At 32.3% G+C, this 72089-nt stretch overlaps 6 protein-coding genes across 11 annotated transcripts; 1 reads left to right on the top strand and 5 right to left on the bottom strand.

Moving 5' to 3' along the window:
• Positions 1 to 2033: 2033 nt before the first annotated feature.
• LOC133676194 (uncharacterized) lies at positions 2034 to 4263 on the bottom strand. The gene has a single exon (XM_062097803.1). It carries the CDS (start codon positions 4000 to 4002, stop codon positions 2344 to 2346), a length of 1659 nt encoding a protein of 552 aa, XP_061953787.1. The 5' UTR covers positions 4003 to 4263; the 3' UTR covers positions 2034 to 2343.
• Positions 4264 to 18446: 14183 nt separating this feature from the next.
• On the top strand, positions 18447 to 23043 carry LOC133675494 (long chain base biosynthesis protein 2a-like). The gene is made up of 12 exons (XM_062096897.1): positions 18447 to 18912; positions 19046 to 19111; positions 19297 to 19385; positions 19480 to 19625; positions 19710 to 19834; positions 19907 to 20000; positions 20092 to 20255; positions 20660 to 20821; positions 21548 to 21674; positions 21785 to 21951; positions 22124 to 22231; positions 22579 to 23043. The coding sequence occupies exons 1-12, from the start codon at positions 18787 to 18789 to the stop codon at positions 22672 to 22674; spliced, it is 1470 nt and encodes a 489-aa protein (XP_061952881.1). The 5' UTR covers positions 18447 to 18786; the 3' UTR covers positions 22675 to 23043.
• A 1540-nt stretch (positions 23044 to 24583) lies between these two features.
• LOC133675475 (metalloendoproteinase 5-MMP-like) lies at positions 24584 to 26156 on the bottom strand. The gene has a single exon (XM_062096868.1). The coding sequence runs from the start codon at positions 26135 to 26137 to the stop codon at positions 24755 to 24757; it is 1383 nt and encodes a 460-aa protein (XP_061952852.1). The 5' UTR covers positions 26138 to 26156; the 3' UTR covers positions 24584 to 24754.
• Positions 26157 to 27720: 1564 nt separating this feature from the next.
• On the bottom strand, positions 27721 to 30429 carry LOC133675453 (uncharacterized). 4 transcript variants are annotated; one of them, XR_009835422.1, is made up of 2 exons: positions 29267 to 30429; positions 27721 to 28149 (listed from the first exon to the last, which is right to left on the bottom strand). XR_009835422.1 is itself a non-coding variant. In XM_062096822.1 (2 exons), the coding sequence occupies exon 1, from the start codon at positions 30311 to 30313 to the stop codon at positions 29324 to 29326; it is 990 nt and encodes a 329-aa protein (XP_061952806.1). In that variant the 5' UTR covers positions 30314 to 30429; the 3' UTR covers positions 27721 to 28149; positions 29315 to 29323. The 4 variants fall into 4 exon arrangements, 2 of the variants coding, with proteins under 2 accessions (XP_061952806.1, XP_061952807.1); XR_009835421.1 differs by having other exon boundaries at positions 28301 to 30429; XM_062096822.1 differs by having other exon boundaries at positions 29315 to 30429.
• Positions 30430 to 32118: 1689 nt separating this feature from the next.
• Positions 32119 to 37240, bottom strand: LOC133675228 (sialyltransferase-like protein 2). 2 transcript variants are annotated; one of them, XR_009835376.1, is made up of 13 exons: positions 37028 to 37240; positions 36862 to 36935; positions 36654 to 36746; positions 36260 to 36337; positions 36004 to 36104; positions 35340 to 35532; positions 35123 to 35213; positions 34986 to 35050; positions 34112 to 34266; positions 33939 to 34020; positions 33500 to 33609; positions 32591 to 32925; positions 32119 to 32340 (listed from the first exon to the last, which is right to left on the bottom strand). XR_009835376.1 is itself a non-coding variant. In XM_062096543.1 (12 exons), exons 1-12 carry the CDS (start codon positions 37113 to 37115, stop codon positions 32730 to 32732), a joined length of 1326 nt encoding a protein of 441 aa, XP_061952527.1. In that variant the 5' UTR covers positions 37116 to 37240; the 3' UTR covers positions 32363 to 32729. The 2 variants fall into 2 exon arrangements, 1 of the variants encoding a protein (XP_061952527.1); XM_062096543.1 differs by lacking the exon at positions 32119 to 32340 and having other exon boundaries at positions 32363 to 32925.
• Positions 37241 to 53189: 15949 nt separating this feature from the next.
• Positions 53190 to 56017, bottom strand: LOC133675655 (transcription factor BC1-like). 2 transcript variants are annotated; one of them, XM_062097105.1, is made up of 8 exons: positions 55366 to 56017; positions 55080 to 55250; positions 54776 to 54841; positions 54618 to 54686; positions 54435 to 54518; positions 54125 to 54313; positions 53849 to 53976; positions 53190 to 53761 (listed from the first exon to the last, which is right to left on the bottom strand). In XM_062097105.1, the coding sequence occupies exons 1-7, from the start codon at positions 55765 to 55767 to the stop codon at positions 53884 to 53886; spliced, it is 1074 nt and encodes a 357-aa protein (XP_061953089.1). In that variant the 5' UTR covers positions 55768 to 56017; the 3' UTR covers positions 53190 to 53761; positions 53849 to 53883. The 2 variants fall into 2 exon arrangements, with proteins under 2 accessions (XP_061953089.1, XP_061953088.1); XM_062097104.1 differs by having other exon boundaries at positions 55080 to 55262.
• Between the last annotated feature and the right edge of the window lie 16072 nt (positions 56018 to 72089).

A 72089-nucleotide genomic window follows, 5' to 3' on the forward strand; every position in this document is an offset into this window, starting at 1 on the left:
GTTAATTGGATTTCAACAAGTTAATATCTTATTTAGTTCACTTACAAATCTAGCTTAGTCTCATATTTCTGCAGCAAGCTGGGTCGAACAACTATGCGGAAATCTTCAAGCCACTCTTGTTACATATGAATGAAAAGTCGGGTGCTGAAAAACATGTAAGGGGTTGTTTGTTGATTTGTTTAAAAAAAAATTTTTGCTTGAAATTAGTTTTTGTTATTTTTAAATCATTAGATATGATAATATCAAAAATAATTTTAAAAATTAAAAAAATATTAATTTTATATATTTCCAAATAAAACAATTACTATCACATTCCAATTCACTAATTAACACCATGGAACGCAAATGGACAGGGGCTAAAAGTTCGTCTACAAAAATGGGTTAACAATTCAAACTCTTATTGGACCTCCTGGAATTATATACAACAATTTATCTTTGGACCTTGCTTGAGTCCTCTCTCCTCTGCACTGCACCCTTAATTATGGGCTCATATTGTTGTTTCTCAAGACCATGATCATAGAAAGCATCCATTAATTCTATGGGCCTGCACGTGGGAGCAAACAAAGTGTTGATTTATCAGCACTTTGCTTATGCTTTTTGCATGCATGTACAGAAATGAAACCGCAAATTGTACTGGTAACTATGTAGGATACTGATAGAGCTGCGTGTAGGAAACTGCAATTTTGTTGGTAAGTTGGGGAATTGTTAGGAAAACGATAAGTTGTTTTAGTGGAGCTGTAAAGGATTTTGAGAGGGCATTCATTCCAAAGTTAATTTACAATTCATGAATGGCTGCCAAGAAAGCTAATGGAAGCAAACAAGACCATTTTCTCCCACTCAAGTTTCTTCATTTCACCGCAGTAAGATCTTTCCAGTTTACTGGGTTCAAGACCCTTGAATCAGCTAACCTGTCATCTCTCAATAACCCTCCTTTATGGGTGAACTCGTTATCTACCTTGGTTCAAGACTGGTAACCAAATTGCTTAACCTTTCATTTCGAAATGTCATCCATTTAAAGAACGGAAAGATACTTCAATTTATGGAGCTTTACCCCATTCCTCGAGTAGAAGGGTGTGTGAACAATTTGTATTAGAAACGGGCTTCATTAAAAACAGAGGTATAAAAAAAAAGATCATGGACCACAAAATCCAACCGGGGAATTCACACGGCGGACAAAGCATGAGCTGTAAGTTCATCCCATTTTCTCCATCAAAGACGGGATTCTAAAGAAGTACGCGGAAACAAGGAAGCAACTTTTGGTAGGTCCGAAGACCTTACATGTTAAGGTAACTGCCAGCAGAAGACTGCAATAGGTATAGCATAGTGCAGAAGCACATGGTCAAAGAACAGATGCACATGGCTTAGACCCACTATTATATGGTAAGCATCCATCCAATATCCATCAAGCTGCTAAAGTAGAAAAAAATAATTGGAACCATCTCGATCACTGATATATGAAAATAAATCAAGAATATCCATGAAGAAAATCATTCTGGGACCCTGTCGCCCTCTAAGGTGGCCGATAGAAGGTGTTTAACCATTCAAGTTAACACCAACACGAGTGGAAGGATTTGAATCTGATCCTAGAATAAATGCAGGGCCATATACATCAATGAAGAGACCTATGTCAAACTTCAAGATTTGTTCTGGCAACATTTTTATGCTTGACCATAACTGCAGAAGTTTTAAGAATATGGGACCCAACAAACACTAGCAAAACTAATCTGCCTGAAGGAGTAGAAATGAATGTCAAATAGCATGTCTTCTGAACTCCTTATAAAACAAGGAACTCGATAACAATCTTCAGTTAAGAAAACCGCGGGCACTCACCAGGATATTATATGGAAAATGCAGTCCCTTCTCACCAGGATCTGAATTTAGTCAAATATCCAATTTTCTATTAAGATCATAAAATAACCATTTCCCCTATCAGAAAACTCAGAGAGAGACTGAAAGGTACTGCCTTTGCACAATCAAAACAATTAACCCTGCCTTGGTTATTATTTGCATTTAGCTGTCATGAGAAAACAACATTTTCAATAAGTACTGTATATTATAAGTGTGATCTCAAACACATTACAAACACTCCTATTATTCAGTTTCGCATAAAGAACATGAAATCCAGTGTATTTAGGTCAACAAACCATGATCTCATCTCTAAAAAGAAGAGGTTTTCCAGCGGAAACTAAGCTAAAACTGTTCAGTCCTAAAGCAACTTAACAAACATATGGTAAAAAAAAAAGCAAACACAAAACAAGAGTAGCAAACACAAACAATGTACATACAGATTAACATGCCATCCTCAGATTCAAGTTCCAAGCACATGGAAGAATTAAGTCCATGCTAGGGCCTGGCAAAAACACCCCAAATCTTACCCCGCCCCAGACCATCCAAGAGCTTCTTAGATCCTTCAACATCCATCTCCATAAGTTTCTTCAAGTGCACACTAGCACCAGCAGCAATCATTTGTTTCCTACAATTCTTAGAATTTGAAAGAGAGGCCAATATAGAAACAGGGTATTTCTTATCCAAATTCTGTATCAACGGATCCAATAGCTGAACTGTACTCACTATTCCTCCCTCAGTCTTTCTGAAAATCCTCCTATTACCAGCATGCAACACAAGCAATGACAATGCTTTTGCTGCTGCCTCCTTTTCTTCAACAGCCTTACCATCCAACATTTTAATCAATGGACTAATGCACCCCAATTCACCAATTAGTTTCCTAGTTTTCATAATAAAACCAAGCTCAAAAACAGCTCTGGCAGCTGCAACTCTCACACCCAGAACCCCACAATTCAACACGGCCACAAGCCTAACAACAAACCCATCAGAAACAAGCCCTTCAGCAATAGCTTGGTTGGAAGCCAACTCCCTTAACAACTCAACAGCAACTTCAAGACTCCTTGCCGGAGGACATGAATCCCAAAAATTCCTCAAACACTCAACAACCCCTTCCTTAACAATCAAAAGCTTCAAATTTTCATCATCCTTAACCAAATTACACAAACAACCGAATGCATTTTCTTGAGCTAATGCAGTTCCAGAAGCTGCAAGCCCAATAAGAACAAAAACAGCATTCTCTTCTATAAAATTCTCTCTAATCTCCTCAAACACGGCCAAATTCCTCAAAACCCCACTTGCAAGACCCTGTGAACTAGGTGTTCCAGCTTGACAAATCTCTAACAATGAACAAATCCCGCCTCTAGACCCAATCGCCCTTGCATTATCTCTCGAGAAGCTTAAAGCTTGAAGTGCAATACAAGCTTTTTCTTTCGCAAACCAACTTCCTGATTCAAGAATCCTAATCAATTGATTCAAAAGCAACAACCCTTCTGCTATCAAAACATGTTTACTACTATCCACCATTGAAATTCTTGAAATTGCAGCTACACTCTTCTCTTTAATATCAAAACAACTATTACAATCAAGTAATCTAGCAAGAACAGGCACAATACCTTGTGCAACAGCAATCATTACATTTTTATCATCCCCCTGAATCAAACTCAAAACCGTGTCCATAGCCGCGTTCTTCGACTCAGTACTCCCTATTTGCAACCGAGTTATTAAATTCCTAAACTCAGCTCTAACAAGCTCTCTTTTTGGGCCAGACCCAGATAAAATTCCATCTTGAAGAACCCCACTTTTGATCAAAATCTCACAATCTCTCACATTTTGATTCAATTTAGCTAAAATTGAATCAATATCACTTTGAGTCTTAAGCTTCCCTTCCGTCAAGTTTGTATCTAGACATTTTTCAGCTAAAAGGTGAGCATCATTTAGAGTTTGCGAAACAGAGTGAAGGAGATCAAGAGAGAGTGGGTTAGTGATTGAAGTTTGGAACTCGGAAAAATCAGTGAGTTGGGCTTGGAGATCAGCAAGTTTGGATTTTATAAAACTCCATTTCCCTTTGAAAGATTGTATTAATGGGATTTGTTGGTCTAAAAGGGAGTGTAAGAGGTTGTTTGACAGAGTTATTGGGTCATTTTCTGGTATTTTCATGTTGAGTTGAAAGAAATGAAAGAAAAGATAGGATAATGGGGTTTTTAAGGTTTCTTTTTTGCTGCTTTCTAGAGGCTACAGAGAGAAAGAAGAGGGGCTGCTGGCTGGTGGTCGTGCTGGTGGTGGCGGCGGCGGCGGCTAGGAGGCAGTGTTGTGTAACGACGGAGCAAAGAGAGAGTGAGAAGAAATACTAGCAATTGGTGTTGGGAATGGTGAGTCTGGATATTTTAGATGCAGGCTTCTCCAGGGCTATCAGCTAGTTAGAATTTTATTTTATTTTACTTTTTAGGAAGGTTTTAAAATTTAATTAATTTAGAATTTAGCAGTTTAAAATTTAGTTGGGATATTGTACTATTTTTTATATTTGTATTTTAATTATAGTTGGATTATTTTTAAGATATATGATTCCATCGAAAGTCAATTCCAAATAAATATGATTGTGATATAGATATTTATGGAAAAATCTTTTTAAAACAGTTTTTTTCTATTGATTTGATAAAAAGATAAAGTTTTTTTTTAATTTCAGAAAAATATTTAAGTCAAAGTAACATTATTTTAGCAATAAAATAAAGAATGAATAGTTTGGTAGTGATATACAATATAGAAATGAAATTTTTAGTCACAAATAAAGAAATTATATTATTCTAAATATATGATAAAATTACATCATATGTAACCAAAGATTGTGCATAGTAGAATCATTAGAAAATAAGAATAAAAAACTCATAAAGGAGGGGTTTTTTTAATATAAGTTTATTTTGTAGTTATATCTTCAATTTTTATTTGTGGTTTAAACACATTTCTTTTATACAAATAAAAAATGAAGTTTCTAACTTTATAATTACACATCATCAATGAAAAAAAGAGAGGCTAATTAGGCTTGTTTTAATTTAAAATGATAAATTCAAAAGATATTTAATAATAAAATATGGACTAAATATGGCTATTATCCTTTAAAGTGAAAAAATAGAGAGTAGTTTTTAGATTTTATTTTATTTGGTGACACAAAATAATCATAGAGCAGAAGTTAAGGGGTGTTTGGCTGGGTATTTCACCAAATTTTTGTTAGAAAATTTTGTTTTAAATTAATATTTTGTATTTTTATATTATTTTGGTGTACTAATATCAAAAATAAATTTTTATAAATAAAAAATATTATTCTAATGTATTTTTAAATAAAAAAACACTTAAAAATAACATTTATTACCATCGCAAACACCCCTTTAGAATAAAATCGAAACACATCCTAGAATTTAACACAAAAACAAAAAAAAAACAAGCTAAAATATCATAACCCATTATAAAGTAAATAATTACCTAATATTAATTTTACCTTGAATAAATAAATCATATCTTTCAAAATAAATAGAAAATTATCATTATTATTATTGTTTTCTATATAAAAAAATTTTGAATTCAAGAATTCTTTCTGTGTTTGATAAAAAAAATTGATATTAATCGAGTTACAATTCATTAACAAATATATTGCATGTTTTAGAACAATTTTAATGTCATCATAAGATCTCAAAATTTATGTAAATTGAGGGCTCAATGTTTCTTAATAAATCTATCCGCCAAACAAATGTTTTACCAAAAAAATTTAAATGTTCAAATGAAATTTATTAATTCGAAAATAGATTTTGGTTTTTTTTTTTTAAAAAAAAGCTAAACGAAAACGGCGGGGTCAACGAAAGTGAAAAGGGCGCGTTAAACGGGAGCGTATTAAACACGCACAACCGACGAACGAGAGCAGAGAGAGAGAGAGAGTAGTTAAAAGAGTTGGGAATTGAGCCGGAAGTCAAGTGTTTTCAGATAATCAGAATCAATGGCTGAGATTTAATAATCAGCAGACGTAGGCATTACTATCGGGTCCCACTTTCTTTTCAATGTCCCTTTCGCAACATCATTTTTGGAGTGACAGCTTTAACAACGAAAGTTCCATGTCTGCTCCTTCCCTTTCCTTAAACTCACAGCTCTTCTCTATTACTTAGTTTACTGGACATTGCGAACTACGTGACTGAACCTTGAAATCTTATTGGTCTGTGAGGAAGTAAATTGTTGTGAGTTTAGTTTAGATTTCCCAGACCTTGACCTAACAGGTCATGTGTCAGGTGATACTAAATTTGCATGGTCAGGTCATTTTTTTAATAGGACGTGAATGCCCTTCAATGGTTGAGAATTTACTGTTGATTTTTTAGCGGGAAATAAATAAAATATGCGAACTGTTAATCATGAAATTAGGGACAGCTTGGATGGTAGCTGTGGTTATAGTTTAAATAATGTTTTATTTTAAAATAAATTTTTTTATTTTTTTAAAATAATTTTTAATATCAACATATTAAAATAATATAAAAATATAAAAAAATTAATTTTAAATAAATAAAAATTAAATTTTTAAAAAACACGATTTACATCATATTTTTAATCATAAACTTAACACGAATAGGTATTAAATTATGGTTATTAAATATTGTATGAGTTAACGGAATCATGTAGTTTCTGGATTTTGATTTTTCAGGTTTGAATTCTAACCACGAGCAAATCGGTTGTGAGTTTTCTAAAAACCAGTCAATTGGTTAATTTGCTGTTTATCCAGGCACTCCGCTTTAGCTCTTTCAAGTATTTTAGGTAACACGCTATTGTATTTATAAGGGCTTGTTTATGGTATTTTTGTATAGTTTTTTATTTTTTATTTTTAATACAATTATTTTTATACAAGAGAAAATGTAAAAAGATTTATCAAGTTGATTTAATTTAAAAAAACATATCTTATTGAGAAAAACAAATATCTAATGTCTCATTCGTTGATCAACAAACAAGTAATCCAAACCCCTTTACCAGGCTAGATCTCGGGCTTGGTTTACCAATCATGTATAAAAAAAATAGAAGAAGAAAAAAGAGAGGATATTGAAGCACTGGCCAAAAGGTACCTCTCACCAGCGACAAAGAAATAAAAGTTGGTCATGACAGAGTGGATATACAATGGAAGTCGAGGATAATCTCTCCGAAAGTTCGAGTTTCCAAGTGCATGAATTTGACTTTTCCTTTCACCTTTATTTATTCTACGCCGACCGTGACCATCTTTATAGCGAGAAAAATACAGTCAATCACATTCACAAACAGTGGTTTCGGTGAAGCAAAAGTTAGTTTTTATTTCGAATTATATTAATATAATATTTTTTAATATTTATTTTTTACAATAACATATCAAAATAATTAAGAAACATTAAAAAAACTAATTTAAAGTTAAATTATTTTAAAAAAATCTCAAAAGCATGGTTGTACGGCAATATTCAACAAGATCTAATAATTTGAGCAAATTAATCATGTAATTCAGTCCATTTTATTTTTATTGTTTTCATTGAATAAACCAAGCTAATTTATATTAGTTTTCTATTTTAATTCAGCTCAGGCTAGACACATCGTATAACTTTGTTTCTGGAAATTTTGCATGGTAAAGAACATATATATATATATATATATATATATATATATATATATATATATCATCATCATCATCATCATCATGTGATGCTTAACGGGCATAGGTGTTGCGCAAGTAAAGGTAAAATAATAACGCAAAAGCTAATTCATCAGCATGCAACGTACTTGGGTCTAATACTCTAATGTATTTAAGTGAAATGGTGGGTGGAAAGCTATTTAATTAATTCAGTCTATTAATTATTATGTATTAAAATGGTAAATAAACTCCGGTCTAATGTTATTAAGTGAAACCTACTTCATGGAAATAATTGTTTAGCCTGTTTCAAGAGGTTGACTTTATTGTTCGGTGGTAGTTTTCATCGATAAATTATGCCCGTCATTTGGGATGATTTGTCTTCCCATCTAGAATTCACGATATTCGGCTCGGGAGTGGTTCGATATCATTATCATATCAAACCCGCTGATCTTGTGCATTTATCTAACACGGTGTATGTGTTATTTTTGTGTTTAAAATTCTGTTCGGTATATTTTAATTTAAAAATATATTAAATTAATATTTATTTTAATATTTTATGATAATTTTGATGGTTTGATATAAAAAATAAAAATAATTTAAGAAATTATTTTAATATATTTTAAGTAAAAAATATTTTTATAAATATTATGCACTATAATACTAAACACATGCTAAATGATTATATAAACTTGTAACATGTTAAATGATTCACATAAAGGAAAAAAAAATGAAGGGAGAAAAGTATCTTGCTAGATGTGGAATTCTCTCTCTGTTTTTTTATTTCTTCAAAAAAATAATTTTATTTACTGAATACTTATACTAATGAATTTTATCATAGTTTTTTACCTATCTTGATTGTGAGTTTTTAATTAGGCAGTAATATCTGAACAAAATATATCATTAAATGATAGTATTAGAGTATTGAATTCTACAGACCTACGAATTGAATTCAACAGTATTTTCTCGAGAAATTATGTCATTCTGTAGGCATTTAATGTGTGATTATCCAATTGGATACCTTTCTAATTCTAATTTTTTTCATCTCTATCATAGAAACTTGTTCCTGCTATTAAATGTTGTCGCACCCTTTCTTACTAATGGCAGCAGGTCTACCAATTGAGATTTTGTTTTTCTTTTTCAAAGCAGCAAGTATAATAAAAAAAACTCGAAGGGACTATTTTAAAAAAAATGTCAGTCAATTTTAGAAGGAACTTTAAATTCTGGTTTTTAAAAATAAATTAAATTCTATTTTATAAATTTTAAATTAAAATTGAAGAGATGAGTTTAAAATATTTTTTAAAATAAATTTTGAAATTTTGAACTAGGTTATTTTATTTATTTATTTTACTGTGCTGCTTTGAAAAAAAAAACATCGTGGGCTAAGCCTCGGCTGAACCACAGGAAGGTGTGGGGTGGGCTTTTACAAGGTTTCATGGCATGTGAAGTGCCCCTTCTTCCTGATTGGGTTTGCCATCCCCGTACGAAGGCTTCTATTTTAAATTATTCAGAGAAGCACTTTCTGGTCCGGCTGTACAACTCGAACCTCAGGCAGATCCCCCACTGCCCTAGATTCCATGCCAGCTCAAAATTGCTAGTTTTGTGCTGGTATTCTTGGCTTTATAGCAATGACAGGTGCTTTCCACAATCGCTGTTCGAACCACCAATTGCAGGAGATGAATCGATTTCACTTGGAAGAGCACATTTTTACAGATATGTTTTGGCATTACAGAACAGAACACAAAAGGCCACAAGGAAAAAAACACAAAACAAAAGGTTCCCTAAAACGGGTAAATTACCTTAGAACTTTTTGGACACTCTTTGATTGTATTCAGAAATTCTAAATTATAGAAGCACAAGTGCAATATTTTTTTTTATATCAAGATTATTGTTGAAAGTTACAATGACAAATTAATAAGAGCAATTTTTTTTTATTACAATAATTTTGTTAGTCATTTAATCAAAACATCCCAACTAACAAAAATAAATAAATAAATATCGTTGTGCTGTGATTTTCAGCGAGTTCAACCACACCATCAATAAGTATCCTGAGGATATTGCTTTCGAACCGAAGAAGATGGAATAATGCATAAATTTGCAATTCCAAAGTGTTTGAAAATCCTTCCACCCAAGTCGAATATAGAAAAAAGATATATAAAAAACGATTGGTAATAGAAAGCGTTGACATTTTTCTTGGGCGAGCTTAGAGATGTTTAATTCAGGGAATAAAGATTAATTGACTTCGAAAACTACCAGCAATTTGTACAAGCAATTTGAACATTTATACATGTGTGTGTCCTATATATATATGATTCTCGGAGAAATAAGGTTCGGAATGAGAATCAAATTGTTTCACCATTTGGAAATAACCAAGGGTCAATGAACTGATTCAATGCAATGAAGTTGATCGATCAACATGCTATGTACGTGGACACAACAAGGCAAAGCCAACCTTCGTACTTTTGCTCCTCGGAAGTCAATTTTCTTCCCTTATGAAGATAGCTACGAAAGCAACACCTAGGTAGCATAATGAACGTTAATGGATAATTGTTTGGTCCTTTTCATAGCTAGAATATATTCGAATCCATCTCCTTTAGTAACATTTGATATCAATGTTATGCTCAACGAGACAACAAAATAGTAAAAAGGCTTTGTATATTGAGGGAAAAAGTGGTGGGGAATGAAGCTCAGCTGTTTGCTTGGCAATTCGAATATGGCCATCTCACTCCTCATTGGCTATATAAATACAGACTTTCTCGTGGATTATTGTATCATCCCATCTTCTTGATTACTAGTATCCATGAGAGGAAGAGAGGCCTTGTATGGAGATGAAGAGCTAGAGGGTTTGGTAGCCAAGGACGACTTGCCTATTTCCTCCATGGGGTTCTGAAAAGAATGAAATACTGTCGTTCAGAGCTCATTGGTAGGGTTCATAGGCAGTCTCCTTTGGCTATCCTAACTGGCTCTCATTTTTCATGCTAGACCTACATCTCTTCTACATACATGTTCGAAAGCTAGCTCACTTTCATTTTTTCTAGATTGGGAAGGATGACATGATATTTGCCATTGTTGGAATCAAGAAGGTAAGCAAATCAATGCCTCGGGGATGATTCTAGTTGTAGCCAATTTGATTCAAACTAAAAAATTAAGGTTTAATTTTAGTCAAGGTTGCCATGCATTGCCAGCCATGTTAATCAAGTAGAAGCATGTACAACTTGACTGATTTCAGGAAACTTATCTCTCAATATCAAGAATAATTCAATAACACTATAAACATCATTTAACTACAAGTATTCAATCTTAACAATACACCATAAATGTGTGTCAAAGTCGACACATGGACCTATTGAAAACCCACACATTCATTTGTTTATTTGACAGTACTTGTTGCATTGTGCTCTCTGTTATTTTGAGTATTTTTATGTCTCGCAAAAAAATTGTGAATTCTTCCATAATTTAAATTTGATTTGAATATAAGTTTTTAGTTCAACTAACATGTGTTTTGCGATCGAAAATAGGGTTTCGAATGTTCATAAGATGTTTTTTCATGTTTTGGGAAAAACAAAGTGTTGAAATCTGTGTTTGTGTTTTTAGGGTAAAAAAAATATATATCCTAATTCTCCGAGCACTAGAATCGTTTCTAGTGACAAAAAAAAATTACAGATTAATGGTGCATTATCGGTGTCAGTTCAGACTCTGGTTGCGTCTGTGTTTAAAGTAACACACGGGCGCTACTCGTTTAATAATTTTAAAATATAATTTATTATATATAAAGGATTCACGTAATTTTTTAAAAAAATATAGGTTCGCAGAAAATATCTTTCAGCTGCTTTTCACAAACCTGCGGATACATTAAGTGGAGAGTAAATTATAATTCACTCTCCACTGAACGTCCATAGTGGAGTTCAACTCCACTGTTTACGTTAACAGTAGGGTGTGACTTCACTGTTCACGTGAACAGTGGAGTCACTCTCCACTGTTCTGGCCAGACCGGGTCTTTTCCAAAGTTAAATGCATTGAATCAGGTCTGATCCAGTTAAAAAAATTTAATTTTTATTTGTAATTTTATTTTATTCAAAAAATTAGAAAGAGATCGCTTGATGAAGTAGCATTTGCAGAATTTGATTACAATTCCAATTTTGTTCTTGTCGGGTTCGATCCAGTTAAAAAAATTCAATTTTTATTTTTATTTTTAATTGTGTTTTATTCAAAAAAATTAGAAGGAGATCGCTTAATGACGTGGCATTTACAGAATTTGATCACAATTCTAATTTTGTTCCTGACGATATTTTACCTGATGTTGTTGCGCGCTTAAGAAATCAAGGAAACTGTAGTCCTTGTCTGATGGATTGTGTATGTGATGAAATTGTAGATCGTTTAATGGAATATTAAAAAATATTTGATATCAATATTATTTATTTCATGATATAATAGCAGTAGTTAAATCTATAATATTTAAATTAAAAACCATCAATATATATATTAATTATTTTATAACCTTCATTTGAAAAGCAGTATTTTAACCAAACACATTAAACTACTTTTTAATCAACCTCAATTTCAATCACAGTTTTAACCAAACATATATTTTTCCATACTAATCTCAACTAAAAGTACTTTTTATAAAATAATTTTTTTTAAACCATAACCACAACAGTTATCATAATACCAAACACACTCAAGTCAGGCATGCCTAGGCTTATGCTCTAGTCAATTTTTTTTTTAATTTCTTGAAATAAAATCCTAGTTTGATAATTAATTACAATTAAATATAAAAAAATCATTCAATCATTCTATGGTTTTTAAATAATATTTGAGCTCTTTATTGTAACATAATATTAACTTCATTTATTATTATTATTATTTGAAACTAATAAGCATTTAAGAACACACACACACACACATTATTTTCATTAATTAATAATTCTTTTAATTTTTATACAATCACAAAAAAAAATTGAAAAAATTATTTTTTTATTTCTTGATTTATAATTGGTTTACATATCATAATAAGTTTTTATTTGAATAATCATGCTTCTAATATAAAACAAAACATGTTCCCTCCAAAATCAAAGAGGAATTGATGAATAACAAAATTAAAGTTTTTGTTAAAAAATACATTTTTACAGGAGAAAAGATTATTTTGAGGAATTTAAATCATTTGATTTTTTTATAGATACTTATTTTGATTGCTTGAAGTTTTTGTTCCAATAACTATGCTATTAATAAAAAGATTATTGTTCCATTAAAAAAAAATGGATGTCGAAGAGGATTTTTTACAAGAGAAATGTATTTTTGTCTTAGAATTTAAATGATTAGAATTTTTATAAATATTTATTTTAATCACCATGAAAAGTTTTTAAAATATATATTCCTCTATAATTTTAAATAGATAAGTTATATTTACATGATATATTTATAAGAAGAATAATCATAAGTGCTTAGCAACTAGAATTAGCCTCCAAGATAAATAAGAGAAAGTACTGTATAAAATAAAAAGAATAGCTTATGCAAAATATTTGCATATACATCTATTTTTTGTTTTTTATAATAAAAATTAAATTTTTATTTTTATTTTTAATTAGCATTAATAATTTTTTTATGATTAAAATATTTTCATTAGTACATGTAGGGCATGGTGATTGAGTTTTTTAGAATTTAGTCCATATATTGTATTAAAATTAAATAATCACCCCCTACAATATCATAAATAATTATAAATACCTCAATTTAGTAGTTTATGAGCTTTGCTTTTAAGTATTGATGGGCCTGAACTTAACAGCCCTGGGTTTGCTGACCTAATTTAGGCTCAAAGAGGACCCTTTTTCTTATACATAAATTTCGAGTTGAGGTTTTCCACTCAATCGGTTCATCGCAGCACTCCATGCCCGACCCTGTAAAAAAAAAAAGCACATGAAGCCATCTTCTAAGAAATTTATCTAGCTCGCCAGCACCATCCTTGCGGTCCTTCCAACCTAGGTCTCCAGGATTGTTATGGATTTATTGTATATGAATTTATACCTTTTTTATGGGTTTATTATTAGCAAATAATTGTTGGTTTGTAAATCATGATAATAATAAAAAATTGAATTATTCAGTGAAATTGCTTACAAAATCAGTATTTTATCAGCAATTCTATTGTAAATTCTATCAGAATGTTCCAATTCATTTTAGATTTTTCAATAAAACTTACAAAATTTTCAATTACCGTCTCCCTACACACTAACAAAATATTATTTCAGCTTTTTTCAACTTTATAGTGATGAATGAAGAAGCTCGAGATTATAATACATAAATTTGCTATTCCAAAGCGTTTGAAAACCCTCCCTCCACCCAAGTCGAATATAGGAAAAGATTAAAAAAAAATGATTGGTAATAGAAAGCGTTGACATTTTTTTTGGTGGGCTTAGAACATCGGTTGATGTTCAACTCAGGGAATAATGAACTCAAGGTGATTAGAAAAGAAGTCAAGAACAACAACTCGTGCCTTAATCCATCTCATAAAAAAAATCACAGACAGACCTTAATGGACGTCAAAATCTCGATACAATTCACTTGTTGAAAGAATCCAATACCAGATTTTTTTTTTCAATTGTTTCTTCTGATAAATTGATTCATGAGGTCAAAGTTTTATCCTCCTTTTCTACGTACTACCCTGTGAGGATTAATACTAGCAATTGGAAAATGGTTCGGGGTTGTCTAGATTAATCTTCCTTCACCAATGCTTAAATTGTTTCTAATTGCATAGGATATCTAGCTGCAATTTGAACTTTTATATATGTTTGTCCTATATATGATTCTCGGAGAAAGAAGGTTCAGAATGAGAATCATAGTTTTTCACCATTTGGAAATAATCAAGGGTCAATGAACTGATTCAATGCAAGTTGACTGATCGACATGCTATGTGGACACAACAAGGCAAAGCCAACCTTTGTACTTTTGCAACTTGGAAGTCAATTTGTTTCCCATATGAAGATAGCTAGAATATATTCCATCTCCTTTCTTTAGTAACATTTGATATCAATGCTCAACGAGACAACAAAATAGTAAAAAAGGGTTTATATATTGAGGGAAAAGCAGTGCCCATGGTGGGGAATGAAGCTCAACTGTTTGCTTGGCAATTCGAATATGGCCATCTCACTACTCATCAGCTATATAAATAAAGACTTTCTCGTGGAGTTTTCTATCATCCCATCTTCTTGATTACTACTATCCATGAGAGGAAGAGAGGTCTTGTATGAAGATGAAGAGCTAGAGGGTTTGGTAGCCAAGGACGACTAGCCTATTTCCTCCATGGGGTTCTGAAAAGAATGAAATACTGTCGTTCAGAGCTCATTGGTAGGGTTCATAGGCAGTCTCCTTTGGCTATCCTAACTGGCTCTCATTTTTCATGCTAGACCTACATCTCTTCTACATACGTGTTTGAAAGCTAGCTCACTTTCATCTTGTCTGGAATGGGAAGGATGACATGAGATTGCCATTGTTGGAAAAGAGAAGGTAAGCAAATCAATGCCTTGGGGATGATTCTAAATATGTGCAATTTGATTTAAACTCAATTATTAAGGTACAATTCCAGTCAAGGTTGCCATTGCATACATTGAAAGCCATGCTAACCAAGTTAAAGCACCAACAACTTAATTTATACTGGATTTCAGGAAACTTTTCTCTCATTATCAAGAATCATTTCAACAACACTATAAACATCATTTAACTACTAGTATTCAATCTTGTATATAAATTAAATTCAGGTCAAGGTTTTGCACTCAATGGATCCACGGAGCACTCCTTGCCTGACCATGTATATAAAAAACGATACTCGAAGCCATCTTCTAAGGAATTCATCTAGCTCGCTAGCACCATCCTTGCGATCCTTTCAACCCAACTCTCCAGGAGTTAGGCTCTGGACTTTCACGCCTATGCTTTGTAAATTAATCATCTTGCCTGAAAATCTCAACTTGGTGCATGGCTACCACTTGGCATTAGATACCTGAGAATCTCTTCAAGGAAAAACTTTTTGTCCTCGGTCAAGGCACACTTTGCCTAGACCTCGTCCCAGTCACACCTTTTTCATACATTATAGAGTAATCTATTGAGATTAGGGTAATTATCTTGCATTATTAGCCCTAAAGTAGATCAGGGATCCTCTTACCTCATTTCCATGAAGGAAGAGGAAGAGGAAGAGAAACTAGTATATAAACCCTGCAACAATCATTAGAAAAGGGAGATAGCAATGGAACATTAATAACATCGTATAACCATATAACAATAGAAATAAAAGAAAATATAACATGATCGCCATCATCACAATGGAGAAGGAAGATCCGTGTCAGTATAAACATTTTTCCCTCATCAACAATTGTTGATTTAAGCATCGAACAGGGAGACTTGTTTGCAGGTACCCTTGGAAAGTCAACCTCGCCAACAATCATCACCAACTCGTCCAGCTTTCTTGCTTTTACTCAGCAAAGGGCACATGTTCCTAAAAGATTGTTACATATCTCTTCAAGGATCTCACTTTTTTGGACCAAAGCCCAACAGGAGCCCATCAATCTCATTAAGGCCTGAAAAAGAAGCCTCGTCAAGCATTAACAGGGGGGAAAAAGGCGAGAGGGGAGAGGCTATCCTCTCATGGTATTGTTATTTCGAGCGTGTTGTCACAGATGAACAAAGAAGGGACAGTAGCACTATAGACGACCTGGTTTACGGTAGATCATTCACATGACTAAAACCCATCTTACCTTAATCGTCTTTTGCGTGACGACTTCGAGCTTGTTTGATAATTTAAAACATAACTTTGCTTAAAGAGGAATAAGAATTTTCTTTACCAAAATTCGGGGAACTTACGTTTTCAGTGTAACATAACCATCCCAATTTCTACTTCCAGAATAAAATCAGCCATCATAAATAATTAGAGATGCCAGGCCGATAATTTGGTAAGCACAACCATCTTTACCTTAAATGAATGCATATGTTTCTTGTCCTAATTAAGCTATATGGTGAATGAACAAACATCTAGCTAGCGACCAAAATAATTTTATGCTAATTGGAAATGGAAAGTTTTGCATCCCTGCACTGTTTGGGGTGTTAAAAAATCTAGATTTACATAGTCGTTAATTTTAAAATTCATAAATTAATTGAAACACGTGCAAACTAACCCGAATACCCATATTAATACCCATGTTAATGGAAAAAAAAATTCTTCACTGCTAATTTGATATTTACCAGCAGAGAAATCTTCACTGCTTGGGACCTGGCCATTCCAGGTCATTGTGGTGTTCCTGCATATAAATTCTTTTGAAGCATGAATCGCTAGAGGTTTATTAGATTGAGTTGTAAGAAAATAAGTCATCCCAGGGAGCTGCAGCGGTGTGGTTGATACAAGTTCTTGAAGGTAAATTTTAGCACCATCTTCTTTTTTATTTTCCCCTTGTTACTGAGCAAGGCTTGGGGTATTTTTATGTAAGAGAAACATAGCTAGAAGAAGAAAATGCATTCAGTATTCAAGCTGCCCTTAGAATTTCTGAATGTACCATCTTTGTGCAGTATACATGAATTTTCTTATCCATGCTGCGTTCGATAAAGATGCTGCTGCTCTTAAATCCCCATAGGCTTATGACATATTCCTCTTTTCCTACTCTGATTGATCGAGAGCCTCCCTACGGTTTCAGAGCTTGCTATTATACCCTTCCATTATTTCTTCATTGCAGTTCTGCAGTTCTTCATTTGCTATTTCTAGACTTTAAGTTTCTTGGATCAACTTACCATTAAACCTCGCCTGGACCATGCCTTTGAGCTTATGGTTAGCCTTCTCTGTTTCCTCTTTCTCAACTTCTCTCTTTGCACAAATCTTTCTAACATCAGGGTACCTCATCTCATCTTCTTCATTCTTCGTCTGAAGTTTCTTGTTTTGCTCTCTCAAGCCTTCATTGCATGGATCATACTAGATTTCTCCTTAGCTTGCCGACTTTCAATGCCCAAAGACTTGTTTTTGGCATTTATTCTTGGAGAAAGAAATTGCATTGATTGATCAACATGCTACAACAAGGCAGAGCCACTTTTGCAGCTTGGAAGTCAATTTTCTTCCCATATGCAGAGAGCTATGAAAGCAACACCCAGGTAGCATAATGAACATTAATGGATAATTGTTTGGTTCCTTGTCACAGCTAGAATATATTCTATCTCCCTTCTTTGGTAACATTTGAAATTAATGTTATGTTCAATGAGACAACAAAATAGTAAAAAGGCTTTATATATCGGGGGAAAAGTAGTGCCCATGGTGGGAAATGAAGCTAAACTTTTTGCTTGGAAATTCAAGTATGGTTATCTCACTCCTCATAATTAGCTATATAAATAAAGACTCTCTGGTGGAGCATTATATCACCCCATCTTCTTGATTACTAGTATCTATAAGAGGAAGAGAGTTCTTGTATGAAGATGAAGAGTTAGAGGGTTTGGTAGCCAAGGATGACTTGCCTATTTCCTCCATAAGGCTTTAAAAAGCATGAAATGTGGTTTAGAGCTCAATTGAAGGGTTCATAGGCAGTCTACTTTGGTTATCCTAACTGGCTCTTATTTTTCATGCTAGACCTACATCTCTTCTACATATATGTTCAAAAGCTAGCTCCCTTTCATTTTGTCTGGAATGGGAAGGATGGCATGAGATTTGCCATTGTTAGAAACAAGAAGGTACGCAAATCAATGCCTTGGGGATGATTCTAGTTGTAGCCAATTTGCGCAATTTGACAACTCAGATTATTAAGGTATAGTTCCAGCCAAGGTTGCCATTGCTTACTGTTGATGCCTTCAGCCACGACCCGATTCCTTCAAGACCCTGTAAACATTGGATCGAAATATGACTTCCGATTAGCCCTCCGACGATCAAGTTAGCTTCCTTTCAATATATTATGTAGTGGTTTTATATGGGTGTGTTTATCATTTTGTTCTTCTTTTATACAAACCATTTCCCTTTATACTTGTGCCCCAAGTATGTCCTGTATCAAATGCATTGCTAAAGCCATGTTACTCGAAGCATGGACAACTTGATTATAGAATTTAGGAAACTTTTCTCTCATTATCACAAATCACTTGGGCTTGTCATCCAAAGTTTGTGGTTGAGATTCACTTTAGCCATACAGATCCCTCCCTTCAAACAAAAAAGAAGAAAAATCAAACACTGAGAATTGACCAAAGAAATTTGAATCGTCATATAATCATAATCTTCTTCATTCTCTCTCACGAGTACTAATCAAAGGTACTCCACCAAAAAATCTAAAAACCACAACCACTCCTAGGATTGTGTAAACCAGAGAGAGAAGAGGAGAGGAGAAATGATTAAGATTCCATATTTGACCGCCTTGAGCACCTACTTCAGCTATGGATTACTCTTCGTTTTTGGCCATTTCCGTGATTTCTTTCGTAAAATCCTCGATTGCTTCCACTCCAGCAATCTTCAGGTCCTCCTCTTTTTTTTTTTTTCTTTTTTTTTTATAAAACTTCTCTTGCCTCTGGTTTATGTCGTTTTTGGCATAATTTAGCTCTAAGTGCTTGAATTTTGTGCGTTAATGATCCGATTCTTGTTTAAATCAGGGCTATGCACCGATTTGTCTAGGACCCGAAGACTTTTACATTCGTCGATTATTTCTTCGAATTCAGGTGCTTTAATTCATTCGTTTATTTATTTTAAGAGTATGGTTTTTTTTTTATTAGAATCAAAATTGATTTATTTATTTATTAGAGGAAAAATAAGTTTTTTTAGTAAAGTTTTTTCTATGTTACGAAAGATTAGTTTGATTTAGTTACGTTGGTGTTTTGTTATATTCATATTTTTTAATGTTTAGGATTGTTTTGGACGTCCGATTTCGAGTGCTCCGGACGTGTGGTTTGATGTTGTCCAGCGTTTCTCCAATGACAATAACAAGACTTTGAGGTGAAAACACTGAGAAAGTAATTCTTTCCATTATTAGATGGTGATTCTTTTGGGGCATTTTCTTGATTAATTGCTATAATTGTGTGTTGAGCAGACGGACATCGAAGGTAACGAGGTGTCTGAACTTGGGGTCGTATAATTATCTCGGGTTCGCTGCCGCTGATGAGTATTGTACGCCTCGTGTTATTGAGCAATTGAAGAGGTTTTCACCGAGTACTTGCAGTCCTCGTGTTGATGGAGGTATGTGTATCATTTCTAACTTTTTCTTTCCTCATTGTGTTCTGGGTGTTCATTATTGAGCAATGCAAGTTTTTTTTTTATCAGGAACTACGACACTGCATAACGAACTGGAGGAGATTGTTGCAAACTTTGTTAGGAAGCCAGCTGCCATAGTTTTTGGCATGGGCCATGCCACAAACTGTACCACTCTCCCTGTTCTGATCGGAAAGGTATGTGCATCATCTTAGTTGTGGGTTTTGTAATATGTTACGATTGAATTACAGTTTATTTTATTTTTACAGGGAGGGTTAATAGTTAGTGATTCATTAAACCACAACTCAATTATCAATGGTGCTCGTGGTTCAGGAGCAACAATTCGGGTTTTCCAACACAATTGTAAGTTGAATGTGATAGTCGTTTTCAGTCTCCGAAATAAATATTTCCGTGTTCTCATGCATTGGAATCTGGTTACCCACTTTCCGCTCAGCACCATCTCACTTGGAGGAAGTTTTGAGGCAGCATATTGCGGAGGGGCAACCAAGGACACATAGGCCTTGGAAGAAGATATTTGTCCTCGTGGAGGGTATTTATAGTATGGAAGGGGAACTCTGCAAACTTCCAGAGATTGTTTCAGTATGCAAGAAATATAAGGTGATAGATGGATTGTAGTAAATAGTATTACTTTGTGCATCTTGAATAATTTCAGTTTAACCTTTTATTGATAAGTTTTTGCCTGGAAATTTTGTGATTCTTTTTTATAGGGAAATTACTTTGTTGCATTAGAAAACAGGTGGATTATTATAATATGCAGTTGCAATTTGTAACTTCTGAAAACTTCTGTTTTTAAATTCTGCTCTATTGTTTCACAATCAATGGAAGTTGAATCTGTTTTATGGGGAAAAATGATTTTAAAAGTTAGGGATGCTATGAATCTGAAAGTCATGTAAAATATTTTCTGGTCTGTTTTTTGCTTTACTTCTTTAACGTGCTTTTGCATAGCCAAGCTCCTTAATTGAGTTAATAGTATCTTCTTTTTTATCCCCTGTTTGTTGCAGGCATATATTTACTTGGACGAGGCTCATAGTATTGGAGCAGTTGGGAAAACAGGAAGAGGTGTTTGTGAACTCTTAGGAGTGGATACAGCTGATGTTGATGTGATGATGGGAACTTTTACAAAATCTTTTGGATCTTGTGGGGGTTATATTGCTGGATCTAAGGTTTATTACTTGTGCACCTCTGTTCTATTTACTAAGAGTTCTATAAAATGTGCTTTGAGCTTTCTGGGAAGAGTAATGTTGATGCGTGTCTTCGATAGCAATTCTTCTTTCCTTGATCACTAGTTTGTTTTAACCCTAATTACAATCGACATTTATAATACCAGACCTAGCCTATACTTCCTTCTATTGTAGTATGAAACTTCAGTATATGATTTTTTTTGTGCTCTTTCTTTTCTTGATACCTGCCCACTTGGATGGGTTTGACATCATTAAGTTGTCATGGAAAAGTACCAGCGGGGCTTTTTTCATGAGTACTTTGCCTCTAGTCATATTGAGTAGTCGAGTTAGCAGCTTGGATGCTCTCTTCTGCCTTAAGAAAATATTAATGATCATGTTTTGGTTTTTCACACCAACCACCAAGTGGAAGTCACCATCTGATGATCAAGACTCTGATAAACTTGTATAGTTTAGAACATGTTGGTGGATAATCCTTCTTAGCCGTATCATGAGTACTATCATTTTGTTTTGTCTCCACTAATTCTAGAAATTCTGAAGGATATTGTTTGGTGTTGACGCCACATGAACTGTCTTTGCTATGACATATTCCAATTTTCTGATCATTTTCATTTTACTAGTGCAAAGTATGCAAACTTGTTTCTAGTGGATTCAGCTATTGATCTTTTGTGAATAAATGCCCAATGGCTGAGGTTTGCTTATTACTTTCAGGAACTAATCCAATACCTTAAGTACACTTGTCCAGCTCATTTATATGCAACATCAATATCGCCTCCAGCTGCACAACAAATTATATCATCCATAAAGGTTATTCTGGGAGAGGATGGTTCTAGCAGAGGTATTATAAAAAGATTCTTTCTTTTCTTATGTACTAAGAAGTCTTTCTGAAATTACTCAGATTTAAGTTTACACATCAATTTTGTTTTGGTCGACATTGTTTCGCTTTAGGGGCTCAAAAACTTGCAAGAATACGTGAAAATAGCAACTTTTTCAGATCAGAGCTGCAGAAAATGGGTTTTGACGTTATTGGAGATAATGATTCACCAGTGATTGCCATAATGCTTTACAATCCAGGAAAAATCCCTGCATTTTCTCGGGAGTGCCTAAAGCAGAATGTGAGATCCTAGTAATTTTTTTTATGTTTGCATTGCATTGTCATGTAGATATTATGTATTCATCAGATTTTGTAAGGGCATTCATAATTCTAAATTTCATTAGTTGCTTATGTATCATCATTTCTGTTCTTGTGGATGTCACTAGTTACTAAGATCACACATGCTGTTACAGATTGCTGTTGTGATGACTGCTTTTCCAGCTACCCCTCTACTTTTGGCCAGGGCACGTATTTGCATATCTGCCTGCCATGCCATGGAAGACCTTCTCAAAGCATTGGAGGTATGTGTGCTTGTCAATATGGACTTCTTTTCTATTACATCATGCATTCTCCTCCTTTTGGTGGTTTTGCTATTTCGTTGACCATCATTATCGAAGTCTTTGTGCATAATTTGGTTCTTAAACAACTGTCAATTAAGACTAGAGACTCCAACCGACCAAAGGATAGGGTATGGTTGCTTGAGCTTAAAATGGGAAAGCAATGGCTATGAGTTTGCAAATACCCACTTCTTTTCTGATGCTTTTTGTCTGTTTAATTTTTGTGTGGCATTGAGCTGACAGAATTAGCAAGTCATTTCTGATGTTCGATTACTAATCCGAGCGATGATAAATTCTCTCTTTTTGGACAGGTTATCAATCAAGTCGGCGACCTCATCGGCATAAAGTACTCCCCTGCCGGGTCTGACAAGCAGCATCAGGAGCAAGGCGCAATGAAGTTGGAGTGAGACTCAAGAATCCCATCTCGGTGAAATTGCTCTATGACATGAAAGCTTCGATCTAACAATTTGAGTAGCATATATGTGCAGCATTGATTAGAATTCCTCTTGAGAATCAGAAAAAGCTGTAGCTGTCTTGCTAGCATCGAAGCCTTCCTCTTGTTTATTTATGTGCTCTCATGTCGTGTCCTGTGTGGCCTTACTGTAAATCTGTTAAATGCTTTGATTCGTACCTCCAGTTATCTGATAAGCATGTCGTCAACAAGAATATGCAGTTGTTTATTTTGTCTTTAATTCAGAAATTATTTTTTTGTATTACAAAAAAAATATTATTTATTGTTAATGTAAAAATAAAATCCATAATTATTTTATAAGAAATTATGGTTGACCAGAAATAAAGTAAACAAAGCAAGAGTACTGAGCTTTATAAAACAAGTTTAACAAAGCAAAAGTGGCAATATATAGTCACCTTGTGTCAAGGAGGCAGTCTTTGCAAGCAAACCAGATATGACAGGAAGTTGGTGCTCACTGGCACACAAATATTGCTTTCTTGGACTTTCAGAGTTTCCTCATTCCTGCAACAGCAATAAACACAAATATTGCCTTTTGAACAGTGAAAACATTTTCTTATTCTTGAAGGGTAAACTTACTTAGCTCGGTTAGTTGATGGGGAGGAAGGTATTTTTTGTGGGATACATTAGTCATTAGAAAAGTAAGAGGGTTAAACAGTTTTTTTACCTCTTTGATACAAAGTGTAATTATTGATTTACCTTTTAAAAAAACAAATGTTTTCCTTAGATGACAGGGCTTTTTGGGTTTTTCATTTTTTATGTAGCACAATTATTTAATTACCCCTAAAAATAATATTTTATAGCTTTGAATACAAGGGTATTTTAGTTATTTTGCTATGTTTTTTTTATTATTATTCTCATGTGGGCATGCTTAGAACACACTGGCAAGTGGAAATCGCTAACACATTTAGGGTGACGCATGTAATGCTAAAACAAATCCAAACATTGCTATTCGTGATGATGTTTGATGCGCCTCATAATGTCCCTATTTCCTATCATAGTGGTGAGGCGCATGCTGTCAAAAGATCGCCAGTTAAGCTCCGGTTACATGTTTTTTTTTCTCTCTCTTTTTCTCTTTTTTTTTTTTAAAAATATGTTGGTTTTTGCAAAAAAGAAAAAGAAAAAGAAGTATGAATATTAGTTTGTTGAGTCAAATTAGGTCTTTATTTTTTTATTACAATGCATTTGGTCTTGAATAATTTATTATGTTAATTTTATTTTTTAATTTCATTCCTTGGTAATTGATTTTTATATCAGGTTTGGTTCTTAGTCTTTTAATTGCAATGTATTTTATCTTGAATCCTTTATTGAATTAGTTTTTTTTTTTAATTTCATCTCTTGATTATATATTTTGGGACCTCATATTATGGCTGATCATTGTTAACAAGCATAGAAAGAAAGATTCCCCTGGGTGGAAGAAGCTATTTTATCTGATTTGATATTGTGGTACCGAGTACTTTTCAAAATACTTTTCATTTTGAAATACATCAAATAATTTTTATTTTTATTTTTTAACATTTATTTTTTACATAAACAAATCAAAATAATCTAAAATAAAAAATAATAATTTAAAGCAAAAAACTTTAAATTTTTTCAAAAATATTCTTACACTATAAAAACAAACGAACATACTAAAAAAAAATAATCTCAAGCACTACTTAGGCATGTTTAATATAGTAAAAAACTGGTCCACAAACATTCCAGCTATGGTGATCGGTAGGTGGCCTGGAGGCTGAAGATGTAACAACCACTTTTCTTTCCACGTCATCAAGGCAAAACCCAATTGTATTATCAAATAGTCTCATAGTTTATTTATATTATAGAAATTTCCAAAGCAAGAAATGATATATAAATAATAAATATAGTATTCCGTGAATTAATATATCAAGTGTGATGGTAAATTGGTAATAACTACAAATATAAAGAGCCAATGACAGCTCCTTTTTGAAATCCACCAAATAATTAAAAATAAAAAAATGAAATTCATGTTATGTAACCTAATTAATCTAAAGTCTAATCTACAAAAGAAGGAAAGCAAAGCACAAGGCCATGATTAACCCAGTTAGACCCCACCTCGAAGGGACACAGTGGGCGGCACCGCTACCGCTACCAGTCTCTTCCTGAACGGACTGTGCAGATGAACCATTAAAATTAGGATTGCTACCATACAGCGTTTGGATCCCTTCAATGTCATCGGTGGCCAATTCAACTTTCCTTGTCCTTGAAGAAATACTAGGGTACATGATCGACTCTTCCACAGAGGAATGCCCTAAACCTAACAAATGTCCAATCTCATGCACTGCCACGGACTCCAAATCAACAGCTGACGTCAACTCTGATGTCCTGACATCACCTGTCACAACCCAATGCTCGTCGTCGTCAAGATGGAGTCGCCCATTTTGGGGAGAAAAAGCATGTGCTAATGTCCCCAAGACCCCATCAAACGGCTCTCCATCTCCATGATCGCCACTGAAAAACGCAATCCGGATATCAGCTGTGTAGATAGAATCCGTCTGTGAGAAATTCAATGGAATCACCGTTGACCAACGGTCAAAAGCGCGGGAGAAAACGGCCTTGACCTCGTCGGATAGTTTATTTTCCGGCGAGAACACGTAGGTTAAGGCTTGTTTTCTCCAACGAGGCTGGCCAGTGAAGAAGCTGTAATGAGAGACCTTGTGAAAGTGATGGCTTGACGAGGTATTATTGGTCTTGCCAGAGTTCATACTCGTAGAGCCGTTGATTATATCCGGATTGCCGCATCTGGGCCGTACGACGTGGTTCACTGTTTGGTCGTCGAGTTCGCCAGTGACGTTAAGGTTGAAGTTTTGTTGGTAGGTTCGGAGAGCAGATTCAAGGTAGTCGTCGAAATCATCGGTGAAATTGGAGAGGGAATTGGGGATGTAGCCGAAGTATTGGAAGTAGTGTTTGAGCTTGGCTAAGCCGTCGTATTTTTTACCTGCGTGGCAGCCGGCTAGTTGTTGGAAGAAATCCCACGGATTACCGGTGGCGTTCTTGAGCAACTCTTCTGGGATTGAAGTGAAGTTAGGGAAAAAGTGAGCAGAGATTGAAGGAACTGAGTTAAGTGAGAGTAGAAGAAGAATTGTGCGAATTATGAAACGATGATGATGTTGCCGTGATTTTGTCATGATTGTTTGGTTTTGAGTTCTCGAGAAAGAGAATTTGCCGACAAAGAGAGGTTTTTGGTCTTGATTGGAAGAAATTGAGAGGGGGTTTTTAAGTAGCAGAGGAGAGGTGCGACGATGGTCAATTAAAGAGGAGGAAGTTTCCAAGTTTCTAGAGGAATGAATGCCCGATTGGTAAAGCAGGCAGGAAGGAAGCCGGCAACAGCAACATCGACTTCTTGGATTTGTTGGTGTCATTTTCTCCAAAACCAAATACATTGTCCGACTTCTTGTGTTTAAAATTATAATTATGTGAAAACGTGGAGGGCTTTATCGCGTTTTGAATGAATCCACTTTTGCTGGGGCCTAGTGGTCTTCATCCATGGTCACCGGGATTGAATTTTGAAGTGAGCAAACCTCGGATTAGTCCTCCAACTTTTGATTTTACCAATTTGGTCTCCAAATCGAAGATGACATTGAATGGTGCATAGGCTATTCATGTGTTTTCTCATTAGCCCTCGTGATTCCCACGAGACTTGAACATGAAAATACCTTATCTTTTCACTCCAAACATTTGCAAGAACAATTAGAATAATGGATTAAAGGAATAATTGGATATGCTTTACATTTGCTAATAGGGAGAAATATTATATATTTTCATGCATAAATTCTGGGACCATTATAATTCATAAGAAAACAATCAGGTAGAATGCGCAATATCTAACAGAGTCTCTAATTATTATAGCAGAAAGATCCAATTGTAAGAAAAAAAAAATAGATAGGGGGATCCAATCGATAAAATCGGTAGTTCAAGGACTCATCAAGGAGCTATATACAGTCAGAGGACTAATCTAAGATTTGCACTCCAGAAATATTGAATGATTTTAAATGCTACGTCTCAGAAATCTACACATTAAACTACCAAGAAATTAAATGTGAACAATAGAAAAACTGATCGAAAAAGAAATTTAAAAAAAAAATCAATTTTTGTCCTCTATTGCAAGTCATGACGACAACTCTACATAGAATTGACTTCGTGGTCAGAAGCCTCCAGGAAGAAGCAGATAGAAAAAAGGGAGGCTTGGACTAGGTCAAACTTGGAGGTTCAAGTGTTCCTTGCGATGGCCTTCGATCGTAACGAGGCTCTTACATTACATGGAATTATTTTATACACTTGGGGTTAGGTAATAAGGCAATTGGAGAATATTCAATCCTGCATCAATTCAATGATCACCAAATCAGGATTCTTCACATCACGGTTTCGGAATTGAGAATTAATGAAAATCAACTTCATCAAACTGTTTTAATGACCGCTGATGATTTTAAAAGTGGAGCTATCTAGGTATCTATATGTATAGTTAATAGAAATGACAGGTTCCTTCAGTTTTCTAAAACATCCCATCCCATGCCATAAATAATTCAATTATTTTTTTGCTCCCTCTTCTACACCAACAGATTCTTAAAAAATGGAGCAAAGTATGATTTCTGATACAGCAAATTGCAGAGGGCAAACCTAAGAAGGTGATTGTCACTGTAGAGGGTATTTATAGTATGGATGAAAAAGAACTGTGCGAACTTCTAGAGAAGAACTTCTACACCTCAGAAATACGCTAGAAATTTGTACTCTGAAGGCCGACATTCAAGTTTCAAGCACGTCCTCTGCCAATGAAACCTAAAAGCCAGCAGACCCTAAACCTAAAATGCGAATTGGACATGACTACTCTCATAAAAATTGGTCTACAAACATTAACTTATGATCAAAGCTATATCAATTGGCCTGCAAATTTGCAAAGACTTGCTTAGCTTATACAAGGTATATATATCAATTCTAACAAGAGGGCTTAGCTAAACGCACAAAAGGAGGAACAATGGAAAAGAAACAATATTATTCATTAAGAGACATGTAATGCAGCCTTTAGAATGCTCCAAGATTTCTCTCCATCAACCAACAACAATGATACTCTATCCCCTTTCCCAACATCAAAAATAATCATAAAATGATAGGTTTTGGCATGCATCTGTATATCATTCAATTTATTCCACAAAAGAAGGGTACATGTATAGCTAGCATTAGCTTAGAATTGAGTGCATCTAGCATAGCTCTTGCTAAAACAAATTTCACCGGTACGCCTTTACTGGGAAACAGACACCAAAGGGATGCATCCCTTCACCACTGTTCAGTTAGCTTGAGACCTCTACATCGATTCTTGATCAAGAATATCCTAACCTGAGTTGCTTAACTGGTCTTCTCCGAATCTTTGTAATCGGCTTAATATTTCCTCTTAAGTAACCTAGTCAGCATCAAATACAAATAACAAATCACATTCAGATGGGCAGCTCATTTCCAGCTAAAATGGTGGTCAATTGAAATGTCACGTGTTAGAGAGTCAACATTGAAAAATAATGACAGAACTAATAACGGCAGAACAATTTAGAACTAACCAACATGCTCTGAATAAAGGCGCTATGCATTGGATCACCAATCCAGTAACCCTATTCTCCAAAAATATGAACAACATATACTCTTCTTGAATGTAACATCTGTCTCTTACAGAACCCACTCCACAAGTTGAGTCCTCATTCATGCAATGACTTACTTTTTCCTAGTCGCAGTTCGCAAAGTATTCCACATACAACTTTAGAGTACCTTAGCGTGTTAAAAACTGCACTGCTATACACCACAAAAAGGTAGCTAGAACTTCTGGCAACCTTAGCGGACCTTAAAAGTTGAAACACAGACCACACCTCATTAGATAGGTTGCACTTCCTGCTGACAATTTCTAAAAACCACTAACTCTGAGCTCAATAGAAAGTCAATCTTCTAGTGTTGAGGACTGGCAACCAGTTCTGGACTCTAATCACAACAGGTTTATATAAGTTACTGAAGAGTTTTAGAAGACAATACCACCCGAGAGATGAATAAAGGAACAAACACAGAAAATATGCAAACATCATGGACTACAAACAACATGCTTATATTGCATAAAGAATTACAGTTTTTCTCCATTCACTAATTGCAAGTATGATTATTCACATTCAACTTTTGGCTTAGAACTTCAACTAATCTGCTTTCAATCTCAAAAGGAATGAAGTAAAGCAAAAGACTTATGCTTTGATTTTGAACTCTTTTCATAAGAATATTTAAAGCAATTTCCTTTTCATGAATTTCTCCAAGAATCAAATGAAGAAGTGATATAGCTTCAGGCTCATTAAAACAGCCACAACTACTTCAGCAAATCAACTCAAGGGCCATGTAATAGAATATTGCACTGAATTAAAAATGCATTGATATAGGGCAAGAAAGTAATACTAACCAAAACATCCTACTAATACCAAAAAGTACTGATATTTCTAATAGACGGAACGAAATAGGTCAAATTAAATTCAGACATGATGCATCTTAATTACCATGGCTGAGAAAAGTTATCCATTAAAAAAAAACCTCTACAAGCTCACCAAAAAACATCAAGAAAACCCCTTTCCTAGCTTCTGAATCGCACAAAACATCTTCCTTCTAGACCCAACAGCATTGATCCCCATATCCTTCAAATCCTCCAATGTCAACTTTGGCAAAACCTCATCATCCACCTCATGAATCTCAAAAACTGGTGCGTATCTCCCTAACCCTAAACTATTCAGCCAAATCCTCACTCCGTCCTCCCCTCCACCACCACACCTCCCAATATTCCTATAATCTCTCATATCATTATCAGATGGACCTGATAAATCAACACCGTCATGACGATAATCATGATTAACATTACGATCATTCCTCCCCCTAATTACCCTCCTATAGCAATGCACTTCCCTCCCATTCCTCTCATTCCCATCTCCCAAATTATCAAGTGGATCACGAATTCGGCTTTGTTCTTTCAACAAAGTCTCTGAATTCTCAACATCAAATTCTCTACAATCCTCCTCCTCCTCCTCCTCCTCCTCCTCCTCGTCTTCACCACCACTGTATTTCTCCTCCCCTTCACCACCATTACCACCACCACCACCACCACTACTATCATCAAATTTAGACACCCAGTTAGACCTAACTCGCTTTGCACTAACATTCAAAGACCCTCTCTTTTTCGAAGAATGATTAACTCTCCAACTCCCAATTGCAACACTATCCAAATTAATATCATTATCCCCATCAAGGATTTCATTAAACTCACTTAAATTCGTTAAAGCTCGAGTCTTTGATGATTTACTTGCCTCTTTAAAACCCAAACTCTGTTGTTGTTGTTGTTTCCATTGCTTGTTACTGTTGCTGGCAGTTCTACGGTGGTGTTGGGATTCATAAAGCTGGTCTCCGCCGCCTATCTCGCCTAATCGGACACTTGGCCTCCGCTGCCTCTTTGAACCCACAGTTTCCGATGATGTTAGTGCCCCTCCTCCACCTCCGCTGCTACCGCCGCCGCCACCGTTGTTTGGATGGGTCTCAGGTGGGCGTATCTCTGCCATTTCAAGATGGGAGTTTGAAAGACTCGTATTAAAAAAAACTTAAAAATCAAAACTTTTCTTAATCTTTAGGGTTTGCTTTTGTTTATGTATTTCTTTTATGTGGTTGATTGGGGGGGGGGGGGGTTTGGGGAGAGGGGAGAGTAAACTGTAGAGTGGAGAGTTAATGAGTGAGAGTGTGTCAAATGGGTTTGCTGGGTGTTTGACGCGTGTCTTGATATAGATTGGTGGGGTTTCAGGAAGGAGCCATGTGGACGAGGAAATGGTAATTAGTGAATGTAAAACACGTGGTGTTTTTTCATTGTTTTCTTCTAATCATCATGGAATTATTCAACTATTCGCATGTAAAACACGAGGTAATTTTACTCTGTTTTTTAATAAAAATATTAAATCCATTATAGAAATAATTTATAAATTTTATATTATTGTGAAAGGACAAACAACGATTCTCGTATTCTTAATAGTTGCGGATAAGACCCTAATTATTTTGAAAGTAAAAATATATATATTTTAAATTTTTTGATATTGTAGATTAAATATAAAAAAATTAACTTGATTTTGTGTTTCTTGAAACTGTATTTTATTTAATAATACAGAAACAAATATATATTGATAAAATTAAGTATCAATCCAAAGACTTAAACATTGTTTTTTGAACAAAAATTCACTATGGTCTTGAGACAAAATTTAAAATAAAATATACAAACTAAGTCATAATATTTTGTGTATGGTTGCAAAAACAATATTGATAAATGTAATAGAATTAAATAAAAAATATATTAAAGATTTAAAAAAACATAAATTTTATGGTAATAAAATATTCATGAGTTTTTTTTTTCATATTAGGTATATTATTAAAAAAAAATAAAGTTAAAATCCACATACCTATAGTATTATTTGTGAAAGGTGACAAATTGAATAATATTTCTTTATAGTGTATTTAAATCTAAATTCATAAAAAATTCAGTTTTATTGTTTTAAAAAAATGAGAGAATTAAAATTGATAATAAGACAAAAAACAAGTTTTTTTTTTTTTTTTTTACTTTTGAGAAAATGAGAGAACAAGTCACTATCGTGGAGGAGAGGGAAAATTATCAAATGTTGAAATTCTAATAATAAAAAAGATAATTTTAGTGTCAATGAGTTGTGACGCTAGAGGGGAGTTTAAAGTTTTTAAATTAAAAAAAAATTATAATACTTGAAAACCTATCCATAACATTGCTACACGTGACATACATGCTTTTTTCTAGCTAGAAACTAGCCTACAGGCCAAGGTATTTTGCTATTTTTATGAGCCTTTATTTGTTTTAATTTTAATTTTAGTTTATTTAATAAAATAATAAAAATTATTTTTAGGATATTAATTTTAATTTATGTTAGAAAAAGTTACATGAATAACAAAAGCGGGTTTTGACAACAAATGTTTTTTTTTTTGTTCTATAATTTCATTCATATATTTTATAATTATATGATTAGTTAAAAAATAAATTTCAAAAACTTCTTCGTGATAATGTGTAAGCAATATATTATTCTTTTTTTTCTTAATATATTTGCGTCAAAAATATAAAAAGCTAAGTTTTTCTTTTCTAAAACTTGCTTTTACAATTCTAATAAACTGTTATTTAAAAAACAATAAATATCACTAAATAGGGTTATATATGTCTCAAAAAGTTATATTAAAAAAAATTATACTAGAAAATTATTTTGTATCAATGAAATTTAAATTAGTGCTCTTGAAAAAAAAAGAGAGATTATTTTGACATATAAATAGATAACAAAATTTGAGAGCTCACCATGAGACAGCTAAGTAGTAATCAACTATACCCATCTCATTCTTTTCATATCCAATTCGATGCTTCCATAAGAATTTCGAGACCTAGCAAACAACTAAAGCCTATGGCTAAAATCACGACACTGGATCTCCTTACAACACGTTACATGGGAAATGGGAATTCGAAGAAATTAAGAAAAGCGTGTTCTAGTGTTTTGTCATAGCTACTCCATTGAAACATCAGGAATTTGCCAAGAATCTGCAAATATGCAACACTAGAATACATAAATGTCCTTTTGTTTTCCTTGTTTAGTGTCATCAAAACAACTGAGAGACATATACAGGCAGGGCGACAATGGTCCAATCCAATTACAACAGAAAATGGCTTGACATAAGAGAAGAAATGACTAGGGGATCAAAGGGAAAAATGATAGGGAGATGCTATTAGTCAAAAGAACAATGAAGCTACGCGTAAAATTAAAATTCTGAAAAAAATGATTTTCACCTACATTTTGTGTTGCCTTCTGACTCGAACCAAAATTTTGTTGAACAGAGCAATTGAAGTACAGCAGCTAGTGAGTGGTTTATATTGGCCAGTAATTTAACAAATTCATCACCTATTTCGGTGCAACTCTAGCTTTCTTTGATTCAATCTTTTGGCAGTGTGCAAAGGAGACCATGTCCAGGATGGTGCTCCAAAGGATACATGGTTGTGCCTTCAACGAAATTTTGATGATCTACAGCAGCCTTTCTGAGACCAGAGATAGCTGTAGACTTTCTTTTTGCTACCTTCTTTCTAATGGAGCATGCACGTAGTGGGTCTTCAGATCCTGCTCCGACCCTCCTGCAACACAAATAATGTGCAAGAAAGAAGTTATTAATTGATGAAGATGTTGCCACTTCAACAAAAGGAACACACTCAGAATATAGATCTCTATCATCAATGCACATGAATCAATGATGATTCAACATCCCTATAGTAATGAGAAGTCACATGTTAATCCTATGATGAGAAGGCAAGCAGCTTTGCAAAGTTCCCTTGCAAAAAACCATGAGCTAATGCGTATCTTTCCTCAATCAAATAATTCCTTCTTTCTTAGGTTGAATAGTTTAATTTTAACACAGCCAACAGAACAACACCCTTTGTATGACAACCATTGACTTCAACAATTGTACGTGTGTGAATGACAGTAGCAAATTTTACTCATCCATTTGATGAAAATGGTTAAACTTCAAGGTTGTATGGTAACAAATTTTACTCGTCCATTAGATGAAAATGGTTAAACATCAAGATAACTAATAGTTGCTAAACTTTGCACACATCCCTGGCCATTGTTTTGTAACAGCATGATTCAAGTCATGTTTCTGGCAATTTAATAACAACTGATGAAACACAACTAAATGAGCAACAATGGTACCTCAACAATTTCTCTGATGCAATTCTAGCAGCTGTAATTGTTCTCTGGCTTGGTAACGAATGGACAACACGGCTGGGATCAGCTCGCATAGGGGAATGGATTTTGATAAGCTTAACAAACCACAAACAAAAGGTATCAGACTACTAAAGAAATCCACCAACAACAAATTACAGGATTTCACTTGTTAAAACATCTAATGATTCAAGTTTGGAAGCCTAGCATTTAATCATATTCGAAGCCCAACAGAAAGTTATTAGTTAAAAGGGAAAAAAGTAAGGAACTGTACTCAAGTCAAACCATCCATATGGAATGCCATGGGACATCAAATGGTGACTTTATGTCCTTAAGGTTGCAATATTAGGATAATTAAAAGATTTTGACCTAAAAAAAAGAAAGAAAAAAGAAAAGAAAAGGAAATTTAGAGTTCATGTGAACTTACACCCAAGCACTCCATCATCTGGTAGTAAGCTCTTCCATGGAGAGGAGTGTGACCTTGCCTGGATTCTGAGAAATATCTTGTCCTGAAATAACAGAAGGTTACCTGGTCAGGTTCCATTATAAAATTGTGGGAAGAACTCTTTGCAAGATATAAGCATTGAAACATTTTTATACCATTCTTTGTATCCTGGATCCACAGTGAAACCATACATATCAACTGACTCACAGATAGAGAGAGCAAATTCAAGAGCCTTGAGTCCAGTTCCTTTAGCTGCTGATCCAAAAGATGCACCTAGCATGAGATATACAGGATTGTTTATCGGAACTTCCTACATAAGACAAAAGGAAAAGTTAAGCCAGAAAGAAAAGCAGAAGAGAAAGGCCCTTCTAATTTTCATTAGACAGTTCTCTTAAAACAGTAAACAGGTATATTTATATAACTCTACTCACTGGACAGTTTCCTGACATTTATAAAATTCTACACAAAATAACTGATAAGAATGAAACTTGATTGAGGCAAGTCTTCATAACCATATGGCAGGGTGGATTATGGTGGCACTTTGAAGGCCAATAACATAATTAAAGGACAGATAATCCAAGTATACAGCTCGAACAGAACATAAAACCAAATCTTGGAGTAGTTCCATAAAGTAAAATCAGTTCCAGTACACGTTACAAGGTGTTGCATGCAAAATCTTAATGAAAAAGGTTAGCTAAAGTCATAAGGTTGGAAAGAAATTGCAATGGCATCAATTTTGTTCAATTGATACAAGCTTAATGATTTTGCACTCAAAACAAGATGAAGGCTAACTAGATCGCTATGCAGATTGTTTTTGTAAAGCACAGATTCCAAAGATTTGCATGCATTCTTTTGCAAGCCATAAACTGAAATTCATCAACAAATTTTAACTTTCTGTGTAAGGTCAAATTTCCAAAATAAAAGGAACATCTGTTAAGAGACTATATTGGCTTCCATAAGAACAAGTTTTGGTTAAAGATAAAACTTGGAGAAAGAAACTGTAGGTAAAAGAGAAGAGAGAATACAAACCCGAATCATCTTGTTCATAATGTCATGTATTGTTGTTTTAATCATCAAGACCTCCTTTCTTGTTTCTGTAGGATTCATAATATCAGTTTTTTAGCAATACATGAAAGGCATGGTAAGAAGTAGACTAGTGCACATACCATCTAACTCTACAACTTTATCAAGGGCTTTAGCAGATCCCCGGTTAAGAAGACGAAATGAACTTTTCTTGCCCACATACTCTGTATAATTCTGCAATAACAAAATAACAAATACAAAAAAACATGTCAACAAGATTTAAAAGGTGGGAAAAGCAACTAGATTGATGACAAAAAAAAAAAAGAAGAAGAAGGAGAAGGAGAAGGAGAGGAACCTCACCTTGATTGGGGCACCATTTTCTCTAATTACAACATCATAATCATCAATTTCCTTTCCAAACTTTGTTTTTAAAAGATCTCCAGAATTACCAATGACAGCACATCGATCAAACTGCCTTGGAACATATGGTGGTGTCTCAGGGAGTACTAGTGATAGTTTCTCCAAGCATAAAGTTTTGTTCTTGCATTGGTTACTGTGTTGCATAAATGAGGCACATCAGACTACAACTTACTGTCAATAGTCCTAGAGGCTCACAATAACCCAATTAAACATCAAAACTGAACAGCTAAACCCATTTCCTGAGAATGATTTTGCCAATTTAATGAATGAAAATAAGTCTTGCTGGGAACTACTAGAAACTTTTTAAAAAGTAATATAAATACAAAACCACTGACATCTTAACAAGAGATGAACTTTAAATTTCCTTTCCAAGAAAACCTCAAATACTTCCATCACTTCTATCACAACTAATCATTCATCTTAATGAGTGTAACTGCTTTGAGCACCACTTGCATTTCTTCTATGAATTATCTCCTGATTGGAGGACACATCGTAAATCCTATCAACTCCATGTAGCAGATTAGTTCAAGTCATTACTTTCCCCTTCCTATTGTTCCCCTGTAATTTACCCAAAAAAAAAAACAGGCAAATTAAAAGCACATACAGAAGTACTCCTTTATTGATCCTACGCCAAGCATAGTCCTCCCATCCATTAGGTAAAGCATCAATGAACTCACTCGTGAGTATTGTAGTACTATTCCGCACCTGAAAATCAACTCACTATATAATATATCAATTGTACTTCACATCAAAATTCAAACATAAAAACACCAAACAACACACATCATCTCAGGAACATAGTCGGAATGCCAGGTTATCAAAGCTTAATACTAAACACACACATATGAAGCAACTCTCACCTGTTCCCATGTTGCCACAGCTTCACATAGATTAAATTCAAACGATAATCCTTCAAGTTCTCCTGTCTTAGGATCTTTCTGTTTATAAATAGAACATCAAACAAAATCAAACACACATCGAGATCACACACCCACATTTACATTGGCAATCATCATCAACTAATAGGAACGGGAATGGCACCCTCAAAATGTTAAAAAAAAAAAAAATTCCATCTCATTCCACTAAGAACATAAACTATGCCCCGAAAATTACTTGCAAGTACACAATCCATTAAGTATATTTTCACTTTCAAGTACACCCTAACACTAATACCTAATAACATCAGCAGCCAATTCTAAAATACTCAAAAGGGTAAAAAAGAAAAAACAAACAAAAGAAAGAAAGAAATGATACCCATTTGGGGACGGTGTCTCTAGGAAAATTTATAGTAACTTTACAGTAATCACTTCCAGTAGTCACAGCTTGTAAGCCTAATCCATTTACACCCTGAGAAATTAGCAAATCATGGGGGGGAAATATTCAAAAGTTAGAAACACCACCAAATCTATACATTATACTTCAATTCTAAGACTAAATAAAATTGCAAGAAAAAAAAAATTACCACGCACTTCTTGAAACCGTTTTGTAGAGACTGCAATGCTTCCAAATCTTGATTCGATAGTGAATTGGTCACATCTGATAATTATCGTACAAAATCAAAATACATAAAATTAAGAAAGTTGTAAATGTACGTACTAGATAGGAAATTATGTATGAAAATAACGTACGTAGATCGGAGACGCCGGTGATGTACATGAGAAGAGCAGAGAGACCGGAAGCTAAAGCTAGGAAGAAGCCCAGCTGCAATAACCTCATCTTTTTTTTCTTTTTACTTTGAAGTAATTAAATTTGAATTAAAAAAAAGAAAAAGAAGGGGAAGGGGAAGCCAAAAACGAAAGCAAAATGAAGGAGGAATCGATCTCTCTATTTCTTCTACTCCACAGCTCCACGCTCTAAAATAATGGATGTATTTGTTCCACAACTAGTGCACTATTTTTAATTAGGTCCCTTAACAAAACATATTCTTAATTGGATCCCATTTATCACTCTATAATGCCCTTCACTGCTTCAGCTGATGAGGTATTTTATACAGTGATTCATGCTTTGGAATGAGCTGGTGTTTTTGATCCACATCTATTTTTTTGTTCTTTAAATTTATTTTTAAATGTTATTAATAATTATTTATTTATTTATTAGTGCATATAAGTTTTAGTTTATTTAATTATATAATTTTTTTATTTAAACTTAACTTTTTTTAAATTATAAAAAAATATTAAAAAACTTACATATATAATTTTTCTTATAAAAAAATATATTTAAAAATCAACACACAGTCATATTACCAGTGGTTTCTAGTTCTACTCGTCGTGCAATGCATCGGAATTGTGGTTTTGGAAAATGGTTTTTTTTTGGGTAAAATTAATTGTATTCTATACAATACGATTAAAGCCCAATCAATCGATCTAGCATGGTGGGTAATCTCCAGAAGCCCAAATATTAGCTCCAATCCTAGACTAATCCAAGCAGCTTCCAAGAGCCCGAAAAGCTAATTTCAGTGTCCGCCAATTCGAGGCCACAGCCCAAAAGTTAAGCAGTCTCAAATTGCTGCAAATTTGTACGCAGATCGATGTTTGTCTCCAAGAAGCATGGCTTACAAATAACTTGTCAATTGTGTATAATACATGCTATATTTTCTTGGATTAGAACAGTTTATGGTCGTGAAAAAACACACCATGATACTATATATATATAGCTTGTGTTTAAAGCAGACAGCAATTCAGGTTATGGTCCAGGATTTCCTGTATAGTAGATCTTGTTCAACTGGTTTGGCAAGTGGGGTGTTTGTATTTTATTGTTGGGCTGCTTGCCTGGGGCTCCAAAATCAGTATCTGTTTCCTTCCTCATATAAATGGGTGATAAACCGAACAAAAAAACTGATCCTGTTTTTGTAATCGAAACAAGAACGGCGGTCAGCGTAAAAATCCACAGTATCAATGTCTTTCTGCCCTTTGAAATTCGGAAATTGCAGTGCATGAACACCGGCTTGTGCCTGGACAAGTCAGCAAGTTGGACAACGGGGTGTCTTAATGCTATCTGGTAGGAACCAGTCGACAAACACAATGAAGACCAGTTGAATAATTAGAATGATATTAAGCCAAAGGTTACCTCTCTTTTATGTATGAAAATTTTTAGTTTCAGAAGGATAAAAGTTGCGTCTGCATGCATCTTTTAGATGATATGATCATAGCTAGTTTTTTTGACATGCCGATGTAATGTTTATATATTATGATGAACGGCTCGAGACATTAGGCTGCCTAATCAAAGAGGGTATCTTGACTTCTTCCCAAATAACAACAACAACAATAATAATAAAAGAGATATGCGGCTGAAACTGGTCGCGTGTGTGTATACAAACTCTCGATTAAGAACATGACCTGAGCTTCTTTGTCTTTTTATATATATATATAATCCAGATTCATTAGCATAAAAGAACCAAGGAAGGCAAGTATGAAATTATACAGGAAAGTTTTTTGAAAATTTATGATTGATATGTCATGGATTCATTATTAAAATCCACATCAATTCAATTATCTAAAATATTAGTCCATATTAAAATATAATGAAATTGAAAATTAGTTTTTGGATAACACCCATAATTACAAGAATGTTACAATACAACTATCTAGTAGGTGACTCAGTAATAAGAAATTGGAATTAAAGGGTTTGTTTTTCTTGTGATCTCAAGTTCGAGCCATGTGATTGTTAATATCATGGTTACTGGAGACTTACATGGTCGTTAATTTCAGGGCCTATAAGATTAGTCGAAGTACGCGCAAGCTAACCCGGACACCCATGTTAATAATAATAATAAAAATAATGCTACAATCACAAATTATTTATCCATATTATATTTCATTGCATTAGTTTGATGCAGTACAATTTTTGGATACTACAGTGAAACTAAAATATGCACAAATTATTGAAAAATAATTATTTTTCTTCAATTATGAAAATAGTATAATTGTATTAGCGAAACATTAATTCACGATGTACCTGCTACTATTATATATACAATTATTCTCGAAGTTTACCCTAGTGTTCAAAGTAATGGTTAATTATTTATTAATTTTGGATAATTTTGAGAAGCATATATATCACAACATTTTCGAATTTTAAAATATCCATGTTTCAAAAAAGAGAAGTCTAACTCGAGTAAATTAAAGATGATGGATGAAAACTATAGTCCAAAACACATGGCAAGTGGGATCGAGACCTCTGGTCTGTTTTTTGGGACAGCCCATTTCTTGGCTACAAGGAGACGAGGACACTACCAAACGAAATCAATGTCACCTTTTATCTCCTTCACTTTCTTGCTAGACAAAAGAGACTAGGCAATGGGTGTTGCCATGCAGGCTTGCTCCTCCGTTGCCAAGCGGATCATGGTGGGACCCTGACCCCATTGGCCACAGCCATAGGCTGCACCGTCCCAGCTATCCTATCCTTCAGTGGTCCACCCCTAATGGACGTTGATGTCACTGTTTGGCTGATATACATTGGTAAAGAAGACGGCATTTCCACTTCTTATCTTCTAGCTTAAAGAACAAATATTGAAAGATTTTATATGAATACACTTGCTAGTCAGTTAGCTACGTCTTTCTTGTTGGCTAGTGTGATCTTGGTTCAAACACCCGGAAACATGATACCAGACTTGTTTTCTGTCGTCTCTGTGATTCTTCCGGGAAGGATGTATGCTATCAACTCACTAAAACTTATCTTTATAAGATGTTGGCTAGGGTGATAATAAGTTTTTTTTTTCATGTTGTCATCCCAAATCTAAATGCAATTAAAGAAAGAAAATCTTCATCAACCCATTAATCCTTTAAGTATCTCAGGCGGAGCTCCTACCGGACGGGAGGAGGTCACGATTTTTCCGAGCTCATATCAATCCCTGTATTTTTAAGAATATTTCAAATATACCGTTAGGGTTGTGTTTTATACGAGAATAAAAGTTTTAAAAAGAAATATTAAGAGAGTAAGATTTATTAATGGTGAAGTGGTAAAAGGTGTAAACTACGTTTGGTAGAAGTGAGAAAATTATGAGGATTATTGGTGAATCTCATAATAAATCATATGAAATTTGATTTAGGCAATTAAAGATATTAATTATAAAAAAATATATTTATGGGTTCAAAGTAAGAGGTGAAAGAAAAATAATAGAGATGAATGTAAAATTAAAATAATCTTTCTTGAAAAATATTTTATCCTCAAAATGGGGTTAAATGATAACCCAACAAGATTTTCCTTCTTTTAAAAGTTCTACTGATATTGGAAAACCACTTTATTTTCATGCGAAACATATCTTAAATATTATTTTTTGTTGGTTTTTATGTTTTAAAAGTGTTTTTAAAAATATTTAAAATTTTTTTTTTTAAATTAATATTCTTTTGAAATATTAATTCAATTATTATATTCTTTTTCCTTAAATATGTAAAGTTTATGTCCTAAATTTATTATTTAATTGTTATAATCTTACCAAAAAGTTATAAAATTAACAAAGCTATTTACTTGTGAAGTTTATATTTACGCTAAATCACATCGTATATAAATATGTACCAACAGTTCTTACAATTCTAAACAATATTAAAGAGATGGATATTGAAGTTTTACACCATACATACGCAATTAATAGGTTTTGGAGCTCAATTCCAAGGTGTTCCGGTTAGTGTTTTGATTTTTTAATTGAATTATATATTTAGATTTTAAAATGTTTTGGCATGTTGTTTAGGGTTGTATTATTTATATATAATTCAAAATATTAATTTAACAAGTATAATTTCAATTTAAATTTAAGGATTAACATGAAATTATATATTTTAAATTTCAAACACAAAAAAAAATAAGAGTTGAACCGATAGAATCTTGGGTCCAAAGATAACCTAGATGAGTGGTAAATATTGTTTGACTAAAAAATCAAAACAATACCTTTTTTTTTAAATTAAGACGACAAAATATTGGGTCATCCCAGGTCAATTTAGATTAACTTTTTAAATTCGTGACCTGGATTATGAGACCATCATAACTTAAAATAAAACAAATCAAAATAAATTATAAAACTCAATTACCAATAAACTTATTGTTAAACGATGAAATTAAAAAAATCAATAAAATAAAACACAATAAAATAAAATTTTTTAACAAAATTTTAAAAATATCATCGACAGGTAAGGTCTTTATAAACTCTAATTAGCCTAAGATTTTAACTTGATATATAACAATATGTAAAGAGACTACTCATAAAATTTTAATCCAATTCAATAATCGGATTAAAAAATATAATTAATATAATAAAACTATATAATATTAAAAAATTTAGCTGGAACAAAACCGGAATATTCTAGTCGAAATTTGAGTGAAATTTTCGAAACAAACCAAGATTATGAGTAAGATAAATTCTATCTTAATTTATTTTATTTTTTAAATTGAAATAAGATATATCAATCATTTCATACATAATAAAACAAAATTAACAACCTTAAACGATTCAAAATAAATAATTATATTTGGATCTTTTGGATCACTGTTAATGTAAAATTTATAGATGTCACCAAGGGTTTGGTCTAGCGATAAATGTGGTTATTGGCTATTATCGGAATCTATAAAGTATAGAGATATCGATTATGTGCGTTTTCCAATTCAAGGAGTTTTTCCATCTCTCGAAATTGAGAATATTATGTATTGTCTTGATCATTTTAGCTTTGGCCAAAAAGTGAGCTCTGCAAAAACCAAAATGTTATTTTCAAAGAATGTTTCTGATGCTTTGGCTCATTCTATAAGCCATATATGTGGGTTTTGGGAGGATTAGTGACCTTGTAAAATATACTGGGGCATCTCTTCTTCATCACGCATGCATTAACAAGTAAACTTACGGGTATTTAACAAAACAGGTCCAGCAACGTCTCTCAGGATGGAAAACAAACAATTTATCTTTAGCAGGGAGGATCGCTCTATGCCGTTCAGTTTACATGACTATCCCTTTATAATACCTATGCAAACTAACATGCTTCTATAGTCAGTTTGCCGCGATATTGAGAGAATTTATAGAAAATTTATTTGGGAGGTTAGTTCTGAGAAGAAGAAAATTCACTTGATCAAATGGGAGTTTTATCAGCCGAAGACTAATGGAGTCTAGGTATCCGCAATATGCATACTATGAATGAAGCTTTTATAAAGAAGCTTGGTTGGGGACTTGTCAATGATTACAGTAGTTTCTGGGTTTCTATCCTTCGAGGGAAGTATGCAAGCTGTAATGAAGGTGAAGGTCCCTTGTTTTTGATTGGGCTGCAGGTTATTGATCCCGAGGATCTTTCTCGTGTGGTGGGTGATTGTGTTTATACTAAAGGTCAGTGGAAAGTAGATTTGTCCACATTCTCCCTGTTCATATAATTACGAAGATTGCCAGCATTCGTCGTCCTCCTCTTTAGTTGGGTGATGACTCATTTTTTTTAGCATTCCGCTCCTTCAGGTGAAATAAATCAGCTTGTATGGCTAATGCAGGATTGAATTCTTCCATGAATGGCTATGCGAATTAAATCTTATTTGGCGATGGTCCAGAGCGAGTAAGAACTTTTCTTTGGTTAGTGGCCCATGATCGTATTCTGACCAATGACGCTCGGTCGAGAAGGCATATTACAGACAATCCTTATGTTTCTAGCGCGGAGACTCATTTTCATGTTCTACGTGACTGTCACCATGCAAGTAATTAGGTTTGGGATCGCTTGCTGCATGCTACCTCGTATCAGAGAAGATTTTTACTAATCTTGCAGGCTGGCTAGCTTGTTTCCAATCTTTTCTCTGGGGATCTATCCAGAGAGGCCAGGTGGCCTATGGTATTTGAAATCGCTTTGTCGATGATAACGAAGAGGAGGAACTATGGAGTTTTCGGTGAGATTTTGGAGGGTTCTGATCCTTGGGTTGCAATTCAGATTCCAGTTAAGAATATACTGTGTATCAAGACACATATTTTCAATTATCAACTTTTTAACCTACTCTCAACGAATCACAGGCTCTAGTGCTAGTCTAGATATAAAATGGGGTTTCCATCATATTTTCGAATTCATTATAAAAGAAAAACCTTATTTTTCTTCAGATTAGCAAAGAAAATGGTCAGCACTGCATGCTTCATGTCAAATTTCCAGTGGTCCTGAAAGTCATCAATATGTACTTGGCTATGGTTTAGGAAACTATTTGAAATGATGACAGAGACGATGAATACAAAACCAGAGATGATGGAGGAACAGGAAAGCAAAACAAGGGACGCAACCTCATCTCTGTGGTCAGTCCTAGAAGTCACTCCTAGCTACTTCAATCACCATGCCTCATCTCTCCTGCTGCAGCCGCATATGCCTTCTCCCATGTTTTTTTATTTTTTATTTTGAAGTATGTCATTTTAATACAATTATGAGACCATGGTATTGTCACATTAAATATACTTGTCTGTTTCAACATGTATTATTTGTTTTTTTAGAAATAGAATAATATTCTGATCTTCGAGAAACTGGAATAAAAAAAAAAAATCATATTCAAGGACAATATTTTTTCTTTTAAAAAACTAAAAATGACGTGGGCTATCTTTATTTTTTATTTGTTATTCTTTATTGAATTTATTTTGATAAATTTTTTAAATTGATATTTTTTTATTTTATCCTTTAACATTATATCTTTTTTATTTTAATTTTACTATTCAACATTCAATTGTTTTATAACCGAATTTCGTGGTTTTATTCAATTCACTTTCATTGATAATCGTTTAATTAAATAAAAAAATCTATTATAAGAAATAGAGTTGTTAAATATGACTGAGTGTGTGATCCATGTTACGAGATCAAATATCTTAATTTTAATTATTTTTAGATCAAATATCAATGTAATTAATTAAATATAGCTATATGTTTATCACCTCCATGTTTATTTAACCATGACATTAGGCTTTAGATATCGTTTGGCATTGCGTTTGTAACTGCGTTTTATCAAAATTTAAAATTTTTTTTTTTGCTAAAATTAAGTGCGGTTTGTACTTTTTGAATCGTTTTGATGTGCTGATGTCAAAAATTATTTTTAAAAAATGAAAAAACATCATTGGCATGCATTTCAGCACGAAAAGCTATTTGAAAAGCACCCGCAACCACACTGCCAAACACACTTTAGAGCGTGTTTAGAAATGTGGTTGTTTTTCAAAATATTTTTTATTTGAAAATACATCAACATAATATTTTTTTTATTTTTAAAAAAGTATTTTTTGATATCAGCACATCAAAATCAAAATGATATGAAATATCAAAATAATATTAATTTAAAATAAAAAAAATTAATTTTTTTTTAAATACTTTCAACAGTGCCTTAATCTCCGAATTCAGCTAGTTTTTTCTAGCTGCCTCTGAAAAAAAAGAAGTTGGTACAATGATTGTGTTTGTTTATAATCCCTGCAACTGTCCCATAATATTTTTTGCCTAGTACGTTGCCCAAGGGGAAACAAAAAGGTTCTTGATATCAAATTCATCGATCTTTCAGGTACTCTTTTTCTTGAAGAGACCATAAATCACTGCAAAATTTAATAATTTTATTGATAAATTTTTTTTATTAGTGTAAAATATATATTTTATTAGTAAATTAATTACTAATAAAATCATCAATGAAAATTTTCTGTCGGTAAATCTTTTATCAGTAATTTTTTTTTCATCGGTAAATTCATTGGTAATAAACTTATCTGTTTTATTTCGTCAGTATATCCCCCGGTAATAATTTTTTTATTACCGACAGAATTACCGATGAAATTTCCATCGGTAATTCCGTCGGTAATTATTGAAAAACATTTTAAAAAAATTTATTTTATAAAATTATAAAATAATTAAATTAACATAAATTAACACTGTATAATATATACTTAAAATGCTTGGAAAAAAGAATAAGAAAATCAACTCAAATAAATTTGCAATAAATAAATAAAATAAAAAAATAAATTCAACTAAAAAAATTCATATGAAAAAAATGAAGTTGCAATTGCTAAAAATTTAAAAATCCTATAAATAAATCTACTAAAAATTGATCTCATATGAAAAAAAAATCTCACAACAATATTTATACAATTATTAAGAACAAAAACAATTAAAAATAAAATAAAAAACATAGTGAAAAAAATCATGAAAAAAGAAAAATCTTATCTTATTGTAGTTGCAAATGAAGCTAAGGAGAGAAAAAAATTTTCATTAAGCATATTAATTAAAAAAAAAACTAAGAGGATAAAAGAAGAAAGAAGAAGAAGACATACCCAAGCATGGAGGAAAAGAAAAGGAGATGAGGAGAGAAAAGAAGAGAAAGAAATAGATAAAAAATGATGTTTTTTACATATAGTGAAGAAAAAGAAGAAGAAGAATAAGAAACGGGTCTGTCTCTTGTGAAATAAGGGCATTCAAGCTTTTTATTGGGACGCTTTACCAACGGATTTATCGACGGATAATTAAATATTAATATTTTCTAATTATTCCGTCGGTAATTCCATCGGTAATATTTAATTTAAATTTTCAATTCGTAAAATTTTTTCAGAAACCACCAAAAAATTACCGACGATTTTTCAATCCGTCGGTGATTCCGTCTGTAATATTTAAATGAAAATTTTAAATTAATTGAATTTTTTCAGAAAATCGCCAAATAACACCGACGACTTTTCAATCCGTCAGTGATTTTGTCCGTAAAGAACAACAATTAACAGTGCAAGTGGAAAGTGAACAGTTCTGGAGCTCTCTAGAAAATACCAACGGAAAATTTCGTCGATGATTCCCTTTGTAATTGACATGATGAACAATGTTCACAGTTTACCAACAAATTTACCGACGGAATTTATTCCGTCGGTAATTCCGTTGGTAAAAATAACACGTCATTGTTTTTTTTTTGCTTTGTTTTAATTTTTTTTTCCACGGTAATTCCCTCGGTTTATACCGAGGGAATATTTCCATCGGTAAAATCCCTCGGAAATTTACCGACGGAAATATTTTCTTGGTATTTCCGTTTGTATTTATCAATTTTCTGGTAGTGAGTATACATTAATTATATACGTTTTTGGTTTGCTATGCCTATTGGTTTAACTTTGCTAATATTAAAACACTTAAAAATAAAATATATTATTTTAATAATCAAAGACAAATAGAATATTATCTTGGATGTAGCTTAATTTTCTGCAACAAAGGGTTGAAATTGAAGTTAGCTGATCAAAATCAAATATCACGGGGTTGAAAAATAGAAAATTAACCTATGCATTTGAATGATAGTTTTTTAAAAAGATTGAAAAAATAAATTAAAATTCATATACTAATTGAGAGAAGGCGCCAAGAAGAATGCAATATTCACATTTGATATTTATGAAGTCGGAAAAAACTTTGAATTATATCCGAGCATTTCCACTCCTAATTAAGTTGATACAATGATAGGGTGTGTGGTGCTGTGCGTGTTCTTGCGTGACGTCTCCTTCTCCCTTATGTGGATGGCCTGGGGAATTTATAGCCCTAGCCCATGTGACCTTGTGGTTTCCCTAAGGAGAAGAAATACATTCTCTGCACATGTAGCTGTAAAATGTGAGCGTAGAGATTGCATTGGATATGTAAGAGTTGTACTTTCCATTAGTGGTGAGATAGGTAGATGATGGATGAATTATTGACGAGAAAGGTAGGTGTTTTTATGTAAATTAAGGAGATTGTAAGAAAATATTGATTTTTTTTTTGTTTTAAAATATTTTTTTATTTTTATATCATTTTAATGTATTAATATCAAAAATAAATTTTAAAAATAACCATAATCAGGAAGAATACTAATTAAGATCTAGATTGATATATTATTTCTGTACAAGAGAGGGAATTGGTACTTAATTAATTAATATTTCTTCTTTTAAAATAACATATATCTTTCTGATACATCAGATCAATAGAAAATATATATCTTCAAAATTATTTTAAAAAATTAATCTCAATTAAAAAAAAACATGTGTAATTAATGTTGAGACGAGAAGGGTGACCATACTTGGATGTCGGCCAGTCAACATGGACGTGTAATAATTAAGGCTCTAATGTCATGTACATAGACAACAATGCTCTAATGTCATGCTTTTGCTAATCTGTAACACATGGCATGTGATGTTGACAGGGCATGGAAGGATCTTGTAGGGGTGATGAAAACTGAAAAGAGCTTGGCATGGCCATGGAGTCACAAACGTACTCTGGTTTGCAACAATAATCATCGTGTCCCATTTGAGAGCCTGATGGGTCAAGACATGTCTATAGTATCATCATGAAAGTGAAGAGAAGTATCCAGGCATGGATAGGCGTGGCAAGCCGCGAGAGACAGAGGCCTTCGAGGAATTGGATGCTATAGCTTGGATCGGATAGCTAGTTTCTTATCGTATGATGGATGCTTATTGGTTTCATTTTTTGGGTCTGATTATGGAGCTAAGCTACGACAAGTGTGAAGCTTGCCGACGTTGCTTTCTCATGATAGCAATGGAAATCTTTGGACACTTGCTTTTTCTGGAAAAGATAGATCAACGGGGAAGAGAAAAAATGTGTTCGTCTTACAGTTATGTGATATATATATATATCCTCAGATAAATTTTGTATCTTACAGTTATGTAAAAAAATAACTATTAATAATGGGGGCATGCATGACCTTTTTGCAGTAAATTGATTTCATTCAATTTTGTTTGGAGTTCCTTTTTAATATTCTTTCTCTAATTTTTAAATTTCTTAATATAAACATTGTTTTTTTTCTGAAAAGAAATTAAGGAAAATTTGGGTATAATAGAGCTCAAAATATTGTGGAAATTAAGTTCTTGTCAAATGCTCAAAATTCCAAATATAGAAGTGACAGAAATAAATAAATTAATTTAATGATGAGTATCTAGGTGTTTCAATACCAATCAACTCGGGGACCCAAAAGCCAGTAAAAAAAGAAGAAAAGAGAGAGGCACAAGGGACCCCGACGAAGAAATTGATCAGTTGGTGAACTACACAAGTGGTTCCATCATAGGCTAGTTTGCATGCTAACATCCAGTTGGCAATCTTGGGCATCTTTGATTTCAATATTGTGTTCGAAGAGACAGGAAATTGAAAGAAAGCCCCCCTCGAATCCAAATGCCAAATGTTGAACAAGATTGAGTTTGGCGGGCCATTTTTCCTTCGATTTGTGATCAAATAATTGTTCGACATTTGAGTTATCATTATCGTATATGTAAAGGTGTACCATCCCTAGACTTTTCTGGCACTTTCATGCTAACATGATGTGTTTAGGGTAGAAGAAGAAGAAGAAGAAGAAAAGAAGCTGTTGGAAGATCAGAGAAGATAAAAAGGATATGGAGAAGAACCAGGCATTTCTAGAGATGACTATGTCTTTAAACAATGCATGATATGGCATTTCTATCTATCCGATCATACACAATAAGAAGACTCCTGCACGAACAAATGACAGAAGATTTAGAGATTGTAGTTATCTGCCTCTGAGCTCTGTTCGCCACTGGAAGTTCAATCTTGAGACCAACAAATCATAAATTATTGTTGCTGGATCTAAAGATATATACTATTTATCAATAAACACCGATAAAAATATTATATTAGTATATATTAAAAAAAATTATTAAATTGAAATTTAAAATTAAATATTGCAAGTAGAATCACTAATAGAATAATTGAAAATATTAATATTTAATTATTCATCAGTAAAATCATAGATAAAAAAACTCAATTAAAAGATCAAAATTGTTAATTTCATAATAGACACACCTCTTCTTCTTCTTTTTCTTCTAATCTTCTTTAAAAAACATCAGCGTCCCTCTCTTTTTTTCTCTTCTCTCCTCAATTCCTTCTCTTCTCTTCTCCTCCACGCGCAAGTATGTCTTATCTTCTCTTCTTCTTTTATCTTCTCAGTTTTTTTTGTTAATTAATATACTTTATGAATTTTTTTTCTTCTAAACTTCACTCACAACAAAATTAAGGTAAGATTTTTATTTTTTCTTTTCTTTTTTTCATTATATTTTTTTTCTTATTTTTTTGTTCTTAATAATTGTATGAATATTGTTGTTGTAGGAATTGTTTTTCATATGAGAACAATTTTGTTGAATTTTAGTTGGATTATTTTTTTTCAATTAAATGTATAGGATTGATTTTTATTATTATTAGTTAATTTTGTTGTTCAATTTCAATTAAATGAATTTATTTGTTGCTAGATTATGGGTTCTGGAATAGTTGGAATTCTTTTTTCCAAGCAACTCAGTTCTTGAATATTATTATTAAGTGTTGATTTATATTAATTTATTTTATTTTAATTATTTTCTACTTCTGTTTAATAGATTTTTTAAAATATATATTTTTTAAATAATTAGTGACAGTATTATCGACGGATTAAGTCCGTTGATATATTTCAGAGAGTTGGAAAAGAATTATTGCAAATTACACTGTTACTGTTTAATCATCAACAAAATTGCATACGGTCTTTCTATCAGTTATGTGTCAAATTTCCCAAAGAAAATACCAACAGAATGAAGCCGGTAAATTTTCTTTTTTGACATGTTTTTTCTGTCAATAAATCCATTGATAATTTTATTACCGATAGACTATAAATCACCGATGAGAATCTTACAGACAAAATATTTTTGTCTGTGAGCTTATTATTAAAAATAGTGTTGATAAACTGAGAGTATAAATACCGACAAAATATTTTATCGGTAAATCTAAAAATTCTCGATAGCATAGAGACATTTCATGGTTCCACAGTCACTCCACATGTCTGTTCATAAACTAATAGTTCCCCCATTACCTAATCCGAACTTGATTCCTCCCTTCAAGACCTCTTGAACACCATTTGTACTTGTTATTACTTTATTGATTCCAGGCCACACTAGGAAGCTAGGAAAGGTAGTTCAGAAATAATTTGAAAGATCATTTTCAAAAGTAATATGATGTATCTTTGTAACAATCTCCTTCCCTGCATCTCCATTAGTCTGATCCCCTATTCTTCATAGCCATTTAAAAAGCAGAACTCTCTATTCATGCCATCCAAAGATCCCACTCCTAGCTAGGCCTCCTCCTTATCCTTTATTACTAGAGACCAGGACACCTTGCATAGTTTCCTCTTATCTGATGTACCATTTTTATCACCAGTAAGAGACATGGAATATTAACCCTCTACTAGACTGTTGTCTGTGCACGCCTGTGGAGGTCTTACGTCCCACTTGGATTAGAAAATGTTTTGATAAAGTTATCATGATAAAGATAATGGATTTGCCTGCCTTGCCTTGCCTTCTTGAACCATTTATACGAGCCAGTTATGCAGGAGATTCACAATACGGGGGTCTGTAAAAACAGATGGAACACAAAAACCACATAGAATGTCTGCGTCTAGCTACAGCTAGCTGTGAGTAAATAGAGAAAATGCATGCTCAATCATGAGAAATTATAGGACTATGTTAATTATGTTATGAAAACAACTTTTTTGCAGTCAAAATGTATACTCCATCAGCGGAAAGACTTTATAGCCTAACTGGTTGACGAATGGGAGCAAGCACCCTCGTTATAATATATATGCTGACTGCTTTTTGTGTTTTCTGGATCTACTTTTTAGGTTAATCATTTGACTCATAATCCAATAATCATTAAACTGATCATACAACGTAAATAGCCTTTTGTTTTCTTAATGATGCAATTAATTAGCCTTTTATTGCCCGTGTGTACGTGCTAATGAGCTAGGTTATATAGCAAGCATTAAGGTAGTCATAAATAAATAAACAATCAAATCAAAATTTTAATTGATTGGATAGCGATGTTTAGCCAGCTTGTCATCGTGATAGAATTTACTTTTGAAAATGTTTTTTTATTTAAAAATATATTCGAATAATATTTTATTTTTATTTTTATTTTTAATATTTATTTTTTATATAAACATATTAAAACAATTTAAAAATTAAAAAAAAACTAATTTAAAACAATTTTTTTATACAGATTGTAGTTGGCTTTTAAATTTAATTATATGGCTCCTTTTATTTTTACGATTAGAAAACCAAATGCTTTTGCAAAAATTATTTATTTTCTTCAAGTTAATTGTTTGTGTGTTTTTTTATTGTTTTGATGTGTTGATGTTAAATTTTTTTAAAAAATATAAAAATATTATTTTAATATATTTCTAATTAAAAATACTTTAAAAAACAAATTTATCTTATTTTATGTGTTTAATATTTTGAGCATTAATTTTAATTAATTTAAGATTAATTATATTTAGCAATAATATCTGTATTTGAGTGCACAAAGAAAATAACATTAGGTTGCGGCACGAGTTGCACCTTATTTGACTTTAATAGGGTAAAGAAAAATAATATTTAAAATATGGAAATAACCTAGGTGGGCGATATTCACATTTATTATCCTTATAATTATTATTTTTCTGCTGAAGGCATGCTTGTGTTTTGTGGTCTCTTTATTGTGGCATACCTGCCCTACACGGGAAACTTTTTCATTAATTGTATACATCTCCAGAATTATTAAAGTGTCAATTTTGATGGATAACTATTACATTTTTTTTTTAATTCAGTGGTTCAACCCAGTTAAATTTATATTTCATTTCATACCAACAAGTTTTCAATTCGTACATGTCTATTTCTGGTGTGGGATTTCGGCAGGATCAATTGCTGATTATTATGCTCACCTTACGAAATATGAAATAAAAGATGCATATTCACCACCGTGTATGGTGGTGGATGGTGTCAATTTACCGATACTCCACAAGAACTGATGCTGTCCTTGGGGGCACAGTGAAGCACCCTGTGGATGTTTCATATGATGAGTTCTTCACAACTTCATCAGCTGACATAGCCTGTGTAGGATGCAGCTGAAAAGTTCTTGCCTGCAATACAGGACTGGCAAAAGATACCACAGATGGAGACTATTACATTGAACTCGCAATGGGATTATAAGGTGGATTAAAACTCTTTAACTGTATGTTTTTTTTCTTCTTATTTGACAGAAATAGTATTTTTTGAGGTAGCTTAGGTGAAATTGAAATTAAATTTAATATTTTTTTGATGATTTTAAGGTTATATTTTCCATATTGATCTGAAGTATTGAAATAAGTTCAATATTAATTCTAATATTTAAACGTAGAAAAATAATAGATAAAACAAGCATTCTTAGCCAATAAATCAGCGTCTTATAATCAAAATTAATGCATTCGTTTCATCGCCCAATGAATTTGACCATTTTCAAGTACAAAATGTCGTGAAATGAACCCGAAATGCCTTTGAGAACAAATGCATGTCCGTTTGTGGACACCATCTATGCTAGATAGGAGCTAGAAATCAATGCTTTGGCTATTTTCAAAGAAATTTGTCTAGAATCTTTTCTTTTCCTCTTCATAATCTTTTTTTTTTTGGCTGCTTCCTTGTTCATGACTGTGATCAGGAAACACCACTCATGTACTAAGATGTAGCATGTAAGAGAGAACAAACAGTATCATAGAAGTTGCATATGCACAGCATTTTAAGGAAATAGAAGGCCATAGCATAGTTTGGTGGCTTGTCCACAACCGTTGCAATAAAGAAGGGTATGGGTAACTTTTATGAATAATTCAGGGGTTAGGTATTGAGTTTGTTCTTTAATAATTATGAATTTAAATTTTTTTAAAATTATTAAAAGTATAATCATCAATTTTAAAATTATAAAATTAATCATAAACTAGCTCTAACAGCAATGTTAATGAAAAAAAGAAAGTACGGGCAAGGGAAAGGGGCTCAGGGAAAGGAGGAGTTCACCTCAAAAGGCTCAAACTCGTAAGATGCCAAAACAGAGAAGATTCCAAGTACAGAAATTAAAGCCAACGATACCAACAACAAATGCATAGGTGGTCTGTGTCAATTACAGTAACAACTTCTTCAATCTAGCGTTTTACCTCATCTCTTTCACCCTCCCTCTTTCCAAAAAAGAGGGAAGCAAGAGTAAAAATAACTGTAATAACAGAATGACTGGAGAATTACAACTACTGTTTTTATGCTCTACAAGTAAAAAAAAAATGCCTGGCTAGCTAGAGGGCTTAACCACCACAAGGGGGGGCTTTGGAATTTTGGCATGCAAGACTTTGAGGGGTCAAAATGGACAGGAACAAGGGATCTACAAAAAGATCTGGTCTTATTTGGTCGGTTCTGTATGTCCTCTGTGTTCTTCAGCCATTGATGTTGCTGCCCTTTATTCATGTTTTAAGATGCCACTTTCATTCTATTGGACTTGGAACCAGAGCTTTTAATAAGTGAAGAAACAAGCTTCGAACTTCCTTTGGAACTTATGCTAGAATCGATGCAGCAGCTTTGCTTTGAATATTTCATGTCTTCCTGTTTCTTAATTTCCCCTTGTTAATTTTTGTTGCCTTTGACATCTCCTTGCAAGCTGGAAAGATAGACCCATAATATCAGTAAGATCAAAGTCTTAGGATAAAACAATAAATACTACACGAGACAGGACATGAGGGCTTACCAGATGTTTGTAGGGCAGCGCTTGGTATATTTATTTTAATGGAAAGAACACAAGTTGTTGGTAAGCCCAGATGGATTAAGAAATTTTTGTCTTTGCTCATCCACATCCCACATTAGGTAACCACTATCCTGAAAATGATGTGCCGGTCATTGATAGTAAGATGGTGTTCCTTGCCTCATATGAGTATATTCTTAGTAAATATCTAATCTGTTCTCTCTCAAGTGTAGCTACTACAGAGGAAAATGGTCTACAACGGGCTTAAAAAAAAATGCATACCTGATGAGTAGTGAAGTCACTAGGCCTCATTCCTTGAAGAAAATGCGTAGCAGAATTATCAATAAGAGAATAGTTATTTTCTTCTGTAGCAAAGGTGGCGGAGGCGGAGGCGGTGTCGGCAAAAGCTGTGGGCTGGAGAGGACTGTTGTGTTGCAGAGATGGCAGTGGTGGAGACATGCTACTTAATCTCTACATTTTCATGTCAGTGACAGAGATCCTCATCAGATTTGATCATAAACATTGTGGTTAAAGCTTGAACCAAATAATAACCGACCAAACTAAAATCTTTTTCTAGCCCTTAATTTATTACCTCTGGTCTAACCATGAATGCATCACGGTCCATTCCAAAATCATAGAGCAAGGGATTAACAGAGGCAAGCTTCATGGATAGGAACTGCGAAAATTGCAAAATCATCATTGATTTAGCATTCATGCATTACTATTACATGAACAAAAGAGGGTAATTATCCTTGAATTAAGTGTTATTACTTACCTCCACTTGACTTTGCAGGGACTGAACATAATTAATAATCTCGTCCAGCATAAGGGCCTTCCCAGTAATCTAAAATTAGAACACGCCACATGAAGCTGTCAGATATATACGTGCTTTATTTAGAAAGACAAAATTAAGACAAGGAACTGCATTTGTACCTTGTCACAGCCAGGAACAAGAAGCTGTAGTATCTTCATTCTCTCACTGATTCTCTCTCTTCTTACCTAAAACCCATTAACAGAAAAGTATTACTTATAATGAGACATGAATTGGCAATACCATGCAGGATTTAGGAATTTGGGCATGAAGATGTGGTGGAGGAGGAGGAGGAGGAGAGGAGGAGGATAAATACAGGTTAAGTTAATTTGAAGTTATTTTTTTGTGAGGGTGAAATGGGAAATTACAATCCTAAAAGAAATTAGTGTGTGTGTTGAGCTTTGTAGTGGAGCATAGTATTAGTACCCTCTCAGCAAGGCTGTGGCTGTCTGTTGCTTGGCCCCTCCTTGCTCTTACATGAATGTAGCCTGCTGGAGGCTCTCCATGAACTTTCTTCTCAACTTTTGGCTTCTTCTCTTCGTGTTTCATGTCACCACAGCATTTATTTTGTCTCTTGCTTTTCACTTTTCCAGCATCCTGTAACAAAAACTATTAAGTTGGTAATGAATCATGTGTGTACAGAATCTCAAGCACACACTTAGAACAGAATTTGTAGTGCTGTTGTAAATGAACTTTCTTGATTGTGGTCTACCTTTGATTGAGCAGAATTCAAGAACCCATTAGCACTTTTCCTCTTCCTGGCCATGGGAGTTACCTCTTGAGTAACGTGCTCACCAGTTTCAAGCTTATCAACCACGGTTGTTGAGGAGTTTGTGCTCTGTTTTTTAGCCAAAGAAGTCTCATTATCACTAAGAGACACCTTATAGCTATGATCATCAGGATGGCTACTTTGATGAAATCTAACATCAAGACTAGGTGTTTCATGAAAAGTTTCAGGAGAGTAAATTTGGGAGAAAACGTTGGTATTGATCATGTTTCCAGCTTCCTCAAAAGAACCATACATGTTGTTCATGTTCTTAGTGGGTGTGGCTATGCTTGGCAAGAAAGCTGAGTCAGGAAACAACGGTTGATGTTGATATGAAAAGGCTGCCATTTCAGAGAGAAAGAAGCTTTGGAATTGAAGATTAGCAAGTTTTCAAGGAAAGTGATTGAAGAGAGAAGCTAAAGAAGGTTGCGATGATGAAACCTAGAAGGCAGCAAGGAAAGAGTGATTCTCTGTGATCAAAAACTAGAGAGGTCCCCGAGCTTATATGAAGATCAGGAATGAGAGAGAGAAAACCACACAACTAAGCATAAATCCATGCAATGTTTCTGTTCATTTGACTAGTCTTATCCTATCAATCCCCCCCCCCTCTCTCTCTCTCTCCCACCCCATTAAAGCAAAAAATAAAAATGAGTAGGACTATTCCAGTTTCCACCAATAACAAATAAAATTGAAAAAAAAAAGGTATAGAATTTTCATTAAAGACAAAGTGAAATTAATAGTCTTGTCTTCTATTACAACTGAACGATCACCCCATTGTTTTAGATTCTCGCCTCTTCTTTTTTTTTCCACTCTAAGATTGCCTTTTAGGAGGTGTCATAGATGATTCAGAAGTTTTCAGATAAATTAAGTACCTACGCTTCAGCTATGTAATGATGGTGATTAAACAGTAGCTTTGGCAGCCTTTTTATTTGGGTTTTTTTAAAAAAAAAATATCAACATAATAATTTTAAAATATTAACAGCATAATTTTAAAATAAAATAGTATTCAGTTTCTCACAATTCTGAATCCCAATAATTTACTCTGTCGTGATTTGAATCACGACACACCGCGAAATTACTCCTATACGTTTTACTACTGTGAAAGAAAGTTTATTTGGACTAAATTTCTGTAATAGATTCCAAAAAAAAAAAAGAGATTCTAATTTTTTTATCTTAGATTAAAATCTCAAATGATAAGGAAATAATAATAAATGCTAGCAAGCTTTTTATTTCAGAGTTCCTCTAGCTGATTAGTTCCTTGTACCCAAAACATAAATTATTTTTTAAGTGATACATTATATTCCATATTGTCTTTGAACTGTGCAGTCCAATCGCATGTCTCTCATTTATTTCAATAAAAAATCACAATTTTACACTACAAAAGAATATGTAATTAACGCATAATTAAGGTAGAATTACTTGATTGTGAAATAAAAGAAAAGGATTCTCAAATTGAGGTATGATAAGCTAACTTTTATACCAAGGAAAGAAAAACCTTTTGAAACCATGTAGGAGGTAGCTTAATAATAAAAATTTAGGATCAAGAGATTTACTTTTATATGGTTTCAAGTTTGAATTTTATGGTTGCTAATATGATAGCTACTAGAGATTTACATAGTCGTTAATTTCAAGACCCATAAAATTAGTCGAGGTGCACGTAAACTAGCCGAACACTCATGTTAATAAAAAAACAAAATACATCTGGTTATCATTTTTATAAAATAAAATAAAAATCAATTAATAAACAAAAATGGAGAGAATCCAAGTGACTATAAAAAGTCAAAACATAATTGGAACAGATTTTGAGACTGTTTGAGAGCATCGTCGAAAAATTGTCGAAGACTTGAGGCTCAGCCAACCTGCTTACAAGAATAAGTCTCCTCAAACAGAGAACTGAGGCAGACGGCGAATGCTTCGGCCCATAATTTCAAATGACTATCCATCTTTTTAAAACTTCAAGATTCATGTTTCAAATGACTTTATTGTTTAGCATACGACTTCAAATTTAAACAATTATAGCAAAACTAATGTTAGCAAACTCTCTTAGCTATCTAACTCATTAATATCCTTAGATTTTTCGTAATTAAGTTCAAGTAATAAAGATTTCATATCAGCAGTTGGAATTCAGAAGTGAATATGGTTATCCATAGCTATTTGTTAAGAAGTTGCTTAGGGTTCTTTCATGATTTTTAAAATATTTTTTTGTTTAAAATTAATATTTTATTTATATATTTGGATGGTTTTATTATACTGATATAAAAAATAATTTTTAAAAACTATATTATTTTAAAATATTTAAAAATAATTACTACCATGATTTCAATAAACACCATCTAAAATCAAATCATGATCATGGCATGTATTGAATGTAGTCGTTTCACCAATTGTCAAAATCCTCCTTTTGAAAAAACACTTGATGCTAGAAGACGTGATTAACCATAAAGTTTCCCAAAAGAGATAATGGCAAATGGACCATGTATCACGTTTTGGGGGCAATTTGTATCCTCCTCCACGGGATCAAAATATAAATTGAAATCAATAAAATCTATTAATTGCGCATCAAATATATTGAGCTAAAAATTGAAAAAGATCAGGAATTCAGGATCATTACTTTAAAACCTAGTAAAAAAAGCCAAACTAGAAAACACATAGACTAATCTGATTGTTTTAGATATATAGAAACTAATGTGAACCGATAAATTGATTTGATTTAAGAATTCTTTTTTAAAAAAAGTAATTTATTTGATTTTTTATACAAATTATTAGAAAATAATATATATTATATCTTAGGACTTCACCTAATAACTTAAACTATTAGGTTTAGATGATTATTTAACATGTTATCAAAGTCTTAATAATCAAACAGTCATGAATTCAAATCTCATTATTCATCATTCTCTCTACTAATTAAAATACAATTAATAACACAAGATAATACAAACCTATGCAAATTTGAAACTTAAAAACTTTTATTTAAAGAGATATATTAGACAATAACATATATCATTCCTTCATAACAACTTACACTACCAGAAAATTGATAAATACAAACGGAAATACCAAGGAAATTACAATGGGAAAAAAATTTAAAACAAAGTAAAAAAAACAATGACGTGCCATTTTTATTAATGAAATTACCGACAGAATAAATTCTATCGGTAAAATCCGTTGGTAAATTGCGAACACTGTTTATTATGTCAATTACAAAGGGAATCACCAATGAAAAATTCCATAAGTATTTTTCAGAGAGCTCTGGAACTGTTTACTTCCTAATTGCACTGTTAATTATTGTTCTCTACAGACAAAATCACTGACGGATTGAAAAGTAGTCGATGATATTTGATAGTTTCTGAAAATTTTTGATTAAATTGAAAATATAAATTAATATTATTGATGGAATCACCAACGAAATGATTAAAACTATTAATATTTAATTATCCGTCGGTAAAACCGTCGGCAAAACATCTCAATAAAAAGTCTAAAATCTCTAATTTCACAACAGATGAAGCTCCTTTCTTCTTCTTTCCCATATGTAAAAATCATCAATATTCATTTCTTTTTCTTCTCTTCTCTCCTCAATTCTTTCTCTTCTCCTCCATGCTCAGGTATGTATTCTTCTCCTTTCTTCTTTTTTCTTCTCAGTTTTTTTTAATTAATATACTTTACAAATTGTTTTTATCTTCTTAGCTTCACTTGTAACCACGTTAAGGTAAGATTTTTTTTCTTCTTCTTTTTTATTTTTCTTCACTATATTTGTTTTTTTAATTTTTATTTGTTTTTTTCTTAATAATTGTATGAATATTGTTATAGGAGTTTTTCTCATATGATTTTCTTATTCTTTTTTCCAAGAGTTGTGAGTATTATAGAGTGTTGATTTATATTAATTTAATTCTTTTATATTTTTTTAAAAATATTTTTAAATAATTACCTATGAAATTACATACGATATTTTTTAAGGGCAATATCGACAGAATAAAGCGGATATTTTTTTTGCGTACCTTTTTCATCAGTAAATCCATCGATAATAATATTTTTTTTATTATTAACGGACTTACTGATAAACAAAAAATTACTGACATAGTATTTTTATTGGTAATTTTATTGGTAAATTAAATATCAACAGAATAATAATATAAATAATAACAGAAAATTTCATTAATAAATCTAAATATTGCGGTAGTGTTAAGCAATTAAAATTTTACTTGTATGCAATGTAAGCTATATGATTACTTAGCTTTGAAAACCAGAAATGTATCATTGAACTTCAAAAGATTTCAAAGTCATATCATCAAGGTATCAAAAGATATTCCAGCTTGTGTAATTTAATTATATCAAATATCAAAAGTCTAAAATAGTCGGCTGCAAATGCAGAGCGCCTAGTCATAATATATCATTGAACCTATGATCGCTGAAACTTAAATTTTGTTTTACTGAAAAAATTACCTGTACACATTATCGCTAGGCTAAATCTATTGATAAGATTATTATTTTTAGTTTAATTGATTCAAATTAATTAATGTCTACTCAATTGATATGGAAAATAGGTCCACGTGTTCCCAAATCATCAATTTTTCTTTTTTCTTTATAAGAGACGAGTTTTTCTTATGAAAGACAAGAAATTTATTATGTGATGATATAGAAGATAGCTTAAATGAATATATAAGCATTAAACCTAACAATAAAGCATTTATATAGCCATTTCTTTATAAGTAATGCCATTTTATGGATTATATATGAGCATTAAACATAATAATAATAATAATAATAATAATAATAAAGCATTTAGATTTCACCCTATTATATTCCATCTTAATTAATTTTTATTTTTCTTTAAACCATACGCGGGTAAGTAAAAGGATGCTGTATATTGGCAATTAATAGAAGGAAATTCATATATCTCTCGAATCTCATCTATTCAAAAAACAATTGTGAGAAATTATTATTTAAACCTCATAAATTGGGATGAGATTTAACTATAATCGCATCAACCACCTGTAATTTGGTCCAATAAACTAAATTAATTAAAAATAGCAATTTTTTGTTATAAAAAAGCTTGAACTCGAGGTTTTTTAAAAGAGTACTAATATTTAATTGGAAATCAAAGACTGATCCAATTGATATATATATATATATATATATATATATATATATATGGAAGGTTACATTTTTCTTCTTCTTCTTATTAATTAACTCCCATTCTTTATGGAACTCACTTTTAAGCCATATATTCTTCTTGAAGTCCGTCGGTACTTCTTTAACTACGGAGTTGCATTATTAAGAAATTAAAATTCAGCATTTTAGGCAAACAAAAATCAAATTCCAAGCTGAATCTAGTCTTGTAGAAAGAGATTTGGTTTATTTTCTTTATTCTATGATACTTTGTCGTGAATCTCATCTAAGCAAGTTTCAGTTTTAGACGGAATTTTCTTCTTGTTTGACAGCTAATGATCGAAGAACTTGAAAATGAACGCTTTCCTGTGACCAAAAGAAAGAAAGAAAGAAATGGTGGGTCAATTATGGTGCTGTACTAAAAGCTTAAATTCCCAATACTGTGCAAAGCTTATCTAAACAAAAGATTTCTTTTGAAATCATAAATTCAACTGTGTGATTAGCTGGTATTGAACTAAAATTCACAAGCATGTGAAAGTACAGAAGAAAAGGAAGCAAGAACAACGACCTCATCTATACATAAAAGTTGATCAACTGGTTCATATATTTTAATTAGATTGTACTTGGCTATGTTAAAATTCATAAGATATATTTCATGCATGTGCTATTTTCTGGTTTAAAAATATATAAATTCACTCAAAAACCAACTTCAATCCACTCAGAGCCTAGCTAACTCAAATAATATCAAGTCATACTCAACTAATATCAACAAAGCCTAGCTAACTCAGAGCCATATCGGGATTGTTCATGCACCCAGCACCATGCAAAATTTACCCAAGTTTTATGGGTCATGAATGATTCCCGAAAATATTATTTTTTGCTGCACGAAAAACGATACACCCACAAGGCATTTATGCTCGAAGTTTTCTTCGCAGTACAATAATACATGTAATGTGCAGCCGATGTTTCTCATGTTAGTTGTAATGTTTTGCTATCCCTCCCTCCTCAGGCTCACAAGTTCATTGCACCTTACAGGTAGAAGCTGTGACCTGTGATGAAAACAAAAACAAAAAAAAAACACAACTGTTCTCCATCGTAATCTTCGTTTCCTTAGCTCAGGTACGGATTAAACAAATAATAGAGTTATCGGCTATGTCTACCTTTATGTCTCCGTATCTAATCCGTTGTTCAAGGATGGGTACCTATATATATATATATATATATATATATATTAAAGGGAAAAAATTATTTGGCTTTTACTGTGCTTCCTTGTATAGGATTACCACCTAATTTCTTGCAAAGATAATTAGCCAATCAATTATTTGGATAATTTTGGAGGGGCTATAAGACTTAAGGTTTCCTTTGGTTAACGTTTCAAGATAAAATAGAAAAATATAATTGTTTTTATCCTGAAACAATAATTAAAGATTATATATATTAAGAAAAAAAAAAACTAGCAAGGGCGGCAGGCTCTGCAGTCCCTTGAAGGCCCCGCCCCTGACTAAGAAGGCCGGTCGTAGATTAAGGGGCTCGTTTTTTACGACTATAGCTAGTGGTGGTAGACTTAAGAACGGTAAAAAGAATATAATATAGTGGTTTGTTTGTCCTCAATTCGGTTGCCAAAACAAGGACTGGTTTGTCCTGAATTCGAGTGAGAATACATGTGAAGGATGATCGCCCTTTAGGGCAGGGTTTTCACGCTCAAATTTGTACGAGGAGAATTTATTCGATTCATTGAAATATATAGTAGTGTATGTATGTGGTTCTATATTCATGAAAAACCAGGTTTTTCCATCTATTCCACCGAGACTAACCTTTTTATTGTCAAAGATGATTAATTAGTTTTATATTAGACTCGGGATATCTAAACTCATGATGACTTAAAAAAACTATAATCAAATTAAGATAACATGAGTGAATCTGATATAATTTAATCAACTTACTATTCAGGATAACATTAAAAAAAAATGAAAAAAAAAACAAAACTCAATGACCAATAAAACTAATTTTAAAGGCTAAAACTATAAAAAAATAATTAAAAAAAACATGAAAAATAAAAACTCGAGTCAACCAAAATTCACTCTACTAACTTATCAATTGTGATATGAAATTGAGATAAAAAAATTATTTTTTAAAAAATAAACTAGAAAAATAATCAAAGCTAAATAAATAAAAAAAATTGAAAAAATCAAGTCATACGTTGAAATAAAAAAATCTCATGAAATCTCAAGACTCAATAGATCGGGATAACCTTATAGAAAAGAACATCATAAAAAATAAAAAATCTCAAGACCCAATAGCCTAATATCAAATAATAAAAAAAAACATTAAAAAAAAATTCAAAGCAACCCGTGTTAACTTAACTAACCTGCGACCCAGAATAAGCTTAGAGGAAGGAAATGAAAAAAAATAGAAGTCTCAAGACCCAACAATTTAATATCAAATAATAAAATAAAAAATAAAAAAAATCAAAGATAAATCGGGCTAATTTTTGAAATCATAAACCGTGGTTAAGAGAAGAAGTATTGAATTTGATATAAAAATAAAATAAAATCAAATGAAAATTGATTTTTAATAGGGTAAGAAGTATTTTTAAGAGAAGAAGTATTTAATTTTTATTTTTAATAGGGTTTCGGGTTTTGACTGGATCAACGGGTTTTTGTGAGGTTGAATTTATAATTTTCTTGAAAAGTAGATCTAAATTTATTTATTTTGTAAAAAATCAAACATGTAATTAGCTAGATAGAGAGCTCCAATTAATTATATATAATTTATAATTTAAATGTTTTTATTCGATCAAATAGTCATACTCTTACTTCACGAACATTTGATTAGATAGAACGTTACGGAAAAGAATAGATAGTGTTACGATTTGTAACTTCAACAATTTCTTGTTTATCATAATTAAATTGTTGAGTTAAAACGGAGATGACAATCGGTAATTAAATTTTGAAAGAGAAAAATAAATATTATCCCGTTTTAGCAATTATAACAATAATTAGCTTAATAATTTAATTCTTAGATCACATAATTAATTTACAATCATAAACCAAATACAAACGCCAGCAGGTTATAAAAAAAAATATCACATGATCAGTAATATATAATTATATATCATAATATTTTATCTTAACTCTCACGAAGAAAAACTAATTAATATTTTAAAATATATCTCTAATAAAAACTGTATTTTTATTTGAACATCCTAGTATATTAATCTTTAATTAATTCTCAAAAATAGTCATTATATACCCCTGCATATGTGTTTTACCTTGTATATTCCTTAGTGGCCTCTGTGCTTCACAGAGATGAGACAGCCTTATTCGCACGTTAAGCATAAAATGGATAATTAAAAAAAAAAAAAAAAAAGAGATTGTGCCAGGCACACGCGCATGCACGTGTATATATATTTATATATACAACCGTTAAAAGTACAAAATTACAATGGCAGCATTATTGATTTACTTTTTTGACTAGCTAGAAGCAGCAAGGTACGCAGCAGTCATTAAATGGTCGATCTTTACCGCCAACCAGGAAAAGAGAAACTAAGTTTCTGCTGTTTTTTTGAAAAGTAATTTTTTTAAAAAAAATTTAATTTTTTTTTTATTATTAAAAAACTTGATCAATAAAAAACATTTTTTGATTTAAAAAAATTTAATTTGATTTTCAGGAAAGTATTTTTCTTTTATTTTGAATGGAAAACACTTTTTGAAAATTGTGAAAAATTTAAAAATGTCATATTATTTGCTAATTATATCAAATTTGGTTCTCAAACATTTAATTGCTATATATATTTTGTTTTGAATATTTTTTTTAATTTCATCCCTTAGAATTTAATTTTTATATTAACTTTGATCCTTATTTTTATAATTGTTATTTGATTTTTCTTTATCATTTTTTACCTATCAAATTTGGTTCTCATTCTTTTGATTGTTACTTATTTTATTTGAAATAATTTATGAAGTGTTAATTATTATTATTTTATTTTCTTCATCTTTTAATTTTTTTATTTTTTAGATTTGATTTTTATTATTTTGATTATTATTTATTTTATTTGAGATAATTTATGAAATTATATTTTTTTCAATTTCATTCTCATTCAACTTTTTAATTTGTAAAATTTATTACTCATTATTTTAATAAACTTAAAAAAAAACCCATAAAAAAATCTTCAAAAGTCTTTCCATATAGACTCCACCACCTGAATATATAAAAGAGCCCATAAAATTATATTTTGAGTTTATTTTTTAAAATTATCTGTTTGAATATTATAAATTTTAATATCATTAGGGATAAAGTTGTTAATTTCAAGACATGGTGTAGAGACCCACGATTACCAAAAACAAAAAAGAAAAAGAGAGCAGCAAATTCATAGAATGGTCACTCAGACCTTCTGATCGATCGAAATACATAGCTAGCTAGAAGGAGGACGACCCTGAGAGATTAAACAAGAAACATGTACTGAATGTACAGATGTAAGTAATTTAGAGTCTATGAGTTGAAGAGGGGCCTAATTAGCTCCTTTTACTCTCTCATGTCTCTGTAGTGTTTGTTACAAGAGTTTTGATAACCTGGAATAAATATATGTCTCTGTATTCTCACTTTCAGGTGCTCTCTGTCAAATCCGTGCTGTGAAAACCACCACTCAGTTTTTCCCATGATTTGAAGTTCCCGTGGCTTTGTGGGGATGGGACCCGTCGGCTTCCTCTTCTTAAATTTCCTAGTCAATATTTTCAATGGTGGAATCAACAAGATGTATACAGCAGTAGTAGTTGGTAAATTAAATTTAATTTGTACTTTTTTCACAAGGAGATTTGAGATTGAAATGGGTTTTTCAAGGGAGGTGAAAAATGGACTTGGGATTGTCGATCCAGAACTGGGATGGGGAATTGGGATTTCAGGAGCTTACACCGTTACTGTAGAATATTTATAGTTCTTATGTGTATCAAATAAATATATTTGTAGTGTGTGTGTGTCTGCTACTTTAATTAAGGCTTCAATGGTTACTTGAGAAATTTCCCTAACTATATGTGTTACTTTACTTCCTATTCTTGTATTACAAATATCAAAGAACTGCCAAATACAATAAGTTTCCAGGAATTTACTTGATCATGATCTCAGTGCATGAGAGGGGGAGCCTAGCTCGATCATATTGCACAGGCTTTTTTTGGTCATTGAAGACTCCTTGAATATTATTGGAGTCAACATTACGTAGATAAATTGATGAAGGCCAGCTTGCATTTAATATTATTGAGAAATATTGAGTAATTAAACATATACAATGCAGTAGAGCAGAAGGGTGTCAAATATTAACTGCTTGCTCTTCAAAGTTCAAACCACGGACCGACCAAGACCCACCAAAACTCATAAACAAATCAAGCATATGATAATTTATGCTGGCATCGATCTGGGGCAAAGATTTACAACACACAATACCGAGTTACCGACATTGAAATATGCCAAATTGAATTCATTTTAGTAGGACCTAGCTAATTGTAATCAAGACCTGATGCTTGTATACAGAATTTAAACTCACGTTTAAATTGTTCTTGTTTGATTTGTCGATCCTCAAAACGTCTGAAGAAACTAGAGATCAAAGGGATCAGTGATTGGAGTGCCTAGCTAACCAACTTTATATATCTGTGTACAGTTTGGTGGGCGCATAGAAATCTTGAATTGTTCGTTTAACATATCATAAAGGTTTTTGTGGGCCGTAAGTACCCTTATGAAAGCGACGAGACGGCAATACGCGTGATGCTACGTTGTTTCTCTTTTGGCCCTATTTCGGAAGTCAGGTTCATTGCCTTTGGTTTTAGCTAGCTTCCTCCATTCTTCCCAAGACAAGCATTAAGTCTTTGATTAGATAAATAGATATATCGAGTCGTATCCTGCATGCATGTATAAAGCTGAACTCCACCCATTACATATATGGTGTTGGTTTAAAGTTTATCTTTTGAACAAACACAACAGTATTAATTTTAAAAGAAAAGGAAAGTAAAAGTTGTGCATACATGCATGGAGATGATTCAATATCTTGTTCTCTATTGTAATCAAAGTCCCTTGAATATTCTCGACACTTGATGACATCAAATGATCGTTAAGAGAACTAGCTAATTAATTTGATCGAAACCTTTAGCACACTTCTCTCGAGAAGCTTACTTAGATGCCTCGATCGCAAGTTAACTGCATTAATATTTTTTTTTCTTTTTAACAACAGACAAGTATTTTTGCTAAAGAACACAAGTATATATATACGCATCAATACCAAAACAATCACTAACTAGAGCGGCAATTGCATACGCAACCACGTTGCACTGGTACACTTGTAGAGACTAGAGTACTTATAGCACTTCACCCAAAATATACAGAAAAAGAAACTGAAGTCATACGGAGTAAAACCATCCCTACGTGTAATAACAGGGAATAGCAAGGACGACGCTGTACCGTCAGGAAGCTTGTCAAGGGTGTAATCCAAAAACAAACTCTTAATGTTCAGTGAGCTACTCTAAATAGGATTGCTTTAGTTCTTCCAAATCCTCGAATCCTTAATTAAATCTGTTGTCCACAAGTTGCACAAACATCCAAGAAAAATACAGTTGGAAAGTTTAAGGAAATAGCACAAGGGAAAATGACAGGAACGTAGATCAATTTGCATTCAACCGTTAATTTGTAATGAAAAAGACATGATTACAATTCACATGTACAAACAAGTGCTGTTTACTTTTCGTGGACCACTTCATTAGTTTATCCTGGTGAGATTTGGTTAGCAAGCTATCTTTGAAAGAATTCAATCATGCATGCATGGTCTCGTTATCTCCACATAAACGGTCAGTGGCAGCTTGACACTGAGAGCTTTACATATCAGTAAAGCAGAAAGAAAACAACAACAGTCCTGATTTGAGGATCTTGAGATGATAACTATCTTTGTAGCTAATAAGAACTTCTTTGCGAGATAAAGATTGCATAAAATGAGTGCTGTGTATTCTTTTTTTTTTTTTTTTTGATTAAAATGAGTGCTGTGTATTCTCTTGATTAGACATTAAGAGGTGTTCAATTTAAAACGACAAAGGAAAAACACGTATAAGATTGTACGTTCAAATACCGCCCGCTGTTTCTTAAGAGAAGAAATGTTCCACGTCTATCACTGCAAGGGTAAGAACCAAATGGATAAAAGATGCCATGGCTTAAAAATGACACTTGCAGAAACAAATTAAAAGGACGTAAATCTGACTGGGGAAAAGAGGAAGCCGACGACGAGCTCTGCTAGTTAGCTATCAAATATTTTAATTAGGAGAGACAAATTGTGATGTTGCATGGTAATTGACTGGAGTTTTCATGTCATTGTTCGTGCAACGCGTTGTTACTGATTCTTGAAATCTTTAACGTGTACCCACATCTCAAAATGGACGGCTTTGGACCCCATTTTTACACAATATCTTCGGACCCCGTTTGGAGATATTAGGAATGATAGTGAACTGGGTTGCAATAAATTAAAAATACGCTCGACTATCAGTTCAATCTCCAGTGCCTGAAATCCATACTGATCACAACCAGATACACCGTAGATACGTATACAAGTGTATGTCTCGTAAATGGTTTGAATAAAGCAATAATGTCAAATTGCCATTCTTGCCAATGGAGTTTATCGAGGCCTGGCGTGGAGGTGCCTCTTGCATCTTGGAAGAGGAGTTGGGCTTAAGTAAGTTCGTTCTCATAGTTATGCTAATAATTGATTCGGGGTATCTTCATTATTTCCCATAACTTATTAGCTGTTCTTGAATTGATCAAGTGTTTAATGAAGGTGATTCAATTTAAAAGTACGTAATAGCAGTAAAGAAACGAATTAAAGACAATCTTATATGAATGACAAACTTGCCGCATCTAGCTAGGAGCACACATATCAAATTTTGTCAATTGAAACTAGCTAGATGTTCATGAAGGACTCCCCCATTGCTTGATACTTGGGATTTAAAGTACAGTTTGATCGTATACCACCAATATTTGAGAGGAGTGAGAAGGAATTTAAAATTAAAGGTGTATTAAAGTGAATGAATCAATTGCTACGCTACCAATGAAGCAAGCAATTTAAGTTTGGTTATTGGGTTACATCTTATCCGCCAACGAAGGATGAACTTCGTTCAATATTTAAAGCATCAATATTTAAAGGAGTTATTAAAAAAATCAATTATTTTCTGTACTTATATATACATAAAAATATAACTTATATGAAGAAATAGTTTTACTTTGAAAAAAATAGTTTCTTTTTTCTTCTCTCATCTTTAACTCTCTGAATTAATTTGAAAAGATTTATAAAAATATTTATACTGTCAAATATCTTTTTTATTCTAGTAATTGAAGTAGCACTGAAATAATTGATCCAAGAACAAGAAAATAAATTTTTGAATAACCGATAAGTTTCTTTTAAATCTACATTAAAAATACCATCTTACCAAAGAGGACCTATTTAGTATTGTAATGTTAATATTTTTTTATAATCGAGATAATATATATTAATATGAAAGCTAGAATCATTGCGACAATATTACTAGAAAAAAAGAGTTTAGTATAAAAGAAATGAGAAAACAAAAATAAATATCATCTAATTGGATCACAATAGAATACACTCCGAGTCTTTATACAAATTCATGCATGTATAATTATGTATAATTGAAATTGAAATTTTTAGTCATCAACCATGACTTCAAGAGGTGTAAAACAAGTTGAAAATTAACTGATCAGTAATGTTGATATTGTGTATTTGAGGTGTATTTGTTTACCTTTTGACATTGTATTGTGAGGTAAAAATAGTTTTAGATAACTAATTACTGTGTTATGCTTATAAATATTTAAAACCGTTAAATAATATTCGAGTGAGTTGTTTTGCTATGTTTTCTATATACATAAAAGGACTAACAAGTAATATAATATGCTAAAAATATTTTAACACAAAAAATTAATTTTTAATTATGACTTCTTAAACTCATACGACATGTGTGCATATATATTTTTTATAAGAATAATTATTAATTTAGAAAAAAAAACTGAATAAGATGATAATATATATATATATATACACACACGTCATTTTTATAAAATTAATGAAAGAAAAAAGATTTTCAAATAGAATTACTTAAAAAACTAGCATCTTTGATATGTAATTTTTTATATAAATTATAGAAAAAGTTGTTATTTTAATTTTAAAAAATGGACCTCATAATAAACAACTATGTTTTTGGTTAAAAACATGGCATGCCCTCCTTTATTTCAAAATCAAAGTAATTTCCAACACCTATTAATTTTAGTTTAAAGAAAAATAATACTAACCAAATAATATTTAAAGTTAAAAAAATATTTAAAAACAGTTATACTTTAAAATGCAATTAAGTCATAAAAATCACTTAATATATAGAGATTATGCTGCTAATTAAAGGCCTACAGCTCTTTGTAAAACCTTTTCATTCTCAACTTGCATCAATTATGAATGAGGCCTTCCGGTCATTGGCAATATTCATGAGTTTAATTTCTAGTATTTGTTTTTTAAATTAAAATTTTCAGAACTTTATATTTATATAAGAGGTAAATATTGTATTTTGTATACGTGTTTTATTAGTACTTTAGAATAGAAAAGACAAATAAAAAAAAGAAAAAAAATAATTAAAGAAAAACAAATGCTAAAAAATAGTATTTTTAGAGATACAAAAAACATTTAAAAATGATTATACTTTAAAAATACAATAATACCAAATGCATGCTAAGTCGTAGAATTACTTGTTGCTAGAGACAACATAAAAGGTGAATATGTGTTCATTCTCGTATATTAACAATATCGTCTTAGATTGTCGCTAAAGTTTGGAATTGTATTTTAAATCGTGTTTTATAAAAATTTAAATTTTATTTTTATTATTATTTTAATGAATTAATATTAAAAAAAATATTTTAATATATTTTAAAGTAAAAATCATTTTAAAAAACAATCACTACAATATTTTCATACACCTTTTATTTGATTAGTGTTTTAAGACAAAAACAACAAATATAAAAGAGAAGAAATATTTTTTATTGAAAAAATAAAAACAAAAAACATAAATAAACGTGTTTCCAAGAGAGTTTTTAAATGAATATCTATATTTTTTTTTATAAAAAAACATATCTTTTTTCTTTCTATTTTTATATCCAAAATAATAATTAAGCAGTACTTAATTATATTTATGCCTTACTCCAAAAAGATGGGGCTGTTGCTGGAAAAGCAAAAGGTGAGATTAGGTCGACGAATCTGAGTTTAGCTTTCGCAACAATTCAATTAAACATGATATATATATATATATTTTTTTAAAAAAATGTAGCTCGAAAATGACAATTAATTGATTTAATGGCTACACAGAGGGGAAAAAGTTCACCATCAATATACATCAATCAGGGTCAGTGATACCATCTGTGAGTGTTTCTCTCTTACTGTGGAATTTCAAAGCATTCACAGCAGAGATTTTGATGTTTCCAAATTCAAGCATGGATTGTCCACGAAATTGCCTACAAATGCAACCAACACGCTCCTTGAAAGACGATAAATGTTTCTTTCATTAAGAAACTTCTCTCAGATAACTGTAAAAATTCGAACGAACAAAAATGAATTGGGTCCATACTGCAGATGGCGAGATGATCCATGACGACAATATGTGGAGAAGAACAGCCATACGCGTTTTCCTAGAAACATTGAAAGCATAAGCACATTTCCCAGTCATTTTTGATGTAGCACGTACACAATGTTTCTTTTTCTTATTTTTTTTTAATTTTTTTTATTATTAATATGATGTTCGAACCAGTTATCATGCACCTCAGTTAACCCTACAAGAATTTTGAAGAAACTAAAACCCGTGATTATTAAATAAAAAACTTAGTAATTAACCAATTGAGTTAGTCCTAAAAGTTTTTAGATTCACCTTCTCTTGTATGGTTAGGAAAAGACTAAATATGAGTAGTTGATTATTTAATTTATATTGAATATATATATATATATATATATATATATGTTATACAGAGAAAATCAAATCTAGAATTCATAAAAAAATAACAAAAATATCTTCCACATAATATATTTATTATCTTCTCTCTTTTTTTTATTCATTTTGACACTATAAAATTTATCAAAGGTTACCATGGTTGTTTTCATTTTTTATATGCCTTTCATATCAAAGTATGTATTTGATATTGTGGTGTGTTATACTTTTTAAATATGTTTTTAAAAATATATTTAAATTACTATTTTTTAAAAAAAATTAATATCAACACATCAAAATTATTACAAAATACTAAGAGGATGTACGATTTGATGTTTTTTCATAGTAAACTTATAGAAACATGGTTCAAAATCAAATAATGCTTGAAAAGGCAAGGAATTTCAAAATCTGGACAAGGATCAGGAATTTCAAGCTTTCAATTAAGTTTACCCTAGTGGAAGAACACAAAAATCCAATTTTGAAACGGGAGCATTGATGGGGAGAATTCATAGACATTTTTCGAGGAACTTTATGGTATAATATATATACCATGAAAACAGTAAATAT

Source organism: Populus nigra, chromosome 16, assembly GCF_951802175.1.
Source record: "Populus nigra chromosome 16, ddPopNigr1.1, whole genome shotgun sequence".
Classification (NCBI taxonomy): domain Eukaryota; kingdom Viridiplantae; phylum Streptophyta; class Magnoliopsida; order Malpighiales; family Salicaceae; genus Populus; species Populus nigra.

What these genes read in the sequence shown, in the direction of transcription:
- LOC133676194 (XM_062097803.1), bottom strand. Translation starts at nt 4,002, where the DNA reads ATGAAAATACCAGAAAATGACCCAATAACTCTGTCAAACAACCTCTTA.
- LOC133675494 (XM_062096897.1), top strand. Translation starts at nt 18,787, where the DNA reads ATGATTAAGATTCCATATTTGACCGCCTTGAGCACCTACTTCAGCTAT. An exon ending in GATTATTTCTTCGAATTCAG is followed by an intron (nt 19,112 to 19,296) that starts GTGCTTTAATTC and finishes TTTAATGTTTAG; the next exon opens with GATTGTTTTGGACGTCCGAT. An exon ending in AGAGGATGGTTCTAGCAGAG is followed by an intron (nt 21,675 to 21,784) that starts GTATTATAAAAA and finishes GTTTCGCTTTAG; the next exon opens with GGGCTCAAAAACTTGCAAGA.
- LOC133675475 (XM_062096868.1), bottom strand. Translation starts at nt 26,137, where the DNA reads ATGTATTTGGTTTTGGAGAAAATGACACCAACAAATCCAAGAAGTCGA.
- LOC133675453 (XM_062096822.1), bottom strand. Translation starts at nt 30,313, where the DNA reads ATGGCAGAGATACGCCCACCTGAGACCCATCCAAACAACGGTGGCGGC.
- LOC133675228 (XM_062096543.1), bottom strand. Translation starts at nt 37,115, where the DNA reads ATGAGGTTATTGCAGCTGGGCTTCTTCCTAGCTTTAGCTTCCGGTCTC. An exon ending in ACGGTTTCAAGAAGTGCGTG is followed by an intron (nt 36,747 to 36,861) that starts GTAATTTTTTTT and finishes CTAATTTCTCAG; the next exon opens with GGTGTAAATGGATTAGGCTT. An exon ending in AGATGATGGAGTGCTTGGGT is followed by an intron (nt 33,610 to 33,938) that starts GTAAGTTCACAT and finishes TGGTTTGTTAAG; the next exon opens with CTTATCAAAATCCATTCCCC.
- LOC133675655 (XM_062097104.1), bottom strand. Translation starts at nt 55,767, where the DNA reads ATGGCAGCCTTTTCATATCAACATCAACCGTTGTTTCCTGACTCAGCT. An exon ending in CCCTGCAAAGTCAAGTGGAG is followed by an intron (nt 54,519 to 54,617) that starts GTAAGTAATAAC and finishes CAATTTTCGCAG; the next exon opens with TTCCTATCCATGAAGCTTGC. An exon ending in GTGACTTCACTACTCATCAG is followed by an intron (nt 53,977 to 54,124) that starts GTATGCATTTTT and finishes CATCATTTTCAG; the next exon opens with GATAGTGGTTACCTAATGTG.